General features: G+C 44.7%; 9 non-coding genes across 9 annotated transcripts; all 9 read left to right on the top strand.

The window, feature by feature from the left end:
- Positions 1–5,379: 5,379 nt before the first annotated feature.
- Positions 5,380–5,453, top strand: trnaf-aaa (transfer RNA phenylalanine (anticodon AAA)). Its single transcript has one exon. It is a non-coding gene; the product is annotated as a tRNA-Phe (tRNA).
- Positions 5,454–12,222: 6,769 nt separating this feature from the next.
- Positions 12,223–12,296, top strand: trnaf-aaa (transfer RNA phenylalanine (anticodon AAA)). The gene has a single exon. It is a non-coding gene; the product is annotated as a tRNA-Phe (tRNA).
- A 4,488-nt stretch (positions 12,297–16,784) lies between these two features.
- trnaf-aaa (transfer RNA phenylalanine (anticodon AAA)) lies at positions 16,785–16,858 on the top strand. Its single transcript has one exon. It is a non-coding gene; the product is annotated as a tRNA-Phe (tRNA).
- Positions 16,859–21,346: 4,488 nt separating this feature from the next.
- trnaf-aaa (transfer RNA phenylalanine (anticodon AAA)) lies at positions 21,347–21,420 on the top strand. Its single transcript has one exon. It is a non-coding gene; the product is annotated as a tRNA-Phe (tRNA).
- Positions 21,421–23,627: 2,207 nt separating this feature from the next.
- trnan-auu (transfer RNA asparagine (anticodon AUU)) lies at positions 23,628–23,701 on the top strand. Its single transcript has one exon. It is a non-coding gene; the product is annotated as a tRNA-Asn (tRNA).
- Positions 23,702–28,186: 4,485 nt separating this feature from the next.
- trnan-auu (transfer RNA asparagine (anticodon AUU)) lies at positions 28,187–28,260 on the top strand. Its single transcript has one exon. It is a non-coding gene; the product is annotated as a tRNA-Asn (tRNA).
- Positions 28,261–32,745: 4,485 nt separating this feature from the next.
- trnan-auu (transfer RNA asparagine (anticodon AUU)) lies at positions 32,746–32,819 on the top strand. Its single transcript has one exon. It is a non-coding gene; the product is annotated as a tRNA-Asn (tRNA).
- Positions 32,820–45,684: 12,865 nt separating this feature from the next.
- On the top strand, positions 45,685–45,758 carry trnai-aau (transfer RNA isoleucine (anticodon AAU)). Its single transcript has one exon. It is a non-coding gene; the product is annotated as a tRNA-Ile (tRNA).
- A 6,769-nt stretch (positions 45,759–52,527) lies between these two features.
- trnan-auu (transfer RNA asparagine (anticodon AUU)) lies at positions 52,528–52,601 on the top strand. The gene has a single exon. It is a non-coding gene; the product is annotated as a tRNA-Asn (tRNA).
- Positions 52,602–72,089: the final 19,488 nt, after the last annotated feature.

The following is a 72,089-nucleotide window of genomic DNA, read 5'->3' on the forward strand; positions in this document are numbered from 1 at the left end:
CCCTCCCACACCTGGTTTATACCCTCTAGTTCTGCACTGCCACACTTGAGCGAAAGAAACTTATCTATTTACCCGATACATGCCCCTCATGATTGAAAAGCCTCCATAAGATCCGCTCCCAGCCTCTGACGCGCCAGGCAAAATAGTGAGTGAGTGTTCAGCCTGGAAACGTTTGCAACTGTTCCATTTTCAAATGTAGGATGTAGCATGCTGTCTGAAGCAATCATCTTAGCATCTGATCTGTCACTGACGAACGCTGCAGGAAGGCGTAATAACTTGCTAAATATGCTGTCAAACGAAGATTGCATGAGCAACGTGAGTGATTGAGGAAAACGTGCAATTGGCTTCTGAGCTGTTGCTGACACCAAAGCAACTGCGTCGTTCGGGAGCAGAAAAAAATCCCACTGTTCGATTACAATTCAAATGCATTTGGCATAAGGTTCGTAGCAGTTTATCAGCAGCACATAACCCTGACTCCAAACGTCTGTGAGTATCCAGTAGAACAGTGAGCGATCGTTGAAGGTACGTTTCTCCAGACGATATTTGTCAACATGACAAGCTGCAGCTGAGCTGGTGGCATTGCGATTGAAATTGCATGCGTCCGGACATTGTGCTTAATTTTGAATATCAGAGCAAATGGTGAAGTCGAGTAGGCGCGTTCGGAAAACTAAATGCTTTTTTTTCGTTGAAAAGCTTTGCAACGAAAGGAAGTATTTCAGACGATCGTGCGATCGACATGAAGCAGAAAATGAACAGCCGCCGCGGTTGTGAGCACCGGGAATATAGGCATTTGCTTTCGCGACTTGACAGTGTTGGTCGGTTAGCTCCGCTGGTTAGAGCGTGGTGCTAATAACGCCAAGGTCGTGGGTTCAATCCACGCACTGACCATGTGAGGAGCTTCCGTCGTTCGCAGGTCTGTGTCAGTGTTCGCCGTGGCTCTTACTTTCACCGTCTGCAAGAACTTGTCACATAGTCGGTTGAGATGTGTATTCATTCGAAAGGCGACCATCGCTGTCATGGAACATCAACCCGCTGGTCCCATGCCGGATCTCAGCTGCGTTGCTATTTTTCCAAACAACGTGCTCCACCAAACCACGAAACAGGAAGCCTCACCTGCGCAATAAAACATTTGACAGGATAGACGCACGACTTGATCGCCGTACCCATGATGACTGCTGGATGTTGTCTGCAGCAAATCAATCAGTCTCAATTGTTTTCACAAACAAATGCAAAGCATGAAATATATGCAGTATTAAGCAGACCTGGCACAGTCTCGGAGCAGAACCAGAGTTCAGGCTTCAATTCAAATCAAAGATTCGTTCATGTTATTTTCCTTGATCTCTGTTAATACTTGTCACGCGACTTCCAGAGGGAATTCATTCGCTTGCACACCTCTCATGCATCGAAGCTGGAGTTATCATGACACCAGCAATATCATAGAGCCATTAATAAAATGAAATTACTGCGGGTGCTGGAATCGGAAACCAAAAGAGAGAATGCTGGAAAGTCTCAGCAGTTCTGGCACCATCTGCAAGGAGAGAAAAGAGCTGACGTTTCGATTCTAACTGATCATTTGTTAAAGATAAAAAAGGGGGAGAATTAGGGAGCTGTTTACACCAGGCTGAGAGATGGTGAGTCAGGGCTCCAGATGCAAAGGTGATAGATAATGAGAGTGCATGGAGAGATCTAAGGGAGATTAGGAGCCGTGAATGACGAAGGTTGTAGCCAGTGCGATGTGAGAAAATATGTGGGGGGTGGGTGAACCTGAGACAAAATGGAAAACAGGGGAGAAGGGTAGCAAAGCGGGAAGTGGAAAGGAAAAAGATATTCATGGTGTGGGGAGCGAGAGAAAGAGAGACAATCAAGAAATAAGAGTTACAGAACAATTAAAAAATCACAAATAAAAAAGATAAATAAAATAATTGAAATAACATGACCTGAAGTTTTTTGAATTCAACAACTTGAGACAATTTTCTTCATTGAATTTATTTACCTTTTTTATCATTTCAGCTGCACTATCATAGAGCTCATTAGATATGGACAGCACTGAAAGCACAGTCTTCGGCCGAACTCGTCCATTCCAAACAGATATCTTCAATTGATCCAACCGCGATTGCATGCACTTGACCCATGTCTCTCCAAACCCTTCCTATTCAAATACACGTTAAGATTCCTTAAAAGTATTGGAATTATACCATCCATCACCTGCTTGTCTGGCAACTTATTCCACAAACACACCACCCTCTGCGCGCAGCCATTGCCCATCACTGCCTTTCCAATTCTCGCCCTCCCACACCTGGTTTATACCCTCTAGTTCTGCACTGCCACACTTGAGCGAAAGAAACTTATCTATTTACCCGATACATGCCCCTCATGATTCGAAAGCCTCCATAAGATCCGCTCCCAGCCTCTGACACGCCAGGCAAAATAGTGAGTGAGTGTTCAGCCTGGAAACGTTTGCAACTGTTCCATTTTCAAATGTAGGATGTAGCATGCTGTCTGAAGCAATCATCTTAGCATCTGATCTGTCACTGACGAACGCTGCAGGAAGGCGTGATAACTTGCTAAATATGCTGTCAAACGAAGATTGCATGAGCAACGTGAGTGATTGAGGAAAACGTGCAATTGGCTTCTGAGCTGTTGCTGACACCAAAGCAACTGCGTCGTTCGGGAGCAGAAAAAATCCCACTGTTCGATTACAATTCAAATGCATTTGGCATAAGGTTCGTAGCAGTTTATCAGCAGCACATAACCCTGACTCCAAACGTCTGTGAGTATCCAGTAGAACAGTGAGCGATCGTTGAAGGTACGTTTCTCCAGACGATATTTGTCAACATGACAAGCTGCAGCTGAGCTGGTGGCATTGCGATTGAAATTGCATGCGTCCGGACATTGTGCTTAATTTTGAATATCAGAGCAAATGGTTAAGTCGAGTAGGCGCGTTCGGAAAACTAAATGCTTTTTTTTCGTTGAAAAGCTTTGCAACGAAAGGAAGTATTTCAGACGATCGTGCGATCGACATGAAGCAGAAAATGAACAGCCGCCGCGGTTGTGAGCACCGGGAATATAGGCATTTGCTTTCGCAACTTGACTGTGTTGGTCGGTTAGTTCAGCTGGTTAGAGCGTGGTGCTAATAACGCCAAGGTCGTGTGTTCAATCCCCGCACTGACCATATGAGGCGCTTCCGTCGTTCGCAGGTCTGTGTCAGTGTTCGCCGTGGCTTTTACTTTCACCGTCTGCAAGAACTTGTCACATGGTCGGTTGAGATGTGTATTCAATCGAAAGGCGACCATCGCTGTCATGGAACATCAACCCGCTGGTCCCATGCCGGATCTCAGCTGCGTTGCTATTTTTCCAAACAACGTGCTCCACCAAACCACGAAACAGGAAGCCTCACCTGCGCAATAAAACATTTGACAGGGATAGACGCACGACTTGATCGCCGTACCCATGATGACTGCTGGATGTTGTCTGCAGCAAATCAATCAGTCTCAATTGTTTTCACAAACAAATGCAAAGCATGAAATATATGCAGTATTAAGCAGACCTGGCACAGTCTCGGAGCAGAACCAGAGTTCAGGCTTCAATTCAAATCAAAGATTCGTTCATGTTATTTTCCTTGATCTCTGTTAATACTTGTCACGCGACTTCCAGAGGGAATTCATTCGCTTGCACAGCTCTCATGCATCGAAGCTGGAGTTATCATGACACCAGCAATATCATAGAGCCATTAATCAAATGAAATTACTGCGGGTGCTGGAATCGGAAACCAAAAGAGAGAATGCTGGAAAGTCTCAGCAGTTCTGGCACCATCTGCAAGGAGAGAAAAGAGCTGACGTTTCGATTCTAACTGATCATTTGTTAAAGATAAAAAAGGGGGAGAATTAGGGAGCTGTTTACACCAGGCTGAGAGATGGTGAGTCAGGGCTCCAGATGCAAAGGTGATAATGAGAGTGCATGGAGAGATCTAAGGGAGATTAGGAGCCGTGAATGACGCAGGTTGTAGCCAGTGCGATGTGAGAAAATATGTGGGGGGTGGGTGAACCTGAGACAAAATGGAAAACAGGGGAGAAGGGTAGCAAAGCGGGAAGTGGAAAGGAAAAAGATATTCATGGTGTGGGGAGCGAGAGAAAGAGAGACAATCAAGAAATAAGAGTTACAGAACAATAAAAAAATCACAAATAAAAAAGATAAATAAAGTAATTGAAATAACATGACCTGAAGTTTTTTGAATTCAACAACTTGAGACAATTTTCTTCATTGAATTTATTTACCTTTTTTATCATTTCAGCTGCACTATCATAGAGCTCATTAGATATGGACAGCACTGAAAGCACAGTCTTCGGCCGAACTCGTCCATTCCAAACAGATATCTTCAATTGATCCAACCGCGATTGCATGCACTTGACCCATGTCTCTCCAAACCCTTCCTATTCAAATACACGTTAAGATTCCTTAAAAGTATTGGAATTATACCATCCATCACCTGCTTGTCTGGCAACTTATTCCACAAACACACCACCCTCTGCGCGCAGCCATTGCCCATCACTGCCTTTCCAATTCTCGCCCTCCCACACCTGGTTTATACCCTCTAGTTCTGCACTGCCACACTTGAGCGAAAGAAACTTATCTATTTACCCGATACATGCCCCTCATGATTGAAAAGCCTCCATAAGATCCGCTCCCAGCCTCTGACGCGCCAGGCAAAATAGTGAGTGAGTGTTCAGCCTGGAAACGTTTGCAACTGTTCCATTTTCAAATGTAGGATGTAGCATGCTGTCTGAAGCAATCATCTTAGCATCTGATCTGTCACTGACGAACGCTGCAGGAAGGCGTGATAACTTGCTAAATATGCTGTCAAACGAAGATTGCATGAGCAACGTGAGTGATTGAGGAAAACGTGCAATTGGCTTCTGAGCTGTTGCTGACACCAAAGCAACTGCGTCGTTCGGGAGCAGAAAAAATCCCACTGTTCGATTACAATTCAAATGCATTTGGCATAAGGTTCGTAGCAGTTTATCAGCAGCACATAACCCTGACTCCAAACGTCTGTGAGTATCCAGTAGAACAGTGAGCGATCGTTGAAGGTACGTTTCTCCAGACGATATTTGTCAACATGACAAGCTGCAGCTGAGCTGGTGGCATTGCGATTGAAATTGCATGAGTCCGGACATTGTGCTTAATTATGAATATCAGAGCAAATGGTTAAGTCGAGTAGGCGAGTTCGGAAAACTAAATGCTTTTTTTTCGTTGAAAAGCTTTGCAACGAAAGGAAGTATTTCAGACGATCGTGCGATCGACATGAAGCAGAAAATGAACAGCCGCCGCGGTTGTGAGCACCGGGAATATAGGCATTTGCTTTCGCGACTTGACAGTGTTGGTCGGTTAGCTCAGCTGGTTAGAGCGTGGTGCTAAAAACGCCAAGGTCGTGGGTTCAATCCCCGCACTGACCATGTGAGGCGCTTCCGTCGTTCGCAGGTGTGTGTCAGTGTTCGCCGTGGCTTTTACTTTCACCGTCTGCAAGAACTTGTCACATGATCGGTTGAGATGTGTATTCATTCGAAAGGCGACCATCGCTGTCATTGAACATCAACCCGCTGGTCCCATGCCGGATCTCAGCTGCGTTGCTATTTTAACAAACAACGTGCTCCACCAAACCACGAAACAGGAAGCCTCACCTGCGCAATAAAACATTTGACAGGGATAGACGCACGACTTGATCGCCGTACCCATGATGACTGCTGGATGTTGTCTGCAGCAAATCAATCAGTCTCAATTGTTTTCACAAACAAATGCAAAGCATGAAATATATGCAGTATTAAGCAGACCTGGCACAGTCTCGGAGCAGAACCAGAGTTCAGGCTTCAATTCAAATCAAAGATTCGTTCATGTTATTTTCCTTGATCTCTGTTAATACTTGTCACGCGACTTCCAGAGGGAATTCATTCGCTTGCACACCTCTCATGCATCGAAGCTGGAGTTATCATGACACCAGCATTATCATAGAGCCATTAATAAAATGAAATTACTGCGGGTGCTGGAATCGGAAACCAAAAGAGAGAATGCTGGAAAGTCTCAGCAGTTCTGGCACCATCTGCAAGGAGAGAAAAGAGCTGACGTTTCGATTCTAACTGATCATTTGTTAAAGATAAAAAAGGGGGAGAATTAGGGAGCTGTTTACACCAGGCTGAGAGATGGTGAGTCAGGGCTCCAGATGCAAAGGTGATAATGAGAGTGCATGGAGAGATCTAAGGGAGATTAGGAGCCGTGAATGACGCAGGTTGTAGCCAGTGCGATGTGAGAAAATATGTGGGGGGTGGGTGAACCTGAGACAAAATGGAAAACAGGGGAGAAGGGTAGCAAAGCGGGAAGTGGAAAGGAAAAAGATATTGATGGTGTGGGGAGCGAGAGAAAGAGAGACAATCAAGAAATAAGAGTTACAGAACAATAAAAAAATCACAAATAAAAAAGATAAATAAAATAATTGAAATAACATTACCTGAAGTTTTTTGAATTCAACAACTTGAGACAATTTTCTTCATTGAATTTATTTATCTTTTTTATCATTTCAGCTGCACTATCATAGAGCTCATTAGATATGGACAGCACTGAAAGCACAGTCTTCGGCCGAACTCGTCCATTCCAAACAGATATCTTCAATTGATCCAACCGCGATTGCATGCACTTGACCCATGTCTCTCCAAACCCTTCCTATTCAAATACACGTTAAGATTCCTTAAAAGTATTGGAATTATACCATCCATCACCTGCTTGTCTGGCAACTTATTCCACAAACACACCACCCTCTGCGCGCAGCCATTGCCCATCACTGCCTTTCCAATTCTCGCCCTCCCACACCTGGTTTATACCCTCTAGTTCTGCACTGCCACACTTGAGCGAAAGAAACTTATCTATTTACCCGATACATGCCCCTCATGATTGAAAAGCCTCCATAAGATCCGCTCCCAGCCTCTGACGCGCCAGGCAAAATAGTGAGTGAGTGTTCAGCCTGGAAACGTTTGCAACTGTTCCATTTTCAAATGTAGGATGTAGCATGCTGTCTGAAGCAATCATCTTAGCATCTGATCTGTCACTGACGAACGCTGCAGGAAGGCGTGATAACTTGCTAAATATGCTGTCAAACGAAGATTGCATGAGCAACATGAGTGATTGAGGAAAACGTGCAATTGGCTTCTGAGCTGTTGCTGACACCAAAGCAACTGCGTCGTTCGGGAGCAGAAAAAATCCCACTGTTCGATGACAATTCAAATGCATTTGGCATAAGGTTCGTAGCAGTTTATCAGCAGCACATAACCCTGACTCCAAACGTCTGTGAGTATCCAGTAGAACAGTGAGCGATCGTTGAAGGTACGTTTCCCCAGACGATATTTGTCAACATGACAAGCTGCAGCTGAGCTGGTGGCATTGCGATTGAAATTGCATGCGTCCGGACATTGTGCTTAATTATGAATATCAGATCAAATGGTTAAGTCGAGTAGGCGCGTTCGGAAAACTAAATGCTTTTTTTTCGTTGAAAAGCTTTGCAATGAAAGGAAGTATTTCAGACGATCGTGCGATCGACATGAAGCAGAAAATGAACAGCCGCCGCGGTTGTGAGCACCGGGAATATAGGCATTTGCTTTCGCGACTTGACTGTGTTGGTCGGTTAGCTCAGCTGGTTAGAGCGTGGTGCGAATAACGTCAAGGTCGTGGGTTCAATCCCCGCACTGACCATATGAGGCGGTTCCGTCGTTCGCAGGTCTGTGTCAGTGTTCGCCGTGGCTTTTACTTTCACCGTCTGCAAGAACTTGTCACATGGTCGGTTGAGATGTGTATTCATTCGAAAGGCGACCATCGCTGTCATGGAACATCAACCCGCTGGTCCCATGCCGGATCTCAGCTGCGTTGCTATTTTTCCAAACAACGTGCTCCACCAAACCACGAAACAGGAAGCCTCACCTGCGCAATAAAACATTTGACAGGGATAGACGCACGACTTGATCGCCGTACCCATGATGACTGCTGGATGTTGTCTGCAGCAAATCAATCAGTCTCAATTGTTTTCACAAACAAATGCAAAGCATGAAATATATGCAGTATTAAGCAGACCTGGCACAGTCTCGGAGCAGAACCAGAGTTCAGGCTTCAATTCAAATCAAAGATTCGTTCATGTTATTTTCCTTGATCTCTGTTAATACTTGTCACGCGACTTCCAGAGGGAATTCATTCGCTTGCACAGCTCTCATGCATCGAAGCTGGAGTTATCATGACACCAGCAATATCATAGAGCCATTAATCAAATGAAATTACTGCGGGTGCTGGAATCGGAAACCAAAAGAGAGAATGCTGGAAAGTCTCAGCAGTTCTGGCACCATCTGCAAGGAGAGAAAAGAGCTGACGTTTCGATTCTAACTGATCATTTGTTAAAGATAAAAAAGGGGGAGAATTAGGGAGCTGTTTACACCAGGCTGAGAGATGGTGAGTCAGGGCTCCAGATGCAAAGGTGATAATGAGAGTGCATGGAGAGATCTAAGGGAGATTAGGAGCCGTGAATGACGCAGGTTGTAGCCAGTGCGATGTGAGAAAATATGTGGGTGGTGGGTGAACCTGAGACAAAATGGAAAACAGGGGAGAAGGGTAGCAAAGCGGGAAGTGGAAAGGAAAAAGATATTCATGGTGTGGGGAGCGAGAGAAAGAGAGACAATCAAGAAATAAGAGTTACAGAACAATAAAAAAATCACAAATAAAAAAGATAAATAAAGTAATTGAAATAACATGACCTGAAGTTTTTTGAATTCAACAACTTGAGACAATTTTCTTCATTGAATTTATTTACCTTTTTTATCATTTCAGCTGCACTATCATAGAGCTCATTAGATATGGACAGCACTGAAAGCACAGTCTTCGGCCGAACTCGTCCATTCCAAACAGATATCTTCAATTGATCCAACCGCGATTGCATGCACTTGACCCATGTCTCTCCAAACCCTTCCTATTCAAATACACGTTAAGATTCCTTAAAAGTATTGGAATTATACCATCCATCACCTGCTTGTCTGGCAACTTATTCCACAAACACACCACCCTCTGCGCGCAGCCATTGCCCATCACTGCCTTTCCAATTCTCGCCCTCCCACACCTGGTTTATACCCTCTAGTTCTGCACTGCCACACTTGAGCGAAAGAAACTTATCTATTTACCCGATACATGCCCCTCATGATTGAAAAGCCTCCATAAGATCCGCTCCCAGCCTCTGACGCGCCAGGCAAAATAGTGAGTGAGTGTTCAGCCTGGAAACGTTTGCAACTGTTCCATTTTCAAATGTAGGATGTAGCATGCTGTCTGAAGCAATCATCTTAGCATCTGATCTGTCACTGACGAACGCTGCAGGAAGGCGTGATAACTTGCTAAATATGCTGTCAAACGAAGATTGCATGAGCAACGTGAGTGATTGAGGAAAACGTGCAATTGGCTTCTGAGCTGTTGCTGACACCAAAGCAACTGCGTCGTTCGGGAGCAGAAAAAATCCCACTGTTCGATTACAATTCAAATGCATTTGGCATAAGGTTCGTAGCAGTTTATCAGCAGCACATAACCCTGACTCCAAACGTCTGTGAGTATCCAGTAGAACAGTGAGCGATCGTTGAAGGTACGTTTCTCCAGACGATATTTGTCAACATGACAAGCTGCAGCTGAGCTGGTGGCATTGCGATTGAAATTGCATGCGTCCGGACATTGTGCTTAATTTTGAATATCAGAGCAAATGGTTAAGTCGAGTAGGCGCGTTCGGAAAACTAAATGCTTTTTTTTCGTTGAAAAGCTTTGCAACGAAAGGAAGTATTTCAGACGATCGTGCGATCGACATGAAGCAGAAAATGAACAGCCGCCGCGGTTGTGAGCACCGGGAATATAGGCATTTGCTTTCGCAACTTGACTGTGTTGGTCGGTTAGTTCAGCTGGTTAGAGCGTGGTGCTAATAACGCCAAGGTCGTGTGTTCAATCCCCGCACTGACCATATGAGGCGCTTCCGTCGTTCGCAGGTCTGTGTCAGTGTTCGCCGTGGCTTTTACTTTCACCGTCTGCAAGAACTTGTCACATGGTCGGTTGAGATGTGTATTCAATCGAAAGGCGACCATCGCTGTCATGGAACATCAACCCGCTGGTCCCATGCCGGATCTCAGCTGCGTTGCTATTTTTCCAAACAACGTGCTCCACCAAACCACGAAACAGGAAGCCTCACCTGCGCAATAAAACATTTGACAGGGATAGACGCACGACTTGATCGCCGTACCCATGATGACTGCTGGATGTTGTCTGCAGCAAATCAATCAGTCTCAATTGTTTTCACAAACAAATGCAAAGCATGAAATATATGCAGTATTAAGCAGACCTGGCACAGTCTCGGAGCAGAACCAGAGTTCAGGCTTCAATTCAAATCAAAGATTCGTTCATGTTATTTTCCTTGATCTCTGTTAATACTTGTCACGCGACTTCCAGAGGGAATTCATTCGCTTGCACAGCTCTCATGCATCGAAGCTGGAGTTATCATGACACCAGCAATATCATAGAGCCATTAATCAAATGAAATTACTGCGGGTGCTGGAATCGGAAACCAAAAGAGAGAATGCTGGAAAGTCTCAGCAGTTCTGGCACCATCTGCAAGGAGAGAAAAGAGCTGACGTTTCGATTCTAACTGATCATTTGTTAAAGATAAAAAAGGGGGAGAATTAGGGAGCTGTTTACACCAGGCTGAGAGATGGTGAGTCAGGGCTCCAGATGCAAAGGTGATAATGAGAGTGCATGGAGAGATCTAAGGGAGATTAGGAGCCGTGAATGACGCAGGTTGTAGCCAGTGCGATGTGAGAAAATATGTGGGGGGTGGGTGAACCTGAGACAAAATGGAAAACAGGGGAGAAGGGTAGCAAAGCGGGAAGTGGAAAGGAAAAAGATATTCATGGTGTGGGGAGCGAGAGAAAGAGAGACAATCAAGAAATAAGAGTTACAGAACAATAAAAAAATCACAAATAAAAAAGATAAATAAAGTAATTGAAATAACATGACCTGAAGTTTTTTGAATTCAACAACTTGAGACAATTTTCTTCATTGAATTTATTTACCTTTTTTATCATTTCAGCTGCACTATCATAGAGCTCATTAGATATGGACAGCACTGAAAGCACAGTCTTCGGCCGAACTCGTCCATTCCAAACAGATATCTTCAATTGATCCAACCGCGATTGCATGCACTTGACCCATGTCTCTCCAAACCCTTCCTATTCAAATACACGTTAAGATTCCTTAAAAGTATTGGAATTATACCATCCATCACCTGCTTGTCTGGCAACTTATTCCACAAACACACCACCCTCTGCGCGCAGCCATTGCCCATCACTGCCTTTCCAATTCTCGCCCTCCCACACCTGGTTTATACCCTCTAGTTCTGCACTGCCACACTTGAGCGAAAGAAACTTATCTATTTACCCGATACATGCCCCTCATGATTGAAAAGCCTCCATAAGATCCGCTCCCAGCCTCTGACGCGCCAGGCAAAATAGTGAGTGAGTGTTCAGCCTGGAAACGTTTGCAACTGTTCCATTTTCAAATGTAGGATGTAGCATGCTGTCTGAAGCAATCATCTTAGCATCTGATCTGTCACTGACGAACGCTGCAGGAAGGCGTGATAACTTGCTAAATATGCTGTCAAACGAAGATTGCATGAGCAACGTGAGTGATTGAGGAAAACGTGCAATTGGCTTCTGAGCTGTTGCTGACACCAAAGCAACTGCGTCGTTCGGGAGCAGAAAAAATCCCACTGTTCGATTACAATTCAAATGCATTTGGCATAAGGTTCGTAGCAGTTTATCAGCAGCACATAACCCTGACTCCAAACGTCTGTGAGTATCCAGTAGAACAGTGAGCGATCGTTGAAGGTACGTTTCTCCAGACGATATTTGTCAACATGACAAGCTGCAGCTGAGCTGGTGGCATTGCGATTGAAATTGCATGCGTCCGGACATTGTGCTTAATTATGAATATCAGAGCAAATGGTTAAGTCGAGTAGGCGAGTTCGGAAAACTAAATGCTTTTTTTTCGTTGAAAAGCTTTGCAACGAAAGGAAGTATTTCAGACGATCGTGCGATCGACATGAAGCAGAAAATGAACAGCCGCCGCGGTTGTGAGCACCGGGAATATAGGCATTTGCTTTCGCGACTTGACAGTGTTGGTCGGTTAGCTCAGCTGGTTAGAGCGTGGTGCTAAAAACGCCAAGGTCGTGGGTTCAATCCCCGCACTGACCATGTGAGGCGCTTCCGTCGTTCGCAGGTGTGTGTCAGTGTTCGCCGTGGCTTTTACTTTCACCGTCTGCAAGAACTTGTCACATGATCGGTTGAGATGTGTATTCATTCGAAAGGCGACCATCGCTGTCATTGAACATCAACCCGCTGGTCCCATGCCGGATCTCAGCTGCGTTGCTATTTTAACAAACAACGTGCTCCACCAAACCACGAAACAGGAAGCCTCACCTGCGCAATAAAACATTTGACAGGGATAGACGCACAACTTGATCGCCGTACCCATGATGACTGCTGGATGTTGTCTGCAGCAAATCAATCAGTCTCAATTGTTTTCACAAACAAATGCAAAGCATGAAATATATGCAGTATTAAGCAGACCTGGCACAGTCTCGGAGCAGAACCAGAGTTCAGGCTTCAATTCAAATCAAAGATTCGTTCATGTTATTTTCCTTGATCTCTGTTAATACTTGTCACGCGACTTCCAGAGGGAATTCATTCGCTTGCACACCTCTCATGCATCGAAGCTGGAGTTATCATGACACCAGCATTATCATAGAGCCATTAATAAAATGAAATTACTGCGGGTGCTGGAATCGGAAACCAAAAGAGAGAATGCTGGAAAGTCTCAGCAGTTCTGGCACCATCTGCAAGGAGAGAAAAGAGCTGACGTTTCGATTCTAACTGATCATTTGTTAAAGATAAAAAAGGGCGAGAATTAGGGAGCTGTTTACACCAGGCTGAGAGATGGTGAGTCAGGGCTCCAGATGCAAAGGTGATAATGAGAGTGCATGGAGAGATCTAAGGGAGATTAGGAGCCGTGAATGACGCAGGTTGTAGCCAGTGCGATGTGAGAAAATATGTGGGGGGTGGGTGAACCTGAGACAAAATGGAAAACAGGGGAGAAGGGTAGCAAAGCGGGAAGTGGAAAGGAAAAAGATATTGATGGTGTGGGGAGCGAGAGAAAGAGAGACAATCAAGAAATAAGAGTTACAGAACAATAAAAAAATCACAAATAAAAAAGATAAATAAAATAATTGAAATAACATTACCTGAAGTTTTTTGAATTCAACAACTTGAGACAATTTTCTTCATTGAATTTATTTATCTTTTTTATCATTTCAGCTGCACTATCATAGAGCTCATTAGATATGGACAGCACTGAAAGCACAGTCTTCGGCCGAACTCGTCCATTCCAAACAGATATCTTCAATTGATCCAACCGCGATTGCATGCACTTGACCCATGTCTCTCCAAACCCTTCCTATTCAAATACACGTTAAGATTCCTTAAAAGTATTGGAATTATACCATCCATCACCTGCTTGTCTGGCAACTTATTCCACAAACACACCACCCTCTGCGCGCAGCCATTGCCCATCACTGCCTTTCCAATTCTCGCCCTCCCACACCTGGTTTATACCCTCTAGTTCTGCACTGCCACACTTGAGCGAAAGAAACTTATCTATTTACCCGATACATGCCCCTCATGATTGAAAAGCCTCCATAAGATCCGCTCCCAGCCTCTGACGCGCCAGGCAAAATAGTGAGTGAGTGTTCAGCCTGGAAACGTTTGCAACTGTTCCATTTTCAAATGTAGGATGTAGCATGCTGTCTGAAGCAATCATCTTAGCATCTGATCTGTCACTGACGAACGCTGCAGGAAGGCGTGATAACTTGCTAAATATGCTGTCAAACGAAGATTGCATGAGCAACATGAGTGATTGAGGAAAACGTGCAATTGGCTTCTGAGCTGTTGCTGACACCAAAGCAACTGCGTCGTTCGGGAGCAGAAAAAATCCCACTGTTCGATGACAATTCAAATGCATTTGGCATAAGGTTCGTAGCAGTTTATCAGCAGCACATAACCCTGACTCCAAACGTCTGTGAGTATCCAGTAGAACAGTGAGCGATCGTTGAAGGTACGTTTCCCCAGACGATATTTGTCAACATGACAAGCTGCAGCTGAGCTGGTGGCATTGCGATTGAAATTGCATGCGTCCGGACATTGTGCTTAATTATGAATATCAGATCAAATGGTTAAGTCGAGTAGGCGCGTTCGGAAAACTAAATGCTTTTTTTTCGTTGAAAAGCTTTGCAATGAAAGGAAGTATTTCAGACGATCGTGCGATCGACATGAAGCAGAAAATGAACAGCCGCCGCGGTTGTGAGCACCGGGAATATAGGCATTTGCTTTCGCAACTTGACTGTGTTGGTCGGTTAGCTCAGCTGGTTAGAGCGTGGTGCGAATAACGTCAAGGTCGTGGGTTCAATCCCCGCACTGACCATATGAGGCGGTTCCGTCGTTCGCAGGTCTGTGTCAGTGTTCGCCGTGGCTTTTACTTTCACCGTCTGCAAGAACTTGTCACATGGTCGGTTGAGATGTGTATTCATTCGAAAGGCGACCATCGCTGTCATGGAACATCAACCCGCTGGTCCCATGCCGGATCTCAGCTGCGTTGCTATTTTTCCAAACAACGTGCTCCACCAAACCACGAAACAGGAAGCCTCACCTGCGCAATAAAACATTTGACAGGGATAGACGCACGACTTGATCGCCGTACCCATGATGACTGCTGGATGTTGTCTGCAGCAAATCAATCAGTCTCAATTGTTTTCACAAACAAATGCAAAGCATGAAATATATGCAGTATTAAGCAGACCTGGCACAGTCTCGGAGCAGAACCAGAGTTCAGGCTTCAATTCAAATCAAAGATTCGTTCATGTTATTTTCCTTGATCTCTGTTAATACTTGTCACGCGACTTCCAGAGGGAATTCATTCGCTTGCACAGCTCTCATGCATCGAAGCTGGAGTTATCATGACACCAGCAATATCATAGAGCCATTAATCAAATGAAATTACTGCGGGTGCTGGAATCGGAAACCAAAAGAGAGAATGCTGGAAAGTCTCAGCAGTTCTGGCACCATCTGCAAGGAGAGAAAAGAGCTGACGTTTCGATTCTAACTGATCATTTGTTAAAGATAAAAAAGGGGGAGAATTAGGGAGCTGTTTACACCAGGCTGAGAGATGGTGAGTCAGGGCTCCAGATGCAAAGGTGATAATGAGAGTGCATGGAGAGATCTAAGGGAGATTAGGAGCCGTGAATGACGCAGGTTGTAGCCAGTGCGATGTGAGAAAATATGTGGGGGGTGGGTGAACCTGAGACAAAATGGAAAACAGGGGAGAAGGGTAGCAAAGCGGGAAGTGGAAAGGAAAAAGATATTCATGGTGTGGGGAGCGAGAGAAAGAGAGACAATCAAGAAATAAGAGTTACAGAACAATAAAAAAATCACAAATAAAAAAGATAAATAAAGTAATTGAAATAACATGACCTGAAGTTTTTTGAATTCAACAACTTGAGACAATTTTCTTCATTGAATTTATTTACCTTTTTTATCATTTCAGCTGCACTATCATAGAGCTCATTAGATATGGACAGCACTGAAAGCACAGTCTTCGGCCGAACTCGTCCATTCCAAACAGATATCTTCAATTGATCCAACCGCGATTGCATGCACTTGACCCATGTCTCTCCAAACCCTTCCTATTCAAATACACGTTAAGATTCCTTAAAAGTATTGGAATTATACCATCCATCACCTGCTTGTCTGGCAACTTATTCCACAAACACACCACCCTCTGCGCGCAGCCATTGCCCATCACTGCCTTTCCAATTCTCGCCCTCCCACACCTGGTTTATACCCTCTAGTTCTGCACTGCCACACTTGAGCGAAAGAAACTTATCTATTTACCCGATACATGCCCCTCATGATTGAAAAGCCTCCATAAGATCCGCTCCCAGCCTCTGACGCGCCAGGCAAAATAGTGAGTGAGTGTTCAGCCTGGAAACGTTTGCAACTGTTCCATTTTCAAATGTAGGATGTAGCATGCTGTCTGAAGCAATCATCTTAGCATCTGATCTGTCACTGACGAACGCTGCAGGAAGGCGTGATAACTTGCTAAATATGCTGTCAAACGAAGATTGCATGAGCAACGTGAGTGATTGAGGAAAACGTGCAATTGGCTTCTGAGCTGTTGCTGACACCAAAGCAACTGCGTCGTTCGGGAGCAGAAAAAATCCCACTGTTCGATTACAATTCAAATGCATTTGGCATAAGGTTCGTAGCAGTTTATCAGCAGCACATAACCCTGACTCCAAACGTCTGTGAGTATCCAGTAGAACAGTGAGCGATCGTTGAAGGTACGTTTCTCCAGACGATATTTGTCAACATGACAAGCTGCAGCTGAGCTGGTGGCATTGCGATTGAAATTGCATGCGTCCGGACATTGTGCTTAATTATGAATATCAGAGCAAATGGTTAAGTCGAGTAGGCGAGTTCGGAAAACTAAATGCTTTTTTTTCGTTGAAAAGCTTTGCAACGAAAGGAAGTATTTCAGACGATCGTGCGATCGACATGAAGCAGAAAATGAACAGCCGCCGCGGTTGTGAGCACCGGGAATATAGGCATTTGCTTTCGCGACTTGACAGTGTTGGTCGGTTAGCTCAGCTGGTTAGAGCGTGGTGCTAAAAACGCCAAGGTCGTGGGTTCAATCCCCGCACTGACCATGTGAGGCGCTTCCGTCGTTCGCAGGTGTGTGTCAGTGTTCGCCGTGGCTTTTACTTTCACCGTCTGCAAGAACTTGTCACATGATCGGTTGAGATGTGTATTCATTCGAAAGGCGACCATCGCTGTCATTGAACATCAACCCGCTGGTCCCATGCCGGATCTCAGCTGCGTTGCTATTTTAACAAACAACGTGCTCCACCAAACCACGAAACAGGAAGCCTCACCTGCGCAATAAAACATTTGACAGGGATAGACGCACAACTTGATCGCCGTACCCATGATGACTGCTGGATGTTGTCTGCAGCAAATCAATCAGTCTCAATTGTTTTCACAAACAAATGCAAAGCATGAAATATATGCAGTATTAAGCAGACCTGGCACAGTCTCGGAGCAGAACCAGAGTTCAGGCTTCAATTCAAATCAAAGATTCGTTCATGTTATTTTCCTTGATCTCTGTTAATACTTGTCACGCGACTTCCAGAGGGAATTCATTCGCTTGCACACCTCTCATGCATCGAAGCTGGAGTTATCATGACACCAGCATTATCATAGAGCCATTAATAAAATGAAATTACTGCGGGTGCTGGAATCGGAAACCAAAAGAGAGAATGCTGGAAAGTCTCAGCAGTTCTGGCACCATCTGCAAGGAGAGAAAAGAGCTGACGTTTCGATTCTAACTGATCATTTGTTAAAGATAAAAAAGGGCGAGAATTAGGGAGCTGTTTACACCAGGCTGAGAGATGGTGAGTCAGGGCTCCAGATGCAAAGGTGATAATGAGAGTGCATGGAGAGATCTAAGGGAGATTAGGAGCCGTGAATGACGCAGGTTGTAGCCAGTGCGATGTGAGAAAATATGTGGGGGGTGGGTGAACCTGAGACAAAATGGAAAACAGGGGAGAAGGGTAGCAAAGCGGGAAGTGGAAAGGAAAAAGATATTGATGGTGTGGGGAGCGAGAGAAAGAGAGACAATCAAGAAATAAGAGTTACAGAACAATAAAAAAATCACAAATAAAAAAGATAAATAAAATAATTGAAATAACATTACCTGAAGTTTTTTGAATTCAACAACTTGAGACAATTTTCTTCATTGAATTTATTTATCTTTTTTATCATTTCAGCTGCACTATCATAGAGCTCATTAGATATGGACAGCACTGAAAGCACAGTCTTCGGCCGAACTCGTCCATTCCAAACAGATATCTTCAATTGATCCAACCGCGATTGCATGCACTTGACCCATGTCTCTCCAAACCCTTCCTATTCAAATACACGTTAAGATTCCTTAAAAGTATTGGAATTATACCATCCATCACCTGCTTGTCTGGCAACTTATTCCACAAACACACCACCCTCTGCGCGCAGCCATTGCCCATCACTGCCTTTCCAATTCTCGCCCTCCCACACCTGGTTTATACCCTCTAGTTCTGCACTGCCACACTTGAGCGAAAGAAACTTATCTATTTACCCGATACATGCCCCTCATGATTGAAAAGCCTCCATAAGATCCGCTCCCAGCCTCTGACGCGCCAGGCAAAATAGTGAGTGAGTGTTCAGCCTGGAAACGTTTGCAACTGTTCCATTTTCAAATGTAGGATGTAGCATGCTGTCTGAAGCAATCATCTTAGCATCTGATCTGTCACTGACGAACGCTGCAGGAAGGCGTGATAACTTGCTAAATATGCTGTCAAACGAAGATTGCATGAGCAACATGAGTGATTGAGGAAAACGTGCAATTGGCTTCTGAGCTGTTGCTGACACCAAAGCAACTGCGTCGTTCGGGAGCAGAAAAAATCCCACTGTTCGATGACAATTCAAATGCATTTGGCATAAGGTTCGTAGCAGTTTATCAGCAGCACATAACCCTGACTCCAAACGTCTGTGAGTATCCAGTAGAACAGTGAGCGATCGTTGAAGGTACGTTTCCCCAGACGATATTTGTCAACATGACAAGCTGCAGCTGAGCTGGTGGCATTGCGATTGAAATTGCATGCGTCCGGACATTGTGCTTAATTATGAATATCAGATCAAATGGTTAAGTCGAGTAGGCGCGTTCGGAAAACTAAATGCTTTTTTTTCGTTGAAAAGCTTTGCAATGAAAGGAAGTATTTCAGACGATCGTGCGATCGACATGAAGCAGAAAATGAACAGCCGCCGCGGTTGTGAGCACCGGGAATATAGGCATTTGCTTTCGCAACTTGACTGTGTTGGTCGGTTAGCTCAGCTGGTTAGAGCGTGGTGCGAATAACGTCAAGGTCGTGGGTTCAATCCCCGCACTGACCATATGAGGCGGTTCCGTCGTTCGCAGGTCTGTGTCAGTGTTCGCCGTGGCTTTTACTTTCACCGTCTGCAAGAACTTGTCACATGGTCGGTTGAGATGTGTATTCATTCGAAAGGCGACCATCGCTGTCATGGAACATCAACCCGCTGGTCCCATGCCGGATCTCAGCTGCGTTGCTATTTTTCCAAACAACGTGCTCCACCAAACCACGAAACAGGAAGCCTCACCTGCGCAATAAAACATTTGACAGGGATAGACGCACGACTTGATCGCCGTACCCATGATGACTGCTGGATGTTGTCTGCAGCAAATCAATCAGTCTCAATTGTTTTCACAAACAAATGCAAAGCATGAAATATATGCAGTATTAAGCAGACCTGGCACAGTCTCGGAGCAGAACCAGAGTTCAGGCTTCAATTCAAATCAAAGATTCGTTCATGTTATTTTCCTTGATCTCTGTTAATACTTGTCACGCGACTTCCAGAGGGAATTCATTCGCTTGCACAGCTCTCATGCATCGAAGCTGGAGTTATCATGACACCAGCAATATCATAGAGCCATTAATCAAATGAAATTACTGCGGGTGCTGGAATCGGAAACCAAAAGAGAGAATGCTGGAAAGTCTCAGCAGTTCTGGCACCATCTGCAAGGAGAGAAAAGAGCTGACGTTTCGATTCTAACTGATCATTTGTTAAAGATAAAAAAGGGGGAGAATTAGGGAGCTGTTTACACCAGGCTGAGAGATGGTGAGTCAGGGCTCCAGATGCAAAGGTGATAATGAGAGTGCATGGAGAGATCTAAGGGAGATTAGGAGCCGTGAATGACGCAGGTTGTAGCCAGTGCGATGTGAGAAAATATGTGGGGGGTGGGTGAACCTGAGACAAAATGGAAAACAGGGGAGAAGGGTAGCAAAGCGGGAAGTGGAAAGGAAAAAGATATTCATGGTGTGGGGAGCGAGAGAAAGAGAGACAATCAAGAAATAAGAGTTACAGAACAATAAAAAAATCACAAATAAAAAAGATAAATAAAGTAATTGAAATAACATGACCTGAAGTTTTTTGAATTCAACAACTTGAGACAATTTTCTTCATTGAATTTATTTACCTTTTTTATCATTTCAGCTGCACTATCATAGAGCTCATTAGATATGGACAGCACTGAAAGCACAGTCTTCGGCCGAACTCGTCCATTCCAAACAGATATCTTCAATTGATCCAACCGCGATTGCATGCACTTGACCCATGTCTCTCCAAACCCTTCCTATTCAAATACACGTTAAGATTCCTTAAAAGTATTGGAATTATACCATCCATCACCTGCTTGTCTGGCAACTTATTCCACAAACACACCACCCTCTGCGCGCAGCCATTGCCCATCACTGCCTTTCCAATTCTCGCCCTCCCACACCTGGTTTATACCCTCTAGTTCTGCACTGCCACACTTGAGCGAAAGAAACTTATCTATTTACCCGATACATGCCCCTCATGATTGAAAAGCCTCCATAAGATCCGCTCCCAGCCTCTGACGCGCCAGGCAAAATAGTGAGTGAGTGTTCAGCCTGGAAACGTTTGCAACTGTTCCATTTTCAAATGTAGGATGTAGCATGCTGTCTGAAGCAATCATCTTAGCATCTGATCTGTCACTGACGAACGCTGCAGGAAGGCGTGATAACTTGCTAAATATGCTGTCAAACGAAGATTGCATGAGCAACGTGAGTGATTGAGGAAAACGTGCAATTGGCTTCTGAGCTGTTGCTGACACCAAAGCAACTGCGTCGTTCGGGAGCAGAAAAAATCCCACTGTTCGATTACAATTCAAATGCATTTGGCATAAGGTTCGTAGCAGTTTATCAGCAGCACATAACCCTGACTCCAAACGTCTGTGAGTATCCAGTAGAACAGTGAGCGATCGTTGAAGGTACGTTTCTCCAGACGATATTTGTCAACATGACAAGCTGCAGCTGAGCTGGTGGCATTGCGATTGAAATTGCATGCGTCCGGACATTGTGCTTAATTATGAATATCAGAGCAAATGGTTAAGTCGAGTAGGCGAGTTCGGAAAACTAAATGCTTTTTTTTCGTTGAAAAGCTTTGCAACGAAAGGAAGTATTTCAGACGATCGTGCGATCGACATGAAGCAGAAAATGAACAGCCGCCGCGGTTGTGAGCACCGGGAATATAGGCATTTGCTTTCGCGACTTGACAGTGTTGGTCGGTTAGCTCAGCTGGTTAGAGCGTGGTGCTAAAAACGCCAAGGTCGTGGGTTCAATCCCCGCACTGACCATGTGAGGCGCTTCCGTCGTTCGCAGGTGTGTGTCAGTGTTCGCCGTGGCTTTTACTTTCACCGTCTGCAAGAACTTGTCACATGGTCGGTTGAGATGTGTATTCATTCGAAAGGCGACCATCGCTGTCATGGAACATCAACCCGCTGGTCCCATGCCGGATCTCAGCTGCGTTGCTATTTTAACAAACAACGTGCTCCACCAAACCACGAAACAGGAAGCCTCACCTGCGCAATAAAACATTTGACAGGGATAGACGCACGACTTGATCGCCGTACCCATGATGACTGCTGGATGTTGTCTGCAGCAAATCAATCAGTCTCAATTGTTTTCACAAACAAATGCAAAGCATGAAATATATGCAGTATTAAGCAGACCTGGCACAGTCTCGGAGCAGAACCAGAGTTCAGTCTTCAATTCAAATCAAAGATTCGTTCATGTTATTTTCCTTGATCTCTGTTAATACTTGTCACGCGACTTCCAGAGGGAATTCATTCGCTTGCACACCTCTCATGCATCGAAGCTGGAGTTATCATGACACCAGCAATATCATAGAGCCATTAATAAAATGAAATTACTGCGGGTGCTGGAATCGGAAACCAAAAGAGAGAATGCTGGAAAGTCTCAGCAGTTCTGGCACCATCTGCAAGGAGAGAAAAGAGCTGACGTTTCGATTCTAACTGATCATTTGTTAAAGATAAAAAAGGGGGAGAATTAGGGAGCTGTTTACACCAGGCTGAGAGATGGTGAGTCAGGGCTCCAGATGCAAAGGTGATAATGAGAGTGCATGGAGAGATCTAAGGGAGATTAGGAGCCGTGAATGACGCAGGTTGTAGCCAGTGCGATGTGAGAAAATATGTGGGGGGTGGGTGAACCTGAGACAAAATGGAAAACAGGGGAGAAGGGTAGCAAAGCGGGAAGTGGAAAGGAAAAAGATATTGATGGTGTGGGGAGCGAGAGAAAGAGAGACAATCAAGAAATAAGAGTTACAGAACAATGAAAAAATCACAAATAAAAAAGATAAATAAAATAATTGAAATAACATTACCTGAAGTTTTTTGAATTCAACAACTTGAGACAATTTTCTTCATTGAATTTATTTATCTTTTTTATCATTTCAGCTGCACTATCATAGAGCTCATTAGATATGGACAGCACTGAAAGCACAGTCTTCGGCCGAACTCGTCCATTCCAAACAGATATCTTCAATTGATCCAACCGCGATTGCATGCACTTGACCCACGTCTCTCCAAACCCTTCCTATTCAAATACACGTTAAGATTCCTTAAAAGTATTGGAATTATACCATCCATCACCTGCTTGTCTGGCAACTTATTCCACAAACACACCACCCTCTGCGCGCAGCCACTGCCCATCACTGCCTTTCCAATTCTCGCCCTCCCACACCTGGTTTATACCCTCTAGTTCTGCACTGCCACACTTGAGCGAAAGAAACTTATCTATTTACCCGATACATGCCCCTCATGATTGAAAAGCCTCCATAAGATCCGCTCCCAGCCTCTGACGCGCCAGGCAAAATAGTGAGTGAGTGTTCAGCCTGGAAACGTTTGCAACTGTTCCATTTTCAAATGTAGGATGTAGCATGCTGTCTGAAGCAATCATCTTAGCATCTGATCTGTCACTGACGAACGCTGCAGGAAGGCGTGATAACCTGCTAAATATGCTGTCAAACGAAGATTGCATGAGCAACGTGAGTGATTGAGGAAAACGTGCAATTGGCTTCTGAGCTGTTGCTGACACCAAAGCAACTGCGTCGTTCAGGAGCAGAAAAAATCCCACTGTTCGATTACAATTCAAATGCATTTGGCATAAGGTTCGTAGCAGTTTATCAGCAGCACATAACCCTGACTCCAAACGTCTGTGAGTATCCAGTAGAACAGTGAGCGATCGTTGAAGGTACGTTTCTCCAGACGATATTTGTCAACATGACAAGCTGCAGCTGAGCTGGTGGCATTGCGATTGAAATTGCATGCGTCCGGACATTGTGCTTAATTTTGAATATCAGAGCAAATGGTTAAGTCGAGTAGGCGCGTTCGGAAAACTAAATGCCTTTTTTTCGTTGAAAAGCTTTGCAACGAAAGGAAGTATTTCAGACGATCGTGCGATCGACATGAAGCAGAAAATGAACAGCCGCCGCGGTTGTGAGCACCGGGAATATAGGCATTTGCTTTCGCGGTTTTACTGCGTTGGTCGGTTAGCTCAGCTGGTTAGAGCGTGGTGCCATTAACGTCAAGGTCGTGGGTTCAATCCCCGCACTCACCATATGAGGCGGTTCCGTCGTTCGCAGGTCTGTGTCAGTGTTCGCCATGGCTTTTACTTTCGCCGTCTGCAAGAACTTGTCACATGGTCGGTTGAGATGTGTATTCATTCGAAAGGCGACCATCGCTGTCATGGAACATCAACCCGCTGGTCCCATGCCGGATCTCAGCTGCGTTGCTATTTTAACAAACAACGTGCTCCACCAAACCACGAAACAGGAAGCCTCACCTGCGCAATAAAACATTTGACAGGGATAGACGCACGACTTGATCACCGTACCCATGATGACTGCTGGATGTTGTCTGCAGCAAATCAATCAGTCTCAATTGTTTTCACAAACAAATTCAAAGCATGAAATATATGCAATATTAAGCAGACCTGGCACAGTCTCGGAGCAGAACCAGAGTTCAGGCTTCAATTCAAATCAAAGATTCGTTCATGTTATTTTCCTTGATCTCTGTTAATACTTGTCACGCGACTTCCAGAGGGAATTCATTCGCTTGCACACCTCTCATGCATCGAAGCTGGAGTTATCATGACACCAGCAATATCATAGAGCCATTAATAAAATGAAATTACTGCGGGTGCTGGAATCGGAAACCAAAAGAGAGAATGCTGGAAAGTCTCAGCAGTTCTGGCACCATCTGCAAGGAGAGAAAAGAGCTGACGTTTCGATTCTAACTGATCATTTGTTAAAGATAAAAAAGGGGGAGAATTAGGGAGCTGTTTACACCAGGCTGAGAGATGGTGAGTCAGGGCTCCAGATGCAAAGGTGATAATGAGAGTGCATGGAGAGATCTAAGGGAGTTTAGGAGCCGTGAATGACGCAGGTTGTAGCCAGTGCGATGTGAGAAAATATGTGGGGGGTGGCTGAACCTGAGTCAAAATGGAAAACAGGGGAGAAGGGTAGCAAAGCGGGAAGTGGAAAGGAAAAAGATATTGATGGTGTGGGGAGCGAGAGAAAGAGAGACAATCAAGAAATAAGAGTTACAGAACAATGAAAAAATCACAAATAAAAAGATAAATAAAATAATTAAATAACATTACCTGAAGTTTTTTGAATTCAACAACTTGAGACAATTTTCTTCATTGAATTTATTTATCTTTTTTATCATTTCAGCTGCACTATCATAGAGCTCATTAGATATGGACAGCACTGAAAGCACAGTCTTCGGCCGAACTCGTCCATTCCAAACAGATATCTTCAATTGATCCAACCGCGATTGCATGCACTTGACCCACGTCTCTCCAAACCCTTCCTATTCAAATACACGTTAAGATTCCTTAAAAGTATTGGAATTATACCATCCATCACCTGCTTGTCTGGCAACTTATTCCACAAACACACCACCCTCTGCGCGCAGCCATTGCCCATCACTGCCTTTCCAATTCTCGCCCTCCCACACCTGGTTTATACCCTCTAGTTCTGCACTGCCACACTTGAGCGAAAGAAACTTATCTATTTACCCGATACATGCCCCTCATGATTGAAAAGCCTCCATAAGATCCGCTCCCAGCCTCTGACACGCCAGGCAAAATAGTGAGTGAGTGTTCAGCCTGGAAACGTTTGCAACTGTTCCATTTTCAAATGTAGGATGTAGCATGCTGTCTGAAGCAATCATCTTAGCATCTGATCTGTCACTGACGAACGCTGCAGGAAGGCGTGATAACTTGCTAAATATGCTGTCAAACGAAGATTGCATGAGCAACGTGAGTGATTGAGGAAAACGTGCAATTGGCTTCTGAGCTGTTGCTGACACCAAAGCAACTGCGTCGTTCGGGAGCAGAAAAAATCCCACTGTTCGATTACAATTCAAATGCATTTGGCATAAGGTTCGTAGCAGTTTATCAGCAGCACATAACCCTGACTCCAAACGTCTGTGAGTATCCAGTAGAACAGTGAGCGATCGTTGAAGGTACGTTTCTCCAGACGATATTTGTCAACATGACAAGCTGCAGCTGAGCTGGTGGCATTGCGATTGAAATTGCATGCGTCCGGACATTGTGCTTAATTTTGAATATCAGAGCAAATGGTTAAGTCGAGTAGGCGCGTTCGGAAAACTAAATGCCTTTTTTTCGTTGAAAAGCTTTGCAACGAAAGGAAGTATTTCAGACGATCGTGCGATCGACATGAAGCAGAAAATGAACAGCCGCCGCGGTTGTGAGCACCGGGAATATAGGCATTTGCTTTCGCGGTTTTACTGCGTTGGTCGGTTAGCTCAGCTGGTTAGAGCGTGGTGCGAATAACGCCCAGGTCGTGGGTTCAATCCCCGCACTGACCATATGAGGCGGTTCCGTCGTTCGCAGATCTGTGTCAGTGTTCGCCGTGGCTTTTACTTTCACCGTCTGCAAGAACTTGTCACATGGTCGGTTGAGATGTGTATTCATTCGAAAGGCGACCATCGCTGTCATGGAACATCAACCCGCTGGTCCCATGCCGGATCTCAGCTGCGTTGCTATTTTAACAAACAACGTGCTCCACCAAACCACGAAACAGGAAGCCTCACCTGCGCAATAAAACATTTGACAGGGATAGACGCACGACTTGATCGCCGTACCCATGATGACTGCTGGATGTTGTCTGCAGCAAATCAATCAGTCTCAATTGTTTTCACAAACAAATGCAAAGCATGAAATATATGCAGTATTAAGCAGACCTGGCACAGTCTCGGAGCAGAACCAGAGTTCAGGCTTCAATTCAAATCAAAGATTCGTTCATGTTATTTTCCTTGATCTCTGTTAATACTTGTCACGCGACTTCCAGAGGGAATTCATTCGCTTGCACACCTCTCATGCATCGAAGCTGGAGTTATCATGACACCAGCAATATCATAGAGCCATTAATAAAATGAAATTACTGCGGGTGCTGGAATCGGAAACCAAAAGAGAGAATGCTGGAAAGTCTCAGCAGTTCTGGCACCATCTGCAAGGAGAGAAAAGAGCTGACGTTTCGATTCTAACTGATCATTTGTTAAAGATAAAAAAGGGGGAGAATTAGGGAGCTGTTTACACCAGGCTGAGAGATGGTGAGTCAGGGCTCCAGATGCAAAGGTGATAATGAGAGTGCATGGAGAGATCTAAGGGAGATTAGGAGCCGTGAATGACGCAGGTTGTAGCCAGTGCGATGTGAGAAAATATGTGGGGGGTGGGTGAACCTGAGACAAAATGGAAAACAGGGGAGAAGGGTAGCAAAGCGGGAAGTGGAAAGGAAAAAGATATTGATGGTGTGGGGAGCGAGAGAAAGAGAGACAATCAAGAAATAAGAGTTACAGAACAATAAAAAAATCACAAATAAAAAAGATAAATAAAATAATTGAAATAACATTACCTGAAGTTTTTTGAATTCAACAACTTGAGACAATTTTCTTCATTGATTTATTTATCTTTTTTATCATTTCAGCTGCACTATCATAGAGCTCATTAGATATGGACAGCACTGAAAGCACAGTCTTTGGCCGAACTCGTCCATTCCAAACAGATATCTTCAATTGATCCAACCGCGATTGCATGCACTTGACCCACGTCTCTCCAAACCCTTCCTATTCAAATACACGTTAAGATTCCTTAAAAGTATTGGAATTATACCATCCATCACCTGCTTGTCTGGCAACTTATTCCACAAACACACCACCCTCTGCGCGCAGCCATTGCCCATCACTGCCTTTCCAATTCTCGCCCTCCCACACCTGGTTTATACCCTCTAGTTCTGCACTGCCACACTTGAGCGAAAGAAACTTATCTATTTACCCGATACATGCCCCTCATGATTGAAAAGCCTCCATAAGATCCGCTCCCAGCCTCTGACGCGCCAGGCAAAATAGTGAGTGAGTGTTCAGCCTGGAAACGTTTGCAACTGTTCCATTTTCAAATGTAGGATGTAGCATGCTGTCTGAAGCAATCATCTTAGCATCTGATCTGTCACTGACGAACGCTGCAGGAAGGCGTGATAACTTGCTAAATATGCTGTCAAACGAAGATTGCATGAGCAACGTGAGTGATTGAGGAAAACGTGCAATTGGCTTCTGAGCTGTTGCTGACACCAAAGCAACTGCGTCGTTCGGGAGCAGAAAAAATCCCACTGTTCGATTACAATTCAAATGCATTTGGCATAAGGTTCGTAGCAGTTTATCAGCAGCACATAACCCTGACTCCAAACGTCTGTGAGTATCCAGTAGAACAGTGAGCGATCGTTGAAGGTACGTTTCTCCAGACGATATTTGTCAACATGACAAGCTGCAGCTGAGCTGGTGGCATTGCGATTGAAATTGCATGCGTCCGGACATTGTGCTTAATTTTGAATATCAGAGCAAATGGTTAAGTCGAGTAGGCGCGTTCGGAAAACTAAATGCCTTTTTTTCGTTGAAAAGCTTTGCAACGAAAGGAAGTATTTCAGACGATCGTGCGATCGACATGAAGCAGAAAATGAACAGCCGCCGCGGTTGTGAGCACCGGGAATATAGGCATTTGCTTTCGCGGTTTTACTGCGTTGGTCGGTTAGCTCAGCTGGTTAGAGCGTGGTGCCATTAACGTCAAGGTCGTGGGTTCAATCCCCGCACTCACCATATGAGGCGGTTCCGTCGTTCGCAGGTCTGTGTCAGTGTTCGCCATGGCTTTTACTTTCGCCGTCTGCAAGAACTTGTCACATGGTCGGTTGAGATGTGTATTCATTCGAAAGGCGACCATCGCTGTCATGGAACATCAACCCGCTGGTCCCATGCCGGATCTCAGCTGCGTTGCTATTTTAACAAACAACGTGCTCCACCAAACCACGAAACAGGAAGCCTCACCTGCGCAATAAAACATTTGACAGGGATAGACGCACGACTTGATCACCGTACCCATGATGACTGCTGGATGTTGTCTGCAGCAAATCAATCAGTCTCAATTGTTTTCACAAACAAATGCAAAGCATGAAATATATGCAGTATTAAGCAGACCTGGCACAGTCTCGGAGCAGAACCAGAGTTCAGGCTTCAATTCAAATCAAAGATTCGTTCATGTTATTTTCCTTGATCTCTGTTAATACTTGTCACGCGACTTCCAGAGGGAATTCATTCGCTTGCACACCTCTCATGCATCGAAGCTGGAGTTATCATGACACCAGCAATATCATAGAGCCATTAATAAAATGAAATTACTGCGGGTGCTGGAATCGGAAACCAAAAGAGAGAATGCTGGAAAGTCTCAGCAGTTCTGGCACCATCTGCAAGGAGAGAAAAGAGCTGACGTTTCGATTCTAACTGATCATTTGTTAAAGATAAAAAAGGGGGAGAATTAGGGAGCTGTTTACACCAGGCTGAGAGATGGTGAGTCAGGGCTCCAGATGCAAAGGTGATAATGAGAGTGCATGGAGAGATCTAAGGGAGTTTAGGAGCCGTGAATGACGCAGGTTGTAGCCAGTGCGATGTGAGAAAATATGTGGGGGGTGGCTGAACCTGAGTCAAAATGGAAAACAGGGGAGAAGGGTAGCAAAGCGGGAAGTGGAAAGGAAAAAGATATTGATGGTGTGGGGAGCGAGAGAAAGAGAGACAATCAAGAAATAAGAGTTACAGAACAATGAAAAAATCACAAATAAAAAGATAAATAAAATAATTAAATAACATTACCTGAAGTTTTTTGAATTCAACAACTTGAGACAATTTTCTTCATTGAATTTATTTATCTTTTTTATCATTTCAGCTGCACTATCATAGAGCTCATTAGATATGGACAGCACTGAAAGCACAGTCTTCGGCCGAACTCGTCCATTCCAAACAGATATCTTCAATTGATCCAACCGCGATTGCATGCACTTGACCCACGTCTCTCCAAACCCTTCCTATTCAAATACACGTTAAGATTCCTTAAAAGTATTGGAATTATACCATCCATCACCTGCTTGTCTGGCAACTTATTCCACAAACACACCACCCTCTGCGCGCAGCCATTGCCCATCACTGCCTTTCCAATTCTCGCCCTCCCACACCTGGTTTATACCCTCTAGTTCTGCACTGCCACACTTGAGCGAAAGAAACTTATCTATTTACCCGATACATGCCCCTCATGATTGAAAAGCCTCCATAAGATCCGCTCCCAGCCTCTGACACGCCAGGCAAAATAGTGAGTGAGTGTTCAGCCTGGAAACGTTTGCAACTGTTCCATTTTCAAATGTAGGATGTAGCATGCTGTCTGAAGCAATCATCTTAGCATCTGATCTGTCACTGACGAACGCTGCAGGAAGGCGTGATAACTTGCTAAATATGCTGTCAAACGAAGATTGCATGAGCAACGTGAGTGATTGAGGAAAACGTGCAATTGGCTTCTGAGCTGTTGCTGACACCAAAGCAACTGCGTCGTTCGGGAGCAGAAAAAATCCCACTGTTCGATTACAATTCAAATGCATTTGGCATAAGGTTCGTAGCAGTTTATCAGCAGCACATAACCCTGACTCCAAACGTCTGTGAGTATCCAGTAGAACAGTGAGCGATCGTTGAAGGTACGTTTCTCCAGACGATATTTGTCAACATGACAAGCTGCAGCTGAGCTGGTGGCATTGCGATTGAAATTGCATGCGTCCGGACATTGTGCTTAATTTTGAATATCAGAGCAAATGGTTAAGTCGAGTAGGCGCGTTCGGAAAACTAAATGCCTTTTTTTCGTTGAAAAGCTTTGCAACGAAAGGAAGTATTTCAGACGATCGTGCGATCGACATGAAGCAGAAAATGAACAGCCGCCGCGGTTGTGAGCACCGGGAATATAGGCATTTGCTTTCGCGGTTTTACTGCGTTGGTCGGTTAGCTCAGCTGGTTAGAGCGTGGTGCGAATAACGCCCAGGTCGTGGGTTCAATCCCCGCACTGACCATATGAGGCGGTTCCGTCGTTCGCAGATCTGTGTCAGTGTTCGCCGTGGCTTTTACTTTCACCGTCTGCAAGAACTTGTCACATGGTCGGTTGAGATGTGTATTCATTCGAAAGGCGACCATCGCTGTCATGGAACATCAACCCGCTGGTCCCATGCCGGATCTCAGCTGCGTTGCTATTTTAACAAACAACGTGCTCCACCAAACCACGAAACAGGAAGCCTCACCTGCGCAATAAAACATTTGACAGGGATAGACGCACGACTTGATCGCCGTACCCATGATGACTGCTGGATGTTGTCTGCAGCAAATCAATCAGTCTCAATTGTTTTCACAAACAAATGCAAAGCATGAAATATATGCAGTATTAAGCAGACCTGGCACAGTCTCGGAGCAGAACCAGAGTTCAGGCTTCAATTCAAATCAAAGATTCGTTCATGTTATTTTCCTTGATCTCTGTTAATACTTGTCACGCGACTTCCAGAGGGAATTCATTCGCTTGCACACCTCTCATGCATCGAAGCTGGAGTTATCATGACACCAGCAATATCATAGAGCCATTAATAAAATGAAATTACTGCGGGTGCTGGAATCGGAAACCAAAAGAGAGAATGCTGGAAAGTCTCAGCAGTTCTGGCACCATCTGCAAGGAGAGAAAAGAGCTGACGTTTCGATTCTAACTGATCATTTGTTAAAGATAAAAAAGGGGGAGAATTAGGGAGCTGTTTACACCAGGCTGAGAGATGGTGAGTCAGGGCTCCAGATGCAAAGGTGATAATGAGAGTGCATGGAGAGATCTAAGGGAGATTAGGAGCCGTGAATGACGCAGGTTGTAGCCAGTGCGATGTGAGAAAATATGTGGGGGGTGGGTGAACCTGAGACAAAATGGAAAACAGGGGAGAAGGGTAGCAAAGCGGGAAGTGGAAAGGAAAAAGATATTGATGGTGTGGGGAGCGAGAGAAAGAGAGACAATCAAGAAATAAGAGTTACAGAACAATAAAAAAATCACAAATAAAAAAGATAAATAAAATAATTGAAATAACATTACCTGAAGTTTTTTGAATTCAACAACTTGAGACAATTTTCTTCATTGATTTATTTATCTTTTTTATCATTTCAGCTGCACTATCATAGAGCTCATTAGATATGGACAGCACTGAAAGCACAGTCTTTGGCCGAACTCGTCCATTCCAAACAGATATCTTCAATTGATCCAACCGCGATTGCATGCACTTGACCCACGTCTCTCCAAACCCTTCCTATTCAAATACACGTTAAGATTCCTTAAAAGTATTGGAATTATACCATCCATCACCTGCTTGTCTGGCAACTTATTCCACAAACACACCACCCTCTGCGCGCAGCCATTGCCCATCACTGCCTTTCCAATTCTCGCCCTCCCACACCTGGTTTATACCCTCTAGTTCTGCACTGCCACACTTGAGCGAAAGAAACTTATCTATTTACCCGATACATGCCCCTCATGATTGAAAAGCCTCCATAAGATCCGCTCCCAGCCTCTGACGCGCCAGGCAAAATAGTGAGTGAGTGTTCAGCCTGGAAACGTTTGCAACTGTTCCATTTTCAAATGTAGGATGTAGCATGCTGTCTGAAGCAATCATCTTAGCATCTGATCTGTCACTGACGAACGCTGCAGGAAGGCGTGATAACTTGCTAAATATGCTGTCAAACGAAGATTGCATGAGCAACGTGAGTGATTGAGGAAAACGTGCAATTGGCTTCTGAGCTGTTGCTGACACCAAAGCAACTGCGTCGTTCGGGAGCAGAAAAAATCCCACTGTTCGATTACAATTCAAATGCATTTGGCATAAGGTTCGTAGCAGTTTATCAGCAGCACATAACCCTGACTCCAAACGTCTGTGAGTATCCAGTAGAACAGTGAGCGATCGTTGAAGGTACGTTTCTCCAGACGATATTTGTCAACATGACAAGCTGCAGCTGAGCTGGTGGCATTGCGATTGAAATTGCATGCGTCCGGACATTGTGCTTAATTTTGAATATCAGAGCAAATGGTTAAGTCGAGTAGGCGCGTTCGGAAAACTAAATGCCTTTTTTTCGTTGAAAAGCTTTGCAACGAAAGGAAGTATTTCAGACGATCGTGCGATCGACATGAAGCAGAAAATGAACAGCCGCCGCGGTTGTGAGCACCGGGAATATAGGCATTTGCTTTCGCGGTTTTACTGCGTTGGTCGGTTAGCTCAGCTGGTTAGAGCGTGGTGCCATTAACGTCAAGGTCGTGGGTTCAATCCCCGCACTCACCATATGAGGCGGTTCCGTCGTTCGCAGGTCTGTGTCAGTGTTCGCCATGGCTTTTACTTTCGCCGTCTGCAAGAACTTGTCACATGGTCGGTTGAGATGTGTATTCATTCGAAAGGCGACCATCGCTGTCATGGAACATCAACCCGCTGGTCCCATGCCGGATCTCAGCTGCGTTGCTATTTTAACAAACAACGTGCTCCACCAAACCACGAAACAGGAAGCCTCACCTGCGCAATAAAACATTTGACAGGGATAGACGCACGACTTGATCACCGTACCCATGATGACTGCTGGATGTTGTCTGCAGCAAATCAATCAGTCTCAATTGTTTTCACAAACAAATGCAAAGCATGAAATATATGCAGTATTAAGCAGACCTGGCACAGTCTCGGAGCAGAACCAGAGTTCAGGCTTCAATTCAAATCAAAGATTCGTTCATGTTATTTTCCTTGATCTCTGTTAATACTTGTCACGCGACTTCCAGAGGGAATTCATTCGCTTGCACACCTCTCATGCATCGAAGCTGGAGTTATCATGACACCAGCAATATCATAGAGCCATTAATAAAATGAAATTACTGCGGGTGCTGGAATCGGAAACCAAAAGAGAGAATGCTGGAAAGTCTCAGCAGTTCTGGCACCATCTGCAAGGAGAGAAAAGAGCTGACGTTTCGATTCTAACTGATCATTTGTTAAAGATAAAAAAGGGGGAGAATTAGGGAGCTGTTTACACCAGGCTGAGAGATGGTGAGTCAGGGCTCCAGATGCAAAGGTGATAATGAGAGTGCATGGAGAGATCTAAGGGAGTTTAGGAGCCGTGAATGACGCAGGTTGTAGCCAGTGCGATGTGAGAAAATATGTGGGGGGTGGCTGAACCTGAGTCAAAATGGAAAACAGGGGAGAAGGGTAGCAAAGCGGGAAGTGGAAAGGAAAAAGATATTGATGGTGTGGGGAGCGAGAGAAAGAGAGACAATCAAGAAATAAGAGTTACAGAACAATGAAAAAATCACAAATAAAAAGATAAATAAAATAATTAAATAACATTACCTGAAGTTTTTTGAATTCAACAACTTGAGACAATTTTCTTCATTGAATTTATTTATCTTTTTTATCATTTCAGCTGCACTATCATAGAGCTCATTAGATATGGACAGCACTGAAAGCACAGTCTTCGGCCGAACTCGTCCATTCCAAACAGATATCTTCAATTGATCCAACCGCGATTGCATGCACTTGACCCACGTCTCTCCAAACCCTTCCTATTCAAATACACGTTAAGATTCCTTAAAAGTATTGGAATTATACCATCCATCACCTGCTTGTCTGGCAACTTATTCCACAAACACACCACCCTCTGCGCGCAGCCATTGCCCATCACTGCCTTTCCAATTCTCGCCCTCCCACACCTGGTTTATACCCTCTAGTTCTGCACTGCCACACTTGAGCGAAAGAAACTTATCTATTTACCCGATACATGCCCCTCATGATTGAAAAGCCTCCATAAGATCCGCTCCCAGCCTCTGACACGCCAGGCAAAATAGTGAGTGAGTGTTCAGCCTGGAAACGTTTGCAACTGTTCCATTTTCAAATGTAGGATGTAGCATGCTGTCTGAAGCAATCATCTTAGCATCTGATCTGTCACTGACGAACGCTGCAGGAAGGCGTGATAACTTGCTAAATATGCTGTCAAACGAAGATTGCATGAGCAACGTGAGTGATTGAGGAAAACGTGCAATTGGCTTCTGAGCTGTTGCTGACACCAAAGCAACTGCGTCGTTCGGGAGCAGAAAAAATCCCACTGTTCGATTACAATTCAAATGCATTTGGCATAAGGTTCGTAGCAGTTTATCAGCAGCACATAACCCTGACTCCAAACGTCTGTGAGTATCCAGTAGAACAGTGAGCGATCGTTGAAGGTACGTTTCTCCAGACGATATTTGTCAACATGACAAGCTGCAGCTGAGCTGGTGGCATTGCGATTGAAATTGCATGCGTCCGGACATTGTGCTTAATTTTGAATATCAGAGCAAATGGTTAAGTCGAGTAGGCGCGTTCGGAAAACTAAATGCCTTTTTTTCGTTGAAAAGCTTTGCAACGAAAGGAAGTATTTCAGACGATCGTGCGATCGACATGAAGCAGAAAATGAACAGCCGCCGCGGTTGTGAGCACCGGGAATATAGGCATTTGCTTTCGCGGTTTTACTGCGTTGGTCCGTTAGCTCAGCTGGTTAGAGCGTGGTGCGAATAACGCCCAGGTCGTGGGTTCAATCCCCGCACTGACCATATGAGGCGGTTCCGTCGTTCGCAGATCTGTGTCAGTGTTCGCCGTGGCTTTTACTTTCACCGTCTGCAAGAACTTGTCACATGGTCGGTTGAGATGTGTATTCATTCGAAAGGCGACCATCGCTGTCATGGAACATCAACCCGCTGGTCCCATGCCGGATCTCAGCTGCGTTGCTATTTTAACAAACAACGTGCTCCACCAAACCACGAAACAGGAAGCCTCACCTGCGCAATAAAACATTTGACAGGGATAGACGCACGACTTGATCGCCGTACCCATGATGACTGCTGGATGTTGTCTGCAGCAAATCAATCAGTCTCAATTGTTTTCACAAACAAATGCAAAGCATGAAATATATGCAGTATTAAGCAGACCTGGCACAGTCTCGGAGCAGAACCAGAGTTCAGGCTTCAATTCAAATCAAAGATTCGTTCATGTTATTTTCCTTGATCTCTGTTAATACTTGTCACGCGACTTCCAGAGGGAATTCATTCGCTTGCACACCTCTCATGCATCGAAGCTGGAGTTATCATGACACCAGCAATATCATAGAGCCATTAATAAAATGAAATTACTGCGGGTGCTGGAATCGGAAACCAAAAGAGAGAATGCTGGAAAGTCTCAGCAGTTCTGGCACCATCTGCAAGGAGAGAAAAGAGCTGACGTTTCGATTCTAACTGATCATTTGTTAAAGATAAAAAAGGGGGAGAATTAGGGAGCTGTTTACACCAGGCTGAGAGATGGTGAGTCAGGGCTCCAGATGCAAAGGTGATAATGAGAGTGCATGGAGAGATCTAAGGGAGATTAGGAGCCGTGAATGACGCAGGTTGTAGCCAGTGCGATGTGAGAAAATATGTGGGGGGTGGGTGAACCTGAGACAAAATGGAAAACAGGGGAGAAGGGTAGCAAAGCGGGAAGTGGAAAGGAAAAAGATATTGATGGTGTGGGGAGCGAGAGAAAGAGAGACAATCAAGAAATAAGAGTTACAGAACAATAAAAAAATCACAAATAAAAAAGATAAATAAAATAATTGAAATAACATTACCTGAAGTTTTTTGAATTCAACAACTTGAGACAATTTTCTTCATTGATTTATTTATCTTTTTTATCATTTCAGCTGCACTATCATAGAGCTCATTAGATATGGACAGCACTGAAAGCACAGTCTTTGGCCGAACTCGTCCATTCCAAACAGATATCTTCAATTGATCCAACCGCGATTGCATGCACTTGACCCACGTCTCTCCAAACCCTTCCTATTCAAATACACGTTAAGATTCCTTAAAAGTATTGGAATTATACCATCCATCACCTGCTTGTCTGGCAACTTATTCCACAAACACACCACCCTCTGCGCGCAGCCATTGCCCATCACTGCCTTTCCAATTCTCGCCCTCCCACACCTGGTTTATACCCTCTAGTTCTGCACTGCCACACTTGAGCGAAAGAAACTTATCTATTTACCCGATACATGCCCCTCATGATTGAAAAGCCTCCATAAGATCCGCTCCCAGCCTCTGACGCGCCAGGCAAAATAGTGAGTGAGTGTTCAGCCTGGAAACGTTTGCAACTGTTCCATTTTCAAATGTAGGATGTAGCATGCTGTCTGAAGCAATCATCTTAGCATCTGATCTGTCACTGACGAACGCTGCAGGAAGGCGTGATAACTTGCTAAATATGCTGTCAAACGAAGATTGCATGAGCAACGTGAGTGATTGAGGAAAACGTGCAATTGGCTTCTGAGCTGTTGCTGACACCAAAGCAACTGCGTCGTTCGGGAGCAGAAAAAATCCCACTGTTCGATTACAATTCAAATGCATTTGGCATAAGGTTCGTAGCAGTTTATCAGCAGCACATAACCCTGACTCCAAACGTCTGTGAGTATCCAGTAGAACAGTGAACGATCGTTGAAGGTACGTTTCTCCAGACGATATTTGTCAACATGACAAGCTGCAGCTGAGCTGGTGGCATTGCGATTGAAACTGCATGCGTCCGGACATTGTGCTTAATTTTGAATATCAGAGCAAATGGTTAAGTCGAGTAGGCGCGTTCGGAAAACTAAATGCTTTTTTTTCGTTGAAAAGCTTTGCAACGAAAGGAAGTATTTCAGACGATCGTGCGATCGACATGAAGCAGAAAATGAACAGCCGCCGCGGTTGTGAGCACCGGGAATATAGGCATTTGCTTTCGCGGTTTTACTGCGTTGGTCGGTTAGCTCAGCTGGTTAGAGCGTGGTGCGAATAACGCCCAGGTCGTGGGTTCAATCCCCGCACTGACCATATGAGGCGGTTCCGTCGTGCGCAGATCTGTATCAGTGTTCGCCGTGGCTTTTACTTTCACCGTCTGCAAGAACTTGTCACATGGTCGGTTGAGATGTGTATTCATTCGAAAGGCGACCATCGCTGTCATGGAACATCAACCCGCTGGTCCCATGCCGGATCTCAGCTGCGTTGCTATTTTAACAAACAACGTGCTCCACCAAACCACGAAACAGGAAGCCTCACCTGCGCAATAAAACATTTGACAGGGATAGACGCACGACTTGATCGCCGTACCCATGATGACTGCTGGATGTTGTCTGCAGCAAATCAATCAGTCTCAATTGTTTTCACAAACAAATGCAAAGCATGAAATATATGCAGTATTAAGCAGACCTGGCACAGTCTCGGAGCAGAACCAGAGTTCAGGCTTCAATTCAAATCAAAGATTCGTTCATGTTATTTTCCTTGATCTCTGTTAATACTTGTCACGCGACTTCCAGAGGGAATTCATTCGCTTGCACACCTCTCATGCATCGAAGCTGGAGTTATCATGACACCAGCAATATCATAGAGCCATTAATAAAATGAAATTACTGCGGGTGCTGGAATCGGAAACCAAAAGAGAGAATGCTGGAAAGTCTCAGCAGTTCTGGCACCATCTGCAAGGATAGAAAAGAGCTAACGTTTCGATTCTAACTGATCATTTGTTAAAGATAAAAAAGGGGGAGAATTAGGGAGCTGTTTACACCAGGCTGAGAGATGGTGAGTCAGGGCTCCAGATGCAAAGGTGATAATGAGAGTGCATGGAGAGATCTAAGGGAGATTAGGAGCCGTGAATGACGCAGGTTGTAGCCAGTGCGATGTGAGAAAATATGTGGGGGGTGGCTGAACCTGAGACAAAATGGAAAACAGGGGAGAAGGGTAGCAAAGCGGGAAGTGGAAAGGAAAAAGATATTGATGGTGTGGGGAGCGAGAGAAAGAGAGACAATCAAGAAATAAGAGTTACAGAACAATGAAAAACTCACAAATAAAAAAGATAAATAAAATAATTGAAATAACATTACCTGAAGTTTTTTGAATTCAACAACTTGAGACAATTTTCTTCATTGAATTTATTTATCTTTTTTATCATTTCAGCTGCACTATCATAGAGCTCATTAGATATGGACAGCACTGAAAGCACAGTCTTCGGCCGAACTCGTCCATTCCAAACAGATATCTTCAATTGATCCAACCGCGATTGCATGCACTTGACCCACGTCTCTCCAAACCCTTCCTATTCAAATACACGTTAAGATTCCTTAAAAGTATTGGAATTATACCATCCATCACCTGCTTGTCTGGCAACTTATTCCACAAACACACCACCCTCTGCGCGCAGCCACTGCCCATCACTGCCTTTCCAATTCTCGCCCTCCCACACCTGGTTTATACCCTCTAGTTCTGCACTGCCACACTTGAGCGAAAGAAACTTATCTATTTACCCGATACATGCCCCTCATGATTGAAAAGCCTCCATAAGATCCGCTCCCAGCCTCTGACGCGCCAGGCAAAATAGTGAGTGAGTGTTCAGCCTGGAAACGTTTGCAACTGTTCCATTTTCAAATGTAGGATGTAGCATGCTGTCTGAAGCAATCATCTTAGCATCTGATCTGTCACTGACGAACGCTGCAGGAAGGCGTGATAACTTGCTAAATATGCTGTCAAACGAAGATTGCATGAGCAACGTGAGTGATTGAGGAAAACGTGCAATTGGCTTCTGAGCTGTTGCTGACACCAAAGCAACTGCGTCGTTCGGGAGCAGAAAAAATCCCACTGTTCGATTACAATTCAAATGCATTTGGCATAAGGTTCGTAGCAGTTTATCAGCAGCACATAACCCTGACTCCAAACGTCTGTGAGTATCCAGTAGAACAGTGAGCGATCGTTGAAGGTACGTTTCTCCAGACGATATTTGTCAACATGACAAGCTGCAGCTGAGCTGGTGGCATTGCGATTGAAATTGCATGCGTCCGGACATTGTGCTTAATTTTGAATATCAGAGCAAATGGTTAAGTCGAGTAGGCGCGTTCGGAAAACTAAATGCCTTTTTTTCGTTGAAAAGCTTTGCAACGAAAGGAAGTATTTCAGACGATCGTGCGATCGACATGAAGCAGAAAATGAACAGCCGCCGCGGTTGTGAGCACCGGGAATATAGGCATTTGCTTTCGCGGTTTTACTGCGTTGGTCGGTTCGCTCAGCTGGTTAGAGCGTGGTGCGAATAACGCCCAGGTCGTGGGTTCAATCCCCGCACTGACCATATGAGGCGGTTCCGTCGTTCGCAGATCTGTGTCAGTGTTCGCCGTGGCTTTTACTTTCACCGTCTGCAAGAACTTGTCACATGGTCGGTTGAGATGTGTATTCATTCGAAAGGCGACCATCGCTGTCATGGAACATCAACCCGCTGGTCCCATGCCGGATCTCAGCTGCGTTGCTATTTTAACAAACAACGTGCTCCACCAAACCACGAAACAGGAAGCCTCACCTGCGCAATAAAACATTTGACAGGGATAGACGCACGACTTGATCGCCGTACCCATGATGACTGCTGGATGTTGTCTGCAGCAAATCAATCAGTCTCAATTGTTTTCACAATTTTTCACATTGAATTTATTTATCTTTTTTATCATTTCAGCTGCACTATCATAGAGCTCATTAGATATGGACAGCACTGAAAGCACAGTCTTCGGCCGAACTCGTCCATTCCAAACAGATATCTTCAATTGATCCAACCGCGATTGCATGCACTTGACCCATGTCTCTCCAAACCCTTCCTATTCAAATACATCTTAAGATTCCTTAAAAGTATTGGAATTATACCATCCATCACCTGCTTGTCTGGCAACTTATTCCACAAACACACCACCCTCTGCGCGCAGCCATTGCCCATCACTGCCTTTCCAATTCTCGCCCTCCCACACCTGGTTTATACCCTCTAGTTCTGCACTGCCACACTTGAGCGAAAGAAACTTATCTATTTACCCGATACATGCCCCTCATGATTGAAAAGCCTCCATAAGATCCGCTCCCAGCCTCTGACGCGCCAGGCAAAATAGTGAGTGAGTGTTCAGCCTGGAAACGTTTGCAACTGTTCCATTTTCAAATGTAGGATGTAGCATGCTGTCTGAAGCAATCATCTTAGCATCTGATCTGTCACTGACGAACGCTGCAGGAAGGCGTGATAACTTGCTAAATATGCTGTCAAACGAAGATTGCATGAGCAACGTGAGTGATTGAGGAAAACGTGCAATTGGCTTCTGAGCTGTTGCTGACACCAAAGCAACTGCGTCGTTCGGGAGCAGAAAAAATCCCACTGTTCGATTACAATTCAAATGCATTTGGCATAAGGTTCGTAGCAGTTTATCAGCAGCACATAACCCTGACTCCAAACGTCTGTGAGTATCCAGTAGAACAGTGAGCGATCGTTGAAGGTACGTTTCTCCAGACGATATTTGTCAACATGACAAGCTGCAGCTGAGCTGGTGGCATTGCGATTGAAATTGCATGCGTCCGGACATTGTGCTTAATTTTGAATATCAGAGCAAATGGTTAAGTCGAGTAGGCGCGTTCGGAAAACTAAATGCTTTTTTTTCGTTGAAAAGCTTTGCAACGAAAGGAAGTATTTCAGACGATCGTGCGATCGACATGAAGCAGAAAATGAACAGCCGCCGCGGTTGTGAGCACCGGGAATATAGGCATTTGCTTTCGCGATTTGACTGCGTTGGTCGGTTAGCTCAGCTGGTTAGAGCGTGGTGCTAATAACGCCAAGGTCGTGTGTTCAATCCCCGCACTGACCATGTGAGGCGCTTCCGTCGTTAGCAGGTCTGTGTCAGTGTTCGCCGTGGCTTTTACTTTCACCGTCTGCAAGAACTTGTCACATGGTCGGTTGAGATGTGTATTCATTCAAAAGGCGACCATCGCTGTCATGGAACATCAACCCGCTGGTCCCATGCCGGATCTCAGCTGCGTTGCTATTTTAACAAACAACGTGCTCCACCAAACCACGAAACAGGAAGCCTCACCTGCGCAATAAAACATTTGACAGGGAGAGACGCACAACTTGATCGCCGTACCCATGATGACTGCTGGATGTTTTCTGCAGCAAATCAATCAGTCTCAATTGTTTTCACAAACAAATGCAAAGCATGAAATATATGCAGTATTAAGCAGACCTGGCACAGTCTCGGAGCAGAACCAGAGTTCAGGCTTCAATTCAAATCAAAGATTCGTTCATGTTATTTTCCTTGATCTCTGTTAATACTTGTCACGCGACTTCCAGAGGGAATTCATTCGCTTGCACACCTCTCATGCATCGAAGCTGGAGTTATCATGACACCAGCAATATCATAGAGCCATTAATAAAATGAAATTACTGCGGGTGCTGGAATCGGAAACCAAAAGAGAGAATGCTGGAAAGTCTCAGCAGTTCTGGCACCATCTGCAAGGAGAGAAAAGAGCTGACGTTTCGATTCTAACTGATCATTTGTTAAAGATAAAAAAGGGGGAGAATTAGGGAGCTGTTTACACCAGGCTGAGAGATGGTGAGTCAGGGCTCCAGATGCAAAGGTGATAATGAGAGTGCATGGAGAGATCTAAGGGAGATTAGGAGCCGTGAATGACGCAGGTTGTAGCCAGTGCGATGTGAGAAAATATGTGGGGGGTGGCTGAACCTGAGACAAAATGGAAAACAGGGGAGAAGGGTAGCAAAGCGGGAAGTGGAAAGGAAAAAGATATTGATGGTGTGGGGAGCGAGAGAAAGAGAGACAATCAAGAAATAAGAGTTACAGAACAATGAAAAAATCACAAATAAAAAAGATAAATAAAATAATTGAAATAACATTACCTGAAGTTTTTTGAATTCAACAACTTGAGACAATTTTCTTCATTGAATTTATTTATCTTTTTTATCATTTCAGCTGCACTATCATAGAGCTCATTAGATATGGACAGCACTGAAAGCACAGTCTTCGGCCGAACTCGTCCATTCCAAACAGATATCTTCAATTGATCCAACCGCGATTGCATGCACTTGACCCACGTCTCTCCAAACCCTTCCTATTCAAATACACGTTAAGATTCCTTAAAAGTATTGGAATTATACCATCCATCACCTGCTTGTCTGGCAACTTATTCCACAAACACACCACCCTCTGCGCGCAGCCACTGCCCATCACTGCCTTTCCAATTCTCGCCCTCCCACACCTGGTTTATACCCTCTAGTTCTGCACTGCCACACTTGAGCGAAAGAAACTTATCTATTTACCCGATACATGCCCCTCATGATTGAAAAGCCTCCATAAGATCCGCTCCCAGCCTCTGACGCGCCAGGCAAAATAGTGAGTGAGTGTTCAGCCTGGAAACGTTTGCAACTGTTCCATTTTCAAATGTAGGATGTAGCATGCTGTCTGAAGCAATCATCTTAGCATCTGATCTGTCACTGACGAACGCTGCAGGAAGGCGTGATAACTTGCTAAATATGCTGTCAAACGAAGATTGCATGAGCAACGTGAGTGATTGAGGAAAACGTGCAATTGGCTTCTGAGCTGTTGCTGACACCAAAGCAACTGCGTCGTTCGGGAGCAGAAAAAATCCCACTGTTCGATTACAATTCAAATGCATTTGGCATAAGGTTCGTAGCAGTTTATCAGCAGCACATAACCCTGACTCCAAACGTCTGTGAGTATCCAGTAGAACAGTGAGGGATCGTTGAAGTTACGTTTCTCCAGACGATATTTGTCAACATGACAAGCTGCAGCTGAGCTGGTGGCATTGCGATTGAAATTGCATGCGTCCGGACATTGTGCTTAATTTTGAATATCAGAGCAAATGGTTAAGTCGAGTAGGCGCGTTCGGAAAACTAAATGCTTTTTTTTCGTTGAAAAGCTTTGCAATGAAAGGAAGTATTTCAGACGATCGTGCGATCGACATGAAGCAGAAAATGAACAGCCGCCGCGGTTGTGAGCACCGGGAATATAGGCATTTGCTTTCGCGGTTTTACTGCGTTGGTCGGTTAGCTCAGCTGGTTAGAGCGTGGTGCGAATAACGCCCAGGTCGTGGGTTCAATCCCCGCACTGACCATATGAGACGCCTCCGTCGTTCGCAGGTCTGTGTCAGTGTTCGCCGTGGCTTTTACTTTCACCGTCTGCAAGAACTTGTCACATGGTCGGTTGAGATGTGTATTCATTCGAAAGGCGACCATCGCTGTCATGGAACATCAACCCGCTGGTCCCATGCCGGATCTCAGCTGCGTTGCTATTTTAACAAACAACGTGCTCCACCAAAGCACGAAACAGGAAGCCTCACCTGCGCAATAAAACATTTGACAGGGAGAGACGCACAACTTGATCGCCGTACCCATGATGACTGCTGGATGTTTTCTGCAGCAAATCAATCAGTCTCAATTGTTTTCACAAACAAATGCAAAGCATGAAATATATGCAGTTTTAAGCAGACCTGGCACAGTCTCGGAGCAGAACCAGAGTTCAGGCTTCAATTCAAATCAAAGATTCGTTCATGTTATTTTCCTTGATCTCTGTTAATACTTGTCACGCGACTTCCAGAGGGAATTCATTCGCTTGCACACCTCTCATGCATCGAAGCTGGAGTTATCATGACACCAGCATTATCATAGAGCCATTAATAAAATGAAATTACTGCGGGTGCTGGAATCGGAAAACAAAAGAGAGAATGCTGGAAAGTCTCAGCAGTTCTGGCACCATCTGCAAGGAGAGAAAAGAGCTGACGTTTCGATTCTAACTGATCATTTGTTAAAGATAAAAAAGGGGGAGAATTAGGGAGCTGTTTACACCAGGCTGAGAGATGGTGAGTCAGGGCTCCAGATGCAAAGGTGATAATGAGAGTGCATGGAGAGATCTAAGGGAGATTAGGAGCCGTGAATGACGCAGGTTGTAGCCAGTGCGATGTGAGAAAATATGTGGGGGGTGGCTGAACCTGAGACAAAATGGAAAACAGGGGAGAAGGGTAGCAAAGCGGGAAGTGGAAAGGAAAAAGATATTGATGGTGTGGGGAGCGAGAGAAAGAGAGACAATCAAGAAATAAGAGTTACAGAACAATAAAAAAATCACAAATAAAAAAGATAAATAAAATAATTGAAATAACATTACCTGAAGTTTTTTGAATTCAACAACTTGAGACAATTTTCTTCATTGAATTTATTTATCTTTTTTATCATTTCAGCTGCACTATCATAGAGCTCATTAGATATGGACAGCACTGAAAGCACAGTCTTCGGCCGAACTCGTCCATTCCAAACAGATATCTTCAATTGATCCAACCGCGATTGCATGCACTTGACCCATGTCTCTCCAAACCCTTCCTATTCAAATACACGTTAAGATTCCTTAAAAGTATTGGAATTATACCATCCATCACCTGCTTGTCTGGCAACTTATTCCACAAACACACCACCCTCTGCGCGCAGCCATTGCCCATCACTGCCTTTCCAATTCTCGCCCTCCCACACCTGGTTTATACCCTCTAGTTCTGCACTGCCACACTTGAGCGAAAGAAACTTATCTATTTACCCGATACATGCCCCTCATGATTGAAAAGCCTCCATAAGATCCGCTCCCAGCCTCTGACGCGCCAGGCAAAATAGTGAGTGAGTGTTCAGCCTGGAAACGTTTGCAACTGTTCCATTTTCAAATGTAGGATGTAGCATGCTGTCTGAAGCAATCATCTTAGCATCTGATCTGTCACTGACGAACGCTGCAGGAAGGCGTGATAACTTGCTAAATATGCTGTCAAACGAAGATTGCATGAGCAACATGAGTGATTGAGGAAAACGTGCAATTGGCTTCTGAGCTGTTGCTGACACCAAAGCAACTGCGTCGTTCGGGAGCAGAAAAAATCCCACTGTTCGATGACAATTCAAATGCATTTGGCATAAGGTTCGTAGCAGTTTATCAGCAGCACATAACCCTGACTCCAAACGTCTGTGAGTATCCAGTAGAACAGTGAGCGATCGTTGAAGGTACGTTTCCCCAGACGATATTTGTCAACATGACAAGCTGCAGCTGAGCTGGTGGCATTGCGATTGAAATTGCATGCGTCCGGACATTGTGCTTAATTATGAATATCAGATCAAATGGTTAAGTCGAGTAGGCGCGTTCGGAAAACTAAATGCTTTTTTTTCGTTGAAAAGCTTTGCAATGAAAGGAAGTATTTCAGACGATCGTGCGATCGACATGAAGCAGAAAATGAACAGCCGCCGCGGTTGTGAGCACCGGGAATATAGGCATTTGCTTTCGCGACTTGACTGTGTTGGTCGGTTAGCTCAGCTGGTTAGAGCGTGGTGCTAATAACGCCAAGGTCGTGGGTTCAATCCCCGCACTGACCATGTGAGGCGCTTCCGTCGTTCGCAGGTCTGTGTCAGTGTTCGCCGTGGCTTTTACTTTCACCGTCTGCAAGAACTTGTCACATGGTCGGTTGCGGTGTGTGTTCATTCGAAAGGCGACCATCGCTGTCATGGAACATCAACCCGCTGGTCCCATGCCGGATCTCAGCTGCGTTGCTATTTTAACAAACAACGTGCTCCACCAAACCACGAAACAGGAAGCCTCACCTGCGCAATAAAACATTTGACAGGGAGAGACGCACAACTTGATCGCCGTACCCATGATGACTGCTGGATGTTTTCTGCAGCAAATCAATCAGTCTCAATTGTTTTCACAAACAAATGCAAAGCATGAAATATATGCAGTATTAAGCAGACCTGGCACAGTCTCGGAGCAGAACCAGAGTTCAGGCTTCAATTCAAATCAAAGATTCGTTCATGTTATTTTCCTTGATCTCTGTTAATACTTGTCACGCGACTTCCAGAGGGAATTCATTCGCTTGCACACCTCTCATGCATCGAAGCTGGAGTTATCATGACACCAGCAATATCATAGAGCCATTAATAAAATGAAATTACTGCGGGTGCTGGAATCGGAAACCAAAAGAGAGAATGCTGGAAAGTCTCAGCAGTTCTGGCACCATCTGCAAGGAGAGAAAAGAGCTGACGTTTCGATTCTAACTGATCATTTGTTAAAGATAAAAAAGGGGGAGAATTAGGGAGCTGTTTACACCAGGCTGAGAGATGGTGAGTCAGGGCTCCAGATGCAAAGGTGATAATGAGAGTGCATGGAGAGATCTAAGGGAGATTAGGAGCCGTGAATGACGCAGGTTGTAGCCAGTGCGATGTGAGAAAATATGTGGGGGGTGGGTGAACCTGAGACAAAATGGAAAACAGGGGAGAAGGGTAGCAAAGTGGGAAGTGGAAAGGAAAAAGATATTGATGGTGTGGGGAGCGAGAGAAAGAGAGACAATCAAGAAATAAGAGTTACAGAACAATAAAAAAATCACAAATAAAAAAGATAAATAAAATAATTGAAATAACATTACCTGAAGTTTTTTGAATTCAACAACTTGAGACAATTTTCTTCATTGAATTTATTTATCTTTTTTATCATTTCAGCTGCACTATCATAGAGCTCATTAGATATGGACAGCACTGAAAGCACAGTCTTCGGCCGAACTCGTCCATTCCAAACAGATATCTTCAATTGATCCAACCGCGATTGCATGCACTTGACCCACGTCTCTCCAAACCCTTCCTATTCAAATACACGTTAAGATTCCTTAAAAGTATTGGAATTATACCATCCATCACCTGCTTGTCTGGCAACTTATTCCACAAACACACCACCCTCTGCGCGCAGCCACTGCCCATCACTGCCTTTCCAATTCTCGCCCTCCCACACCTGGTTTATACCCTCTAGTTCTGCACTGCCACACTTGAGCGAAAGAAACTTATCTATTTACCCGATACATGCCCCTCATGATTGAAAAGCCTCCATAAGATCCGCTCCCAGCCTCTGACGCGCCAGGCAAAATAGTGAGTGAGTGTTCAGCCTGGAAACGTTTGCAACTGTTCCATTTTCAAATGTAGGATGTAGCATGCTGTCTGAAGCAATCATCTTAGCATCTGATCTGTCACTGACGAACGCTGCAGGAAGGCGTGATAACTTGCTAAATATGCTGTCAAACGAAGATTGCATGAGCAACGTGAGTGATTGAGGAAAACGTGCAATTGGCTTCTGAGCTGTTGCTGACACCAAAGCAACTGCGTCGTTCAGGAGCAGAAAAAATCCCACTGTTCGATTACAATTCAAATGCATTTGGCATAAGGTTCGTAGCAGTTTATCAGCAGCACATAACCCTGACTCCAAACGTCTGTGAGTATCCAGTAGAACAGTGAGCGATCGTTGAAGGTACGTTTCTCCAGACGATATTTGTCAACATGACAAGCTGCAGCTGAGCTGGTGGCATTGCGATTGAAATTGCATGCGTCCGGACATTGTGCTTAATTTTGAATATCAGAGCAAATGGTTAAGTCGAGTAGGCGCGTTCGGAAAACTAAATGCCTTTTTTTCGTTGAAAAGCTTTGCAACGAAAGGAAGTATTTCAGACGATCGTGCGATCGACATGAAGCAGAAAATGAACAGCCGCCGCGGTTGTGAGCACCGGGAATATAGGCATTTGCTTTCGCGGTTGTACTGCGTTGTTTGGTTAGCTCAGCTGGTTAGAGCGTGGTGCGAATAACGTCAAGATCGTGGGTTCAATCCCCGCACTGACCATATGAGGCGGTTCCGTCGTTCGCAGGTCTGTGTCAGTGTTCGCCGTGGCTTTTACTTTCACCGTCTGCAAGAACTTGTCACATGGTCGGTTGAGATGTGTATTCATTCGAAAGGCGACCATCGCTGTCATGGAACATCAACCCGCTGGTCCCATGCCGGATCTCAGCTGCGTTGCTATTTTAACAAACAACGTGCTCCACCAAACCACGAAACAGGAAGCCTCACCTGCGCAATAAAACATTTGACAGGGATAGACGCACGACTTGATCGCCGTACCCATGATGACTGCTGGATGTTGTCTGCAGCAAATCAATCAGTCTCAATTGTTTTCACAAACAAATGCAAAGCATGAAATATATGCAGTATTAAGCAGACCTGGCACAGTCTCGGAGCAGAACCAGAGTTCAGGCTTCAATTCAAATCAAAGATTCGTTCATGTTATTTTCCTTGATCTCTGTTAATACTTGTCACGCGACTTCCAGAGGGAATTCATTCGCTTGCACACCTCTCATGCATCGAAGCTGGAGTTATCATGACACCAGCAATATCATAGAGCCATTAATAAAATGAAATTACTGCGGGTGCTGGAATCGGAAACCAAAAGAGAGAATGCTGGAAAGTCTCAGCAGTTCTGGCACCATCTGCAAGGAGAGAAAAGAGCTGACGTTTCGATTCTAACTGATCATTTGTTAAAGATAAAAAAGGGGGAGAATTAGGGAGCTGTTTACACCAGGCTGAGAGATGGTGAGTCAGGGCTCCAGATGCAAAGGTGATAATGAGAGTGCATGGAGAGATCTAAGGGAGATTAGGAGCCGTGAATGACGCAGGTTGTAGCCAGTGCGATGTGAGAAAATATGTGGGGGGTGGCTGAACCTGAGACAAAATGGAAAACAGGGGAGAAGGGTAGCAAAGCGGGAAGTGGAAAGGAAAAAGATATTGATGGTGTGGGGAGCGAGAGAAAGAGAGACAATCAAGAAATAAGAGTTACAGAACAATGAAAAAATCACAAATAAAAAAGATAAATAAAATAATTGAAATAACATTACCTGAAGTTTTTTGAATTCAACAACTTGAGACAATTTTCTTCATTGAATTTATTTATCTTTTTTATCATTTCAGCTGCACTATCATAGAGCTCATTAGATATGGACAGCACTGAAAGCACAGTCTTCGGCCGAACTCGTCCATTCCAAACAGATATCTTCAATTGATCCAACCGCGATTGCATGCACTTGACCCACGTCTCTCCAAACCCTTCCTATTCAAATACACGTTAAGATTCCTTAAAAGTATTGGAATTATACCATCCATCACCTGCTTGTCTGGCAACTTATTCCACAAACACACCACCCTCTGCGCGCAGCCACTGCCCATCACTGCCTTTCCAATTCTCGCCCTCCCACACCTGGTTTATACCCTCTAGTTCTGCACTGCCACACTTGAGCGAAAGAAACTTATCTATTTACCCGATACATGCCCCTCATGATTGAAAAGCCTCCATAAGATCCGCTCCCAGCCTCTGACGCGCCAGGCAAAATAGTGAGTGAGTGTTCAGCCTGGAAACGTTTGCAACTGTTCCATTTTCAAATGTAGGATGTAGCATGCTGTCTGAAGCAATCATCTTAGCATCTGATCTGTCACTGACGAACGCTGCAGGAAGGCGTGATAACTTGCTAAATATGCTGTCAAACGAAGATTGCATGAGCAACGTGAGTGATTGAGGAAAACGTGCAATTGGCTTCTGAGCTGTTGCTGACACCAAAGCAACTGCGTCGTTCAGGAGCAGAAAAAATCCCACTGTTCGATTACAATTCAAATGCATTTGGCATAAGGTTCGTAGCAGTTTATCAGCAGCACATAACCCTGACTCCAAACGTCTGTGAGTATCCAGTAGAACAGTGAGCGATCGTTGAAGGTACGTTTCTCCAGACGATATTTGTCAACATGACAAGCTGCAGCTGAGCTGGTGGCATTGCGATTGAAATTGCATGCGTCCGGACATTGTGCTTAATTTTGAATATCAGAGCAAATGGTTAAGTCGAGTAGGCGCGTTCGGAAAACTAAATGCCTTTTTTTCGTTGAAAAGCTTTGCAACGAAAGGAAGTATTTCAGACGATCGTGCGATCGACATGAAGCAGAAAATGAACAGCCGCCGCGGTTGTGAGCACCGGGAATATAGGCATTTGCTTTCGCGGTTTTACTGCGTTGTTTGGTTAGCTCAGCTGGTTAGAGCGTGGTGCGAATAACGTCAAGGTCGTGGGTTCAATCCCCGCACTGACCATATGAGGCGGTTCCGTCGTTCGCAGGTCTGTGTCAGTGTTCGCCGTGGCTTTTACTTTCACCGTCTGCAAGAACTTGTCACATGGTCGGTTGAGATGTGTATTCATTCGAAAGGCGACCATCGCTGTCATGGAACATCAACCCGCTGGTCCCATGCCGGATCTCAGCTGCGTTGCTATTTTAACAAACAACGTGCTCCACCAAACCACGAAACAGGAAGCCTCACCTGCGCAATAAAACATTTGACAGGGATAGACGCACGACTTGATCGCCGTACCCATGATGACTGCTGGATGTTGTCTGCAGCAAATCAATCAGTCTCAATTGTTTTCACAAACAAATGCAAAGCATGAAATATATGCAGTATTAAGCAGACCTGGCACAGTCTCGGAGCAGAACCAGAGTTCAGTCTTCAATTCAAATCAAAGATTCGTTCATGTTATTTTCCTTGATCTCTGTTAATACTTGTCACGCGACTTCCAGAGGGAATTCATTCGCTTGCACACCTCTCATGCATCGAAGCTGGAGTTATCATGACACCAGCAATATCATAGAGCCATTAATAAAATGAAATTACTGCGGGTGCTGGAATCGGAAACCAAAAGAGAGAATGCTGGAAAGTCTCAGCAGTTCTGGCACCATCTGCAAGGAGAGAAAAGAGCTGACGTTTCGATTCTAACTGATCATTTGTTAAAGATAAAAAAGGGGGAGAATTAGGGAGCTGTTTACACCAGGCTGAGAGATGGTGAGTCAGGGCTCCAGATGCAAAGGTGATAATGAGAGTGCATGGAGAGATCTAAGGGAGATTAGGAGCCGTGAATGACGCAGGTTGTAGCCAGTGCGATGTGAGAAAATATGTGGGGGGTGGGTGAACCTGAGACAAAATGGAAAACAGGGGAGAAGGGTAGCAAAGCGGGAAGTGGAAAGGAAAAAGATATTGATGGTGTGGGGAGCGAGAGAAAGAGAGACAATCAAGAAATAAGAGTTACAGAACAATGAAAAAATCACAAATAAAAAAGATAAATAAAATAATTGAAATAACATTACCTGAAGTTTTTTGAATTCAACAACTTGAGACAATTTTCTTCATTGAATTTATTTATCTTTTTTATCATTTCAGCTGCACTATCATAGAGCTCATTAGATATGGACAGCACTGAAAGCACAGTCTTCGGCCGAACTCGTCCATTCCAAACAGATATCTTCAATTGATCCAACCGCGATTGCATGCACTTGACCCACGTCTCTCCAAACCCTTCCTATTCAAATACACGTTAAGATTCCTTAAAAGTATTGGAATTATACCATCCATCACCTGCTTGTCTGGCAACTTATTCCACAAACACACCACCCTCTGCGCGCAGCCACTGCCCATCACTGCCTTTCCAATTCTCGCCCTCCCACACCTGGTTTATACCCTCTAGTTCTGCACTGCCACACTTGAGCGAAAGAAACTTATCTATTTACCCGATACATGCCCCTCATGATTGAAAAGCCTCCATAAGATCCGCTCCCAGCCTCTGACGCGCCAGGCAAAATAGTGAGTGAGTGTTCAGCCTGGAAACGTTTGCAACTGTTCCATTTTCAAATGTAGGATGTAGCATGCTGTCTGAAGCAATCATCTTAGCATCTGATCTGTCACTGACGAACGCTGCAGGAAGGCGTGATAACCTGCTAAATATGCTGTCAAACGAAGATTGCATGAGCAACGTGAGTGATTGAGGAAAACGTGCAATTGGCTTCTGAGCTGTTGCTGACACCAAAGCAACTGCGTCGTTCAGGAGCAGAAAAAATCCCACTGTTCGATTACAATTCAAATGCATTTGGCATAAGGTTCGTAGCAGTTTATCAGCAGCACATAACCCTGACTCCAAACGTCTGTGAGTATCCAGTAGAACAGTGAGCGATCGTTGAAGGTACGTTTCTCCAGACGATATTTGTCAACATGACAAGCTGCAGCTGAGCTGGTGGCATTGCGATTGAAATTGCATGCGTCCGGACATTGTGCTTAATTTTGAATATCAGAGCAAATGGTTAAGTCGAGTAGGCGCGTTCGGAAAACTAAATGCCTTTTTTTCGTTGAAAAGCTTTGCAACGAAAGGAAGTATTTCAGACGATCGTGCGATCGACATGAAGCAGAAAATGAACAGCCGCCGCGGTTGTGAGCACCGGGAATATAGGCATTTGCTTTCGCGGTTTTACTGCGTTGGTCGGTTAGCTCAGCTGGTTAGAGCGTGGTGCAATTAACGTCAAGGTCGTGGGTTTAATCCCCGCACTGACCATATGAGGCGGTTCCGTCGTTCGCAGGTCTGTGTCAGTGTTCGCCATGGCTTTTACTTTCGCCGTCTGCAAGAACTTGTCACATGGTCGGTTGAGATGTGTATTCATTCGAAAGGCGACCATCGCTGTCATGGAACATCAACCCGCTGGTCCCATGCCGGATCTCAGCTGCGTTGCTATTTTAACAAACAACGTGCTCCACCAAACCACGAAACAGGAAGCCTCACCTGCGCAATAAAACATTTGACAGGGATAGACGCACGACTTGATCGCCGTACCCATGATGACTGCTGGATGTTGTCTGCAGCAAATCAATCAGTCTCAATTGTTTTCACAAACAAATGCAAAGCATGAAATATATGCAGTATTAAGCAGACCTGGCACAGTCTCGGAGCAGAACCAGAGTTCAGGCTTCAATTCAAATCAAAGATTCGTTCATGTTATTTTCCTTGATCTCTGTTAATACTTGTCACGCGACTTCCAGAGGGAATTCATTCGCTTGCACACCTCTCATGCATCGAAGCTGGAGTTATCATGACACCAGCAATATCATAGAGCCATTAATAAAATGAAATTACTGCGGGTGCTGGAATCGGAAACCAAAAGAGAGAATGCTGGAAAGTCTCAGCAGTTCTGGCACCATCTGCAAGGAGAGAAAAGAGCTGACGTTTCGATTCTAACTGATCATTTGTTAAAGATAAAAAAGGGGGAGAATTAGGGAGCTGTTTACACCAGGCTGAGAGATGGTGAGTCAGGGCTCCAGATGCAAAGGTGATAATGAGAGTGCATGGAGAGATCTAAGGGAGTTTAGGAGCCGTGAATGACGCAGGTTGTAGCCAGTGCGATGTGAGAAAATATGTGGGGGGTGGCTGAACCTGAGTCAAAATGGAAAACAGGGGAGAAGGGTAGCAAAGCGGGAAGTGGAAAGGAAAAAGATATTGATGGTGTGGGGAGCGAGAGAAAGAGAGACAATCAAGAAATAAGAGTTACAGAACAATGAAAAAATCACAAATAAAAAGATAAATAAAATAATTGAAATAACATTACCTGAAGTTTTTTGAATTCAACAACTTGAGACAATTTTCTTCATTGAATTTATTTATCTTTTTTATCATTTCAGCTGCACTATCATAGAGCTCATTAGATATGGACAGCACTGAAAGCACAGTCTTCGGCCGAACTCGTCCATTCTCAACAGATATCTTCAATTGATCCAACCGCGATTGCATGCACTTGACCCACGTCTCTCCAAACCCTTCCTATTCAAATACACGTTAAGATTCCTTAAAAGTATTGGAATTATACCATCCATCACCTGCTTGTCTGGCAACTTATTCCACAAACACACCACCCTCTGCGCGCAGCCATTGCCCATCACTGCCTTTCCAATTCTCGCCCTCCCACACCTGGTTTATACCCTCTAGTTCTGCACTGCCACACTTGAGCGAAAGAAACTTATCTATTTACCCGATACATGCCCCTCATGATTGAAAAGCCTCCATAAGATCCGCTCCCAGCCTCTGACACGCCAGGCAAAATAGTGAGTGAGTGTTCAGCCTGGAAACGTTTGCAACTGTTCCATTTTCAAATGTAGGATGTAGCATGCTGTCTGAAGCAATCATCTTAGCATCTGATCTGTCACTGACGAACGCTGCAGGAAGGCGTGATAACTTGCTAAATATGCTGTCAAACGAAGATTGCATGAGCAACGTGAGTGATTGAGGAAAACGTGCAATTGGCTTCTGAGCTGTTGCTGACACCAAAGCAACTGCGTCGTTCGGGAGCAGAAAAAATCCCACTGTTCGATTACAATTCAAATGCATTTGGCATAAGGTTCGTAGCAGTTTATCAGCAGCACATAACCCTGACTCCAAACGTCTGTGAGTATCCAGTAGAACAGTGAACGATCGTTGAAGGTACGTTTCTCCAGACGATATTTGTCAACATGACAAGCTGCAGCTGAGCTGGTGGCATTGCGATTGAAACTGCATGCGTCCGGACATTGTGCTTAATTTTGAATATCAGAGCAAATGGTTAAGTCGAGTAGGCGCGTTCGGAAAACTAAATGCTTTTTTTTCGTTGAAAAGCTTTGCAACGAAAGGAAGTATTTCAGACGATCGTGCGATCGACATGAAGCAGAAAATGAACAGCCGCCGCGGTTGTGAGCACCGGGAATATAGGCATTTGCTTTCGCGGTTTTACTGCGTTGGTCGGTTAGCTCAGCTGGTTAGAGCGTGGTGCGAATAACGCCCAGGTCGTGGGTTCAATCCCCGCACTGACCATATGAGGCGGTTCCGTCGTTCGCAGATCTGTGTCAGTGTTCGCCGTGGCTTTTACTTTCACCGTCTGCAAGAACTTGTCACATGGTCGGTTGAGATGTGTATTCATTCGAAAGGCGACCATCGCTGTCATGGAACATCAACCCGCTGGTCCCATGCCGGATCTCAGCTGCGTTGCTATTTTAACAAACAACGTGCTCCACCAAACCACGAAACAGGAAGCCTCACCTGCGCAATAAAACATTTGACAGGGATAGACGCACGACTTGATCGCCGTACCCATGATGACTGCTGGATGTTGTCTGCAGCAAATCAATCAGTCTCAATTGTTTTCACAAACAAATGCAAAGCATGAAATATATGCAGTATTAAGCAGACCTGGCACAGTCTCGGAGCAGAACCAGAGTTCAGGCTTCAATTCAAATCAAAGATTCGTTCATGTTATTTTCCTTGATCTCTGTTAATACTTGTCACGCGACTTCCAGAGGGAATTCATTCGCTTGCACACCTCTCATGCATCGAAGCTGGAGTTATCATGACACCAGCAATATCATAGAGCCATTAATAAAATGAAATTACTGCGGGTGCTGGAATCGGAAACCAAAAGAGAGAATGCTGGAAAGTCTCAGCAGTTCTGGCACCATCTGCAAGGAGAGAAAAGAGCTAACGTTTCGATTCTAACTGATCATTTGTTAAAGATAAAAAAGGGGGAGAATTAGGGAGCTGTTTACACCAGGCTGAGAGATGGTGAGTCAGGGCTCCAGATGCAAAGGTGATAATGAGAGTGCATGGAGAGATCTAAGGGAGATTAGGAGCCGTGAATGACGCAGGTTGTAGCCAGTGCGATGTGAGAAAATATGTGGGGGGTGGCTGAACCTGAGACAAAATGGAAAACAGGGGAGAAGGGTAGCAAAGCGGGAAGTGGAAAGGAAAAAGATATTGATGGTGTGGGGAGCGAGAGAAAGAGAGATAATCAAGAAATAAGAGTTACAGAACAATGAAAAACTCACAAATAAAAAAGATAAATAAAATAATTGAAATAACATTACCTGAAGTTTTTTGAATTCAACAACTTGAGACAATTTTCTTCATTGAATTTATTTATCTTTTTTATCATTTCAGCTGCACTATCATAGAGCTCATTAGATATGGACAGCACTGAAAGCACAGTCTTCGGCCGAACTCGTCCATTCCAAACAGATATCTTCAATTGATCCAACCGCGATTGCATGCACTTGACCCACGTCTCTCCAAACCCTTCCTATTCAAATACACGTTAAGATTCCTTAAAAGTATTGGAATTATACCATCCATCACCTGCTTGTCTGGCAACTTATTCCACAAACACACCACCCTCTGCGCGCAGCCACTGCCCATCACTGCCTTTCCAATTCTCGCCCTCCCACACCTGGTTTATACCCTCTAGTTCTGCACTGCCACACTTGAGCGAAAGAAACTTATCTATTTACCCGATACATGCCCCTCATGATTGAAAAGCCTCCATAAGATCCGCTCCCAGCCTCTGACGCGCCAGGCAAAATAGTGAGTGAGTGTTCAGCCTGGAAACGTTTGCAACTGTTCCATTTTCAAATGTAGGATGTAGCATGCTGTCTGAAGCAATCATCTTAGCATCTGATCTGTCACTGACGAACGCTGCAGGAAGGCGTGATAACTTGCTAAATATGCTGTCAAACGAAGATTGCATGAGCAACGTGAGTGATTGAGGAAAACGTGCAATTGGCTTCTGAGCTGTTGCTGACACCAAAGCAACTGCGTCGTTCGGGAGCAGAAAAAATCCCACTGTTCGATTACAATTCAAATGCATTTGGCATAAGGTTCGTAGCAGTTTATCAGCAGCACATAACCCTGACTCCAAACGTCTGTGAGTATCCAGTAGAACAGTGAGCGATCGTTGAAGGTACGTTTCTCCAGACGATATTTGTCAACATGACAAGCTGCAGCTGAGCTGGTGGCATTGCGATTGAAATTGCATGCGTCCGGACATTGTGCTTAATTTTGAATATCAGAGCAAATGGTTAAGTCGAGTAGGCGCGTTCGGAAAACTAAATGCCTTTTTTTCGTTGAAAAGCTTTGCAACGAAAGGAAGTATTTCAGACGATCGTGCGATCGACATGAAGCAGAAAATGAACAGCCGCCGCGGTTGTGAGCACCGGGAATATAGGCATTTGCTTTCGCGGTTTTACTGCGTTGGTCGGTTAGCTCAGCTGGTTAGAGCGTGGTGCGAATAACGCCCAGGTCGTGGGTTCAATCCCCGCACTGACCATATGAGGCGGTTCCGTCGTTCGCAGATCTGTGTCAGTGTTCGCCGTGGCTTTTACTTTCACCGTCTGCAAGAACTTGTCACATGGTCGGTTGAGATGTGTATTCATTCGAAAGGCGACCATCGCTGTCATGGAACATCAACCCGCTGGTCCCATGCCGGATCTCAGCTGCGTTGCTATTTTAACAAACAACGTGCTCCACCAAACCACGAAACAGGAAGCCTCACCTGCGCAAGAAAACATTTGACAGGGATAGACGCACGACTTGATCGCCGTACCCATGATGACTGCTGGATGTTGTCTGCAGCAAATCAATCAGTCTCAATTGTTTTCACAATTTTTCACATTGAATTTATTTATCTTTTTTATCATTTCAGCTGCACTATCATAGAGCTCATTAGATATGGACAGCACTGAAAGCACAGTCTTCGGCCGAACTCGTCCATTCCAAACAGATATCTTCAATTGATCCAACCGCGATTGCATGCACTTGACCCATGTCTCTCCAAACCCTTCCTATTCAAATACATCTTAAGATTCCTTAAAAGTATTGGAATTATACCATCCATCACCTGCTTGTCTGGCAACTTATTCCACAAACACACCACCCTCTGCGCGCAGCCATTGCCCATCACTGCCTTTCCAATTCTCGCCCTCCCACACCTGGTTTATACCGTCTAGTTCTGCACTGCCACACTTGAGCGAAAGAAACTTATCTATTTACCCGATACATGCCCCTCATGATTGAAAAGCCTCCATAAGATCCGCTCCCAGCCTCTGACGCGCCAGGCAAAATAGTGAGTGAGTGTTCAGCCTGGAAACGTTTGCAACTGTTCCATTTTCAAATGTAGGATGTAGCATGCTGTCTGAAGCAATCATCTTAGCATCTGATCTGTCACTGACGAACGCTGCAGGAAGGCGTGATAACTTGCTAAATATGCTGTCAAACGAAGATTGCATGAGCAACGTGAGTGATTGAGGAAAACGTGCAATTGGCTTCTGAGCTGTTGCTGACACCAAAGCAACTGCGTCGTTCGGGAGCAGAAAAAATCCCACTGTTCGATTACAATTCAAATGCATTTGGCATAAGGTTCGTAGCAGTTTATCAGCAGCACATAACCCTGACTCCAAACGTCTGTGAGTATCCAGTAGAACAGTGAGCGATCGTTGAAGGTACGTTTCTCCAGACGATATTTGTCAACATGACAAGCTGCAGCTGAGCTGGTGGCATTGCGATTGAAATTGCATGCGTCCGGACATTGTGCTTAATTTTGAATATCAGAGCAAATGGTTAAGTCGAGTAGGCGCGTTCGGAAAACTAAATGCTTTTTTTTCGTTGAAAAGCTTTGCAACGAAAGGAAGTATTTCAGACGATCGTGCGATCGACATGAAGCAGAAAATGAACAGCCACCGCGGTTGTGAGCACCGGGAATATAGGCATTTGCTTTCGCGACTTGACTGCGTTGGTCGGTTAGCTCAGCTGGTTAGAGCGTGGTGCTAATAACGCCAAGGTCGTGTGTTCAATCCCCGCACTGACCATGTGAGGCGCTTCCGTCGTTAGCAGGTCTGTGTCAGTGTTCGCCGTGGCTTTTACTTTCACCGTCTGCAAGAACTTGTCACATGGTCGGTTGAGATGTGTATTCATTCAAAAGGCGACCATCGCTGTCATGGAACATCAACCCGCTGGTCCCATGCCGGATCTCAGCTGCGTTGCTATTTTAACAAACAACGTGCTCCACCAAACCACGAAACAGGAAGCCTCACCTGCGCAATAAAACATTTGACAGGGAGAGACGCACAACTTGATCGCCGTACCCATGATGACTGCTGGATGTTTTCTGCAGCAAATCAATCAGTCTCAATTGTTTTCACAAACAAATGCAAAGCATGAAATATATGCAGTATTAAGCAGACCTGGCACAGTCTCGGAGCAGAACCAGAGTTCAGGCTTCAATTCAAATCAAAGATTCGTTCATGTTATTTTCCTTGATCTCTGTTAATACTTGTCACGCGACTTCCAGAGGGAATTCATTCGCTTGCACACCTCTCATGCATCGAAGCTGGAGTTATCATGACACCAGCAATATCATAGAGCCATTAATAAAATGAAATTACTGCGGGTGCTGGAATCGGAAACCAAAAGAGAGAATGCTGGAAAGTCTCAGCAGTTCTGGCACCATCTGCAAGGAGAGAAAAGAGCTGACGTTTCGATTCTAACTGATCATTTGTTAAAGATAAAAAAGGGGGAGAATTAGGGAGCTGTTTACACCAGGCTGAGAGATGGTGAGTCAGGGCTCCAGATGCAAAGGTGATAATGAGAGTGCATGGAGAGATCTAAGGGAGATTAGGAGCCGTGAATGACGCAGGTTGTAGCCAGTGCGATGTGAGAAAATATGTGGGGGGTGGCTGAACCTGAGACAAAATGGAAAACAGGGGAGAAGGGTAGCAAAGCGGGAAGTGGAAAGGAAAAAGATATTGATGGTGTGGGGAGCGAGAGAAAGAGAGACAATCAAGAAATAAGAGTTACAGAACAATGAAAAAATCACAAATAAAAAAGATAAATAAAATAATTGAAATAACATTACCTGAAGTTTTTTGAATTCAACAACTTGAGACAATTTTCTTCATTGAATTTATTTATCTTTTTTATCATTTCAGCTGCACTATCATAGAGCTCATTAGATATGGACAGCACTGAAAGCACAGTCTTCGGCCGAACTCGTCCATTCCAAACAGATATCTTCAATTGATCCAACCGCGATTGCATGCACTTGACCCACGTCTCTCCAAACCCTTCCTATTCAAATACACGTTAAGATTCCTTAAAAGTATTGGAATTATACCATCCATCACCTGCTTGTCTGGCAACTTATTCCACAAACACACCACCCTCTGCGCGCAGCCACTGCCCATCACTGCCTTTCCAATTCTCGCCCTCCCACACCTGGTTTATACCCTCTAGTTCTGCACTGCCACACTTGAGCGAAAGAAACTTATCTATTTACCCGATACATGCCCCTCATGATTGAAAAGCCTCCATAAGATCCGCTCCCAGCCTTTGACGCGCCAGGCAAAATAGTGAGTGAGTGTTCAGCCTGGAAACGTTTGCAACTGTTCCATTTTCAAATGTAGGATGTAGCATGCTGTCTGAAGCAATCATCTTAGCATCTGATCTGTCACTGACGAACGCTGCAGGAAGGCGTGATAACTTGCTAAATATGCTGTCAAACGAAGATTGCATGAGCAACGTGAGTGATTGAGGAAAACGTGCAATTGGCTTCTGAGCTGTTGCTGACACCAAAGCAACTGCGTCGTTCGGGAGCAGAAAAAATCCCACTGTTCGATTACAATTCAAATGCATTTGGCATAAGGTTCGTAGCAGTTTATCAGCAGCACATAACCCTGACTCCAAACGTCTGTGAGTATCCAGTAGAACAGTGAGCGATCGTTGAAGGTACGTTTCTCCAGACGATATTTGTCAACATGACAAGCTGCAGCTGAGCTGGTGGCATTGCGATTGAAATTGCATGCGTCCGGACATTGTGCTTAATTTTGAATATCAGAGCAAATGGTTAAGTCGAGTAGGCGCGTTCGGAAAACTAAATGCCTTTTTTTCGTTGAAAAGCTTTGCAACGAAAGGAAGTATTTCAGACGATCGTGCGATCGACATGAAGCAGAAAATGAACAGCCGCCGCGGTTGTGAGCACCGGGAATATAGGCATTTGCTTTCGCGGCTTGACGGCGTTGGTCGGTTAGCTCAGCTGGTTAGAGCGTGGTGCGAATAACGCCAAGGTCGTGGGTTCAATCCCCGCACTGACCATATGGGGCGCTTCCGTCGTTCGCAGGTCTGTGTCAGTGTTCGCCGTGGCTTTTACTTTCACCGTCTGCAAGAACTTGTCACATGGTCGGTTGAGATGTGTATTCATTCGAAAGGCGACCATCGCTGTCATGGAACATCAACCCGCTGGTCCCATGCCGGATCTCAGCTGCGTTGCTATTTTAACAAACAACGTGCTCCACCAAAGCACGAAACAGGAAGCCTCACCTGCGCAATAAAACATTTGACAGGGAGAGACGCACAACTTGATCGCCGTACCCATGATGACTGCTGGATGTTTTCTGCAGCAAATCAATCAGTCTCAATTGTTTTCACAAACAAATGCAAAGCATGAAATATATGCAGTTTTAAGCAGACCTGGCACAGTCTCGGAGCAGAACCAGAGTTCAGGCTTCAATTCAAATCAAAGATTCGTTCATGTTATTTTCCTTGATCTCTGTTAATACTTGTCACGCGACTTCCAGAGGGAATTCATTCGCTTGCACACCTCTCATGCATCGAAGCTGGAGTTATCATGACACCAGCAATATCATAGAGCCATTAATAAAATGAAATTACTGCGGGTGCTGGAATCGGAAACCAAAAGAGAGAATGCTGGAAAGTCTCAGCAGTTCTGGCACCATCTGCAAGGAGAGAAAAGAGCTGACGTTTCGATTCTAACTGATCATTTGTTAAAGATAAAAAAGGGGGAGAATTAGGGAGCTGTTTACACCAGGCTGAGAGATGGTGAGTCAGGGCTCCAGATGCAAAGGTGATAATGAGAGTGCATGGAGAGATCTAAGGGAGATTAGGAGCCGTGAATGACGCAGGTTGTAGCCAGTGCGATGTGAGAAAATATGTGGGGGGTGGCTGAACCTGAGACAAAATGGAAAACAGGGGAGAAGGGTAGCAAAGCGGGAAGTGGAAAGGAAAAAGATATTGATGGTGTGGGGAGCGAGAGAAAGAGAGACAATCAAGAAATAAGAGTTACAGAACAATGAAAAAATCACAAATAAAAAAGATAAATAAAATAATTGAAATAACATTACCTGAAGTTTTTTGAATTCAACAACTTGAGACAATTTTCTTCATTGAATTTATTTATCTTTTTTATCATTTCAGCTGCACTATCATAGAGCTCATTAGATATGGACAGCACTGAAAGCACAGTCTTCGGCCGAACTCGTCCATTCCAAACAGATATCTTCAATTGATCCAACCGCGATTGCATGCACTTGACCCACATCTCTCCAAACCCTTCCTATTCAAATACACGTTAAGATTCCTTAAAAGTATTGGAATTATACCATCCATCACCTGCTTGTCTGGCAACTTATTCCACAAACACACCACCCTCTGCGCGCAGCCACTGCCCATCACTGCCTTTCCAATTCTCGCCCTCCCACACCTGGTTTATACCCTCTAGTTCTGCACTGCCACACTTGAGCGAAAGAAACTTATCTATTTACCCGATACATGCCCCTCATGATTGAAAAGCCTCCATAAGATCCGCTCCCAGCCTCTGACGCGCCAGGCAAAATAGTGAGTGAGTGTTCAGCCTGGAAACGTTTGCAACTGTTCCATTTTCAAATGTAGGATGTAGCATGCTGTCTGAAGCAATCATCTTAGCATCTGATCTGTCACTGACGAACGCTGCAGGAAGGCGTGATAACTTGCTAAATATGCTGTCAAACGAAGATTGCATGAGCAACGTGAGTGATTGAGGAAAACGTGCAATTGGCTTCTGAGCTGTTGCTGACACCAAAGCAACTGCGTCGTTCGGGAGCAGAAAAAATCCCACTGTTCGATTACAATTCAAATGCATTTGGCATAAGGTTCGTAGCAGTTTATCAGCAGCACATAACCCTGACTCCAAACGTCTGTGAGTATCCAGTAGAACAGTGAACGATCGTTGAAGGTACGTTTCTCCAGACGATATTTGTCAACATGACAAGCTGCAGCTGAGCTGGTGGCATTGCGATTGAAACTGCATGCGTCCGGACATTGTGCTTAATTTTGAATATCAGAGCAAATGGTTAAGTCGAGTAGGCGCGTTCGGAAAACTAAATGCTTTTTTTTCGTTGAAAAGCTTTGCAACGAAAGGAAGTATTTCAGACGATCGTGCGATCGACATGAAGCAGAAAATGAACAGCCGCCGCGGTTGTGAGCACCGGGAATATAGGCATTTGCTTTCGCGACTTGACTGCGTTGGTCGGTTAGCTCAGCTGGTTAGAGCGTGGTGCGAATAACGCCCAGGTCGTGGGTTCAAACCCCGCACTGACCATATGAGGCGGTTCCGTCGTTCGCAGATCTGTGTCAGTGTTCGCCGTGGCTTTTACTTTCACCGTCTGCAAGAACTTGTCACATGGTCGGTTGAGATGTGTATTCATTCGAAAGGCGACCATCGCTGTCATGGAACATCAACCCGCTGGTCCCATGCCGGATCTCAGCTGCGTTGCTATTTTAACAAACAACGTGCTCCACCAAACCACGAAACAGGAAGCCTCACCTGCGCAATAAAACATTTGACAGGGATAGACGCACGACTTGATCGCCGTACCCATGATGACTGCTGGATGTTGTCTGCAGCAAATCAATCAGTCTCAATTGTTTTCACAAACAAATGCAAAGCATGAAATATATGCAGTCTTAAGCAGACCTGGCACAGTCTCGGAGCAGAACCAGAGTTCAGGCTTCAATTCAAATCAAAGATTCGTTCATGTTATTTTCCTTGATCTCTGTTAATACTTGTCACGCGACTTCCAGAGGGAATTCATTCGCTTGCACACCTCTCATGCATCGAAGCTGGAGTTATCATGACACCAGCAATATCATAGAGCCATTAATAAAATGAAATTACTGCGGGTGCTGGAATCGGAAACCAAAAGAGAGAATGCTGGAAAGTCTCAGCAGTTCTGGCACCATCTGCAAGGAGAGAAAAGAGCTAACGTTTCGATTCTAACTGATCATTTGTTAAAGATAAAAAAGGGGGAGAATTAGGGAGCTGTTTACACCAGGCTGAGAGATGGTGAGTCAGGGCTCCAGATGCAAAGGTGATAATGAGAGTGCATGGAGAGATCTAAGAGAGATTAGGAGCCGTGAATGACGCAGGTTGTAGCCAGTGCGATGTGAGAAAATATGTGGGGGGTGGCTGAACCTGAGACAAAATGGAAAACAGGGGAGAAGGGTAGCAAAGCGGGAAGTGGAAAGGAAAAAGATATTGATAGTGTGGGGAGCGAGAGAAAGAGAGACAATCAAGAAATAAGAGTTACAGAACAATGAAAAACTCACAAATAAAAAAGATAAATAAAATAATTGAAATAACATTACCTGAAGTTTTTTGAATTCAACAACTTGAGACAATTTTCTTCATTGAATTTATTTATCTTTTTTATCATTTCAGCTGCACTATCATAGAGCTCATTAGATATGGACAGCACTGAAAGCACAGTCTTCGGCCGAACTCGTCCATTCCAAACAGATATCTTCAATTGATCCAACCGCGATTGCATGCACTTGACCCATGTCTCTCCAAACCCTTCCTATTCAAATACATCTTAAGATTCCTTAAAAGTATTGGAATTATACCATCCATCACCTGCTTGTCTGGCAACTTATTCCACAAACACACCACCCTCTGCGCGCAGCCATTGCCCATCACTGCCTTTCCAATTCTCGCCCTCCCACACCTGGTTTATACCCTCTAGTTCTGCACTGCCACACTTGAGCGAAAGAAACTTATCTATTTACCCGATACATGCCCCTCATGATTGAAAAGCCTCCATAAGATCCGCTCCCAGCCTCTGACGCGCCAGGCAAAATAGTGAGTGAGTGTTCAGCCTGGAAACGTTTGCAACTTTTCCATTTTCAAATGTAGGATGTAGCATGCTGTCTGAAGCAATCATCTTAGCATCTGATCTGTCACTGACGAACGCTGCAGGAAGGCGTGATAACTTGCTAAATATGCTGTCAAACGAAGATTGCATGAGCAACGTGAGTGATTGAGGAAAACGTGCAATTGGCTTCTGAGCTGTTGCTGACACCAAAGCAACTGCGTCGTTCGGGAGCAGAAAAAATCCCACTGTTCGATTACAATTCAAATGCATTTGGCATAAGGTTCGTAGCAGTTTATCAGCAGCACATAACCCTGACTCCAAACGTCTGTGAGTATCCAGTAGAACAGTGAGCGATCGTTGAAGGTACGTTTCTCCAGACGATATTTGTCAACATGACAAGCTGCAGCTGAGCTGGTGGCATTGCGATTGAAATTGCATGCGTCCGGACATTGTGCTTAATTTTGAATATCAGAGCAAATGGTTAAGTCGAGTAGGCGCGTTCGGAAAACTAAATGCTTTTTTTTCGTTGAAAAGCTTTGCAACGAAAGGAAGTATTTCAGACGATCGTGCGATCGTCATGAAGCAGAAAATGAACAGCCGCCGCGGTTGTGAGCACCGGGAATATAGGCATTTGCTTTCGCGACTTGACTGCGTTGGTCGGTTAGCTCAGCTGGTTAGAGCGTGGTGCTAATCACGCCAAGGTCGTGTGTTCAATCCCCGCAATGACCATGTGAGGCGCTTCCGTCGTTAGCAGGTCTGTGTCAGTGTTCGCCGTGGCTTTTACTTTCACCGTCTGCAAGAACTTGTCACATGGTCGGTTGAGATGTGTATTCATTCAAAAGGCGACCATCGCTGTCATGGAACATCAACCCGCTGGTCCCATGCCGGATCTCAGCTGCGTTGCTATTTTAACAAACAACGTGCTCCACCAAAGCACGAAACAGGAAGCCTCACCTGCGCAATAAAACATTTGACAGGGAGAGACGCACAACTTGATCGCCGTACCCATGATGACTGCTGGATGTTTTCTGCAGCAAATCAATCAGTCTCAATTGTTTTCACAAACAAATGCAAAGCATGAAATATATGCAGTATTAAGCAGACCTGGCACAGTCTCGGAGCAGAACCAGAGTTCAGGCTTCAATTCAAATCAAAGATTCGTTCATGTTATTTTCCTTGATCTCTGTTAATACTTGTCACGCGACTTCCAGAGGGAATTCATTCGCTTGCACACCTCTCATGCATCGAAGCTGGAGTTATCATGACACCAGCAATATCATAGAGCCATTAATAAAATGAAATTACTGCGGGTGCTGGAATCGGAAACCAAAAGAGAGAATGCTGGAAAGTCTCAGCAGTTCTGGCACCATCTGCAAGGAGAGAAAAGAGCTGACGTTTCGATTCTAACTGATCATTTGTTAAAGATAAAAAAGGGGGAGAATTAGGGAGCTGTTTACACCAGGCTGAGAGATGGTGAGTCAGGGCTCCAGATGCAAAGGTGATAATGAGAGTGCATGGAGAGATCTAAGGGAGATTAGGAGCCGTGAATGACGCAGGTTGTAGCCAGTGCGATGTGAGAAAATATGTGGGGGTGGCTGAACCTGAGACAAAATGGAAAACAGGGGAGAAGGGTAGCAAAGCGGGAAGTGGAAAGGAAAAGATATTGATGGTGTGGGGAGCGAGAGAAAGAGAGACAATCAAGAAATAAGAGTTACAGAACAATGAAAAAATCACAAATAAAAAAGATAAATAAAATAATTGAAATAACATTACCTGAAGTTTTTTGAATTCAACAACTTGAGACAATTTTCTTCATTGAATTTATTTATCTTTTTTATCATTTCAGCTGCACTATCATAGAGCTCATTAGATATGGACAGCACTGAAAGCACAGTCTTCGGCCGAACTCGTCCATTCCAAACAGATATCTTCAATTGATCCAACCGCGATTGCATGCACTTGACCCACGTCTCTCCAAACCCTTCCTATTCAAATACACGTTAAGATTCCTTAAAAGTATTGGAATTATACCATCCATCACCTGCTTGTCTGGCAACTTATTCCACAAACACACCACCCTCTGCGCGCAGCCACTGCCCATCACTGCCTTTCCAATTCTCGCCCTCCCACACCTGGTTTATACCCTCTAGTTCTGCACTGCCACACTTGAGCGAAAGAAACTTATCTATTTACCCGATACATGCCCCTCATGATTGAAAAGCCTCCATAAGATCCGCTCCCAGCCTCTGACGCGCCAGGCAAAATAGTGAGTGAGTGTTCAGCCTGGAAACGTTTGCAACTGTTCCATTTTCAAATGTAGGATGTAGCATGCTGTCTGAAGCAATCATCTTAGCATCTGATCTGTCACTGACGAACGCTGCAGGAAGGCGTGATAACTTGCTAAATATGCTGTCAAACGAAGATTGCATGAGCAACGTGAGTGATTGAGGAAAACGTGCAATTGGCTTCTGAGCTGTTGCTGACACCAAAGCAACTGCGTCGTTCGGGAGCAGAAAAAATCCCACTGTTCGATTACAATTCAAATGCATTTGGCATAAGGTTCGTAGCAGTTTATCAGCAGCACATAACCCTGACTCCAAACGTCTGTGAGTATCCAGTAGAACAGTGAGGGATCGTTGAAGTTACGTTTCTCCAGACGATATTTGTCAACATGACAAGCTGCAGCTGAGCTGGTGGCATTGCGATTGAAATTGCATGCGTCCGGACATTGTGCTTAATTTTGAATATCAGAGCAAATGGTTAAGTCGAGTAGGCGCGTTCGGAAAACTAAATGCCTTTTTTTCGTTGAAAAGCTTTGCAACGAAAGGAAGTATTTCAGACGATCGTGCGATCGACATGAAGCAGAAAATGAACAGCCGCCGCGGTTGTGAGCACCGGGAATATAGGCATTTGCTTTCGCGGCTTGACTGCGTTGGTCGGTTAGCTCAGCTGGTTAGAGCGTGGTGCGAATAACGCCAAGGTCGTGGGTTCAATCCCCGCACTGACCATATGAGGCGCTTCCGTCGTTCGCAGGTCTGTGTCAGTGTTCGCCGTGGCTTTTACTTTCACCGTCTGCAAGAACTTGTCACATGGTCGGTTGAGATGTGTATTCATTCGAAAGGCGACCATCGCTGTCATGGAACATCAACCCGCTGGTCCCATGCCGGATCTCAGCTGCGTTGCTATTTTAACAAACAACGTGCTCCACCAAAGCACGAAACAGGAAGCCTCACCTGCGCAATAAAACATTTGACAGGGAGAGACGCACAACTTGATCGCCGTACCCATGATGACTGCTGGATGTTTTCTGCAGCAAATCAATCAGTCTCAATTGTTTTCACAAACAAATGCAAAGCATGAAATATATGCAGTTTTAAGCAGACCTGGCACAGTCTCGGAGCAGAACCAGAGTTCAGGCTTCAATTCAAATCAAAGATTCGTTCATGTTATTTTCCTTGGTCTCTGTTAATACTTGTCACGCGACTTCCAGAGGGAATTCATTCGCTTGCACACCTCTCATGCATCGAAGCTGGAGTTATCATGACACCAGCAATATCATAGAGCCATTAATAAAATGAAATTACTGCGGGTGCTGGAATCGGAAACCAAAAGAGAGAATGCTGGAAAGTCTCAGCAGTTCTGGCACCATCTGCAAGGAGAGAAAAGAGCTGACGTTTCGATTCTAACTGATCATTTGTTAAAGATAAAAAAGGGGGAGAATTAGGGAGCTGTTTACACCAGGCTGAGAGATGGTGAGTCAGGGCTCCAGATGCAAAGGTGATAATGAGAGTGCATGGAGAGATCTAAGGGAGATTAGGAGCCGTGAATGACGCAGGTTGTAGCCAGTGCGATGTGAGAAAATATGTGGGGGGTGGCTGAACCTGAGACAAAATGGAAAACAGGGGAGAAGGGTAGCAAAGCGGGAAGTGGAAAGGAAAAAGATATTGATGGTGTGGGGAGCGAGAGAAAGAGAGACAATCAAGAAATAAGAGTTACAGAACAATAAAAAAATCACAAATAAAAAAGATAAATAAAATAATTGAAATAACATTACCTGAAGTTTTTTGAATTCAACAACTTGAGACAATTTTCTTCATTGAATTTATTTATCTTTTTTATCATTTCAGCTGCACTATCATAGAGCTCATTAGATATGGACAGCACTGAAAGCACAGTCTTCGGCCGAACTCGTCCATTCCAAACAGATATCTTCAATTGATCCAACCGCGATTGCATGCACTTGACCCACGTCTCTCCAAACCCTTCCTATTCAAATACACGTTAAGATTCCTTAAAAGTATTGGAATTATACCATCCATCACCTGCTTGTCTGGCAACTTATTCCACAAACACACCACCCTCTGCGCGCAGCCACTGCCCATCACTGCCTTTCCAATTCTCGCCCTCCCACACCTGGTTTATACCCTCTAGTTCTGCACTGCCACACTTGAGCGAAAGAAACTTATCTATTTACCCGATACATGCCCCTCATGATTGAAAAGCCTCCATAAGATCCGCTCCCAGCCTCTGACGCGCCAGGCAAAATAGTGAGTGAGTGTTCAGCCTGGAAACGTTTGCAACTGTTCCATTTTCAAATGTAGGATGTAGCATGCTGTCTGAAGCAATCATCTTAGCATCTGATCTGTCACTGACGAACGCTGCAGGAAGGCGTGATAACTTGCTAAATATGCTGTCAAACGAAGATTGCATGAGCAACGTGAGTGATTGAGGAAAACGTGCAATTGGCTTCTGAGCTGTTGCTGACACCAAAGCAACTGCGTCGTTCGGGAGCAGAAAAAATCCCACTGTTCGATTACAATTCAAATGCATTTGGCATAAGGTTCGTAGCAGTTTATCAGCAGCACATAACCCTGACTCCAAACGTCTGTGAGTATCCAGTAGAACAGTGAGCGATCGTTGAAGGTACGTTTCTCCAGACGATATTTGTCAACATGACAAGCTGCAGCTGAGCTGGTGGCATTGCGATTGAAATTGCATGCGTCCGGACATTGTGCTTAATTTTGAATATCAGAGCAAATGGTTAAGTCGAGTAGGCGCGTTCGGAAAACTAAATGCCTTTTTTTCGTTGAAAAGCTTTGCAACGAAAGGAAGTATTTCAGACGATCGTGCGATCGATATGAAGCAGAAAATGAACAGCCGCCGCGGTTGTGAGCACCGGGAATATAGGCATTTGCTTTCGCGGCTTGACTGCGTTGGTCGGTTAGCTCAGCTGGTTAGAGCGTGGTGCGAATAACGCCAAGGTCGTGGGTTCAATCCCCGCACTGACCATATGAGGCGCTTCCGTCGTTCGCAGGTCTGTGTCAGTGTTCGCCGTGGCTTTTACTTTCACCGTCTGCAAGAACTTGTCACATGGTCGGTTGAGATGTGTATTCATTCGAAAGGCGACCATCGCTGTCATGGAACATCAACCCGCTGGTCCCATGCCGGATCTCAGCTGCGTTGCTATTTTAACAAACAACGTGCTCCACCAAAGCACGAAACAGGAAGCCTCACCTGCGCAATAAAACATTTGACAGGGAGAGACGCACAACTTGATCGCCGTACCCATGATGACTGCTGGATGTTTTCTGCAGCAAATCAATCAGTCTCAATTGTTTTCACAAACAAATGCAAAGCATGAAATATATGCAGTTTTAAGCAGAACTGGCACAGTCTCGGAGCAGAACCAGAGTTCAGGCTTCAATTCAAATCAAAGATTCGTTCATGTTATTTTCCTTGATCTCTGTTAATACTTGTCACGCGACTTCCAGAGGGAATTCATTCGCTTGCACACCTCTCATGCATCGAAGCTGGAGTTATCATGACACCAGCAATATCATAGAGCCATTAATAAAATGAAATTACTGCGGGTGCTGGAATCGGAAACCAAAAGAGAGAATGCTGGAAAGTCTCAGCAGTTCTGGCACCATCTGCAAGGAGAGAAAAGAGCTGACGTTTCGATTCTAACTGATCATTTGTTAAAGATAAAAAAGGGGGAGAATTAGGGAGCTGTTTACACCAGGCTGAGAGATGGTGAGTCAGGGCTCCAGATGCAAAGGTGATAATGAGAGTGCATGGAGAGATCTAAGGGAGATTAGGAGCCGTGAATGACGCAGGTTGTAGCCAGTGCGATGTGAGAAAATATGTGGGGGGTGGCTGAACCTGAGACAAAATGGAAAACAGGGGAGAAGGGTAGCAAAGCGGGAAGTGGAAAGGAAAAAGATATTGATGGTGTGGGGAGCGAGAGAAAGAGAGACAATCAAGAAATAAGAGTTACAGAACAATAAAAAAATCACAAATAAAAAAGATAAATAAAATAATTGAAATAACATTACCTGAAGTTTTTTGAATTCAACAACTTGAGACAATTTTCTTCATTGAATTTATTTATCTTTTTTATCATTTCAGCTGCACTATCATAGAGCTCATTAGATATGGACAGCACTGAAAGCACAGTCTTCGGCCGAACTCGTCCATTCCAAACAGATATCTTCAATTGATCCAACCGCGATTGCATGCACTTGACCCACGTCTCTCCAAACCCTTCCTATTCAAATACACGTTAAGATTCCTTAAAAGTATTGGAATTATACCATCCATCACCTGCCTGTCTGGCAACTTATTCCACAAACACACCACCCTCTGCGCGCAGCCACTGCCCATCACTGCCTTTCCAATTCTCGCCCTCCCACACCTGGTTTATACCCTCTAGTTCTGCACTGCCACACTTGAGCGAAAGAAACTTATCTATTTACCCGATACATGCCCCTCATGATTGAAAAGCCTCCATAAGATCCGCTCCCAGCCTCTGACGCGCCAGGCAAAATAGTGAGTGAGTGTTCAGCCTGGAAACGTTTGCAACTGTTCCATTTTCAAATGTAGGATGTAGCATGCTGTCTGAAGCAATCATCTTAGCATCTGATCTGTCACTGACGAACGCTGCAGGAAGGCGTGATAACTTGCTAAATATGCTGTCAAACGAAGATTGCATGAGCAACGTGAGTGATTGAGGAAAACGTGCAATTGGCTTCTGAGCTGTTGCTGACACCAAAGCAACTGCGTCGTTGGGGAGCAGAAAAAATCCCACTGTTCGATTACAATTCAAATGCATTTGGCATAAGGTTCGTAGCAGTTTATCAGCAGCACATAACCCTGACTCCAAACGTCTGTGAGTATCCAGTAGAACAGTGAGCGATCGTTGAAGGTACGTTTCTCCAGACGATATTTGTCAACATGACAAGCTGCAGCTGAGCTGGTGGCATTGCGATTGAAATTG

This window comes from Chiloscyllium plagiosum, unplaced genomic scaffold, assembly GCF_037043375.1.
Source record: "Chiloscyllium plagiosum isolate Xiang-an unplaced genomic scaffold, Cpla_swu_hap1 HiC_scaffold_52, whole genome shotgun sequence".
Classification (NCBI taxonomy): domain Eukaryota; kingdom Metazoa; phylum Chordata; class Chondrichthyes; order Orectolobiformes; family Hemiscylliidae; genus Chiloscyllium; species Chiloscyllium plagiosum.